General features: G+C 44.7%; 2 protein-coding genes across 2 annotated transcripts; one reads left to right on the top strand and one right to left on the bottom strand.

The window, feature by feature from the left end:
* The first annotated feature begins 6,574 nt into the window (after positions 1-6,574).
* On the top strand, positions 6,575-9,142 carry TLR2 (toll like receptor 2). The gene is given in 3 exon segments (XM_047799000.1): positions 6,575-6,646; positions 6,648-7,404; positions 7,407-9,142. Coding segments are annotated over 3 exon segments (2,355 nt in total). The 5' UTR covers positions 6,575-6,586; the 3' UTR covers positions 8,945-9,142.
* Positions 9,143-14,204: 5,062 nt separating this feature from the next.
* On the bottom strand, positions 14,205-50,710 carry RNF175 (ring finger protein 175). The gene is given in 11 exon segments (XM_053743530.1): positions 14,205-14,325; positions 17,397-17,499; positions 19,733-19,738; positions 21,863-21,939; positions 21,941-21,981; positions 29,212-29,242; positions 29,244-29,291; positions 35,884-35,912; positions 35,915-36,040; positions 49,964-50,146; positions 50,591-50,710. Coding segments are annotated over 11 exon segments (885 nt in total).
* Between the last annotated feature and the right edge of the window lie 21,379 nt (positions 50,711-72,089).

Raw genomic sequence — 72,089 nt, 5'->3', positions numbered from 1 at the left:
GGTGCGCAGGTACGTCTTTGCGTCTTGTTTGGGGGTACTTTTGCGCTCATTGCTTACCGCTAGGGCTGCTTCCAAAGGTGAGGTTTCGGTCTCCAGGGCTTCAAAGTGGGACAGGGTCAGGACTCGGATCAGCCCAGGACTCTCGAGCCCCCACCTGGCTTCTGCGCCAGGGTGGGCTTCACGCCCTTACAACTTTTTAAACTTCTGGAAATGAGAACTTGTGTTTGGAACTTCCGTGCCAGCCAGGATAGTGTTTATCTGGTTTGAAAAAGGGGGCGGGGCTGGGGGAGAGAGACAGAAAAATTGTTTTAGATGTAAACAGTTCAGCTGGGCGAGATCCTTGTAATCTTGCAGGAGGTCATGTGTGTATGGTTACTTACTCAGATCTTTACGGAAACAAAACAACCGGGACATAGAATGGCCTGAGAGACAAACAAAACAAAACAAAACAAAACAAAACAAAACAAAAAACCAAACAAACCAAAAACAAAAAAAACAACCCGGAGTTCCCGTCGTGGTTCAGTGGTTAAGGAACCCGACTAGCAACTATGAGGTTGAGGGTTCGATCCCTGGCCTCGCTCAGTGGGTTAAGGATCCGGTGTTGCCGTGAGCTGTGGTGTTGGTCCCAGACGCGTCTTGGATCTAGGGTTGCTGTGGCTGTGGTGTAGGCTGGCGGCTACAGCTCCAATTCCCCTAGCCTGGGATCCTCCATATGCGCGGGTGCGGCCCTAAAAAGACAAAGGACCAAAAAAAAAAAAAAAGCCCAAACAACAAACAAACAAAACCCATGGCAAACATCCAATTTGCGAATGATTTATTCACCAACATTTTAAGTTCTTCCTGTTTTAAGCAGAGAACATTTGTATCTGTAAACTTTTTATAATGTTCCCATTTTATGAAAAAGTCCTGAGGTTGACAAGGCGTTTTGGAAGTTTCTAAGTTATCAGGTAATTGTTTTTCATTATTTTATTTAAGAATTTGACTTGCTTGGTTAAATATCCTGTTTTGATTTCAGTGATTGAGCATAATTTATGTATGCAGCATCCTGCATGTGACTGCCTCTTTGAAGAACTTTTAGTAAATCTAGGTTGTATTTATTCCATCCATATAGGCTTGCTTGTCAAATTTATGTTTTTATCTCCATGAAATCATTTTAAATTCAGTTATTTTTTTTCTCATACTGAAAAGCCACGTCTGAGTTTCTGAGTGCTGTCTTCTTTCTTATATGTCATTGCATTAAAAAATTGTTGCTTGCTGCCTACTCTTTTTAATTTTATTTTATTTTGCTTTATAGGGCGGCACCTGTGGCATATGGAAGTTCCCAGGCTGGGTGTCCAGTTGGAGCTATAGCTGCCGGCCTACACCACAGCCACAGCAACTCTGGATCAGAGCAGCATCTGCGGCCTACACCACAGCTCAGAGAAATGCCGGATCCTTAACCCACTGAGTGAGGCCAGGGATTGAACCTGCATCCTCATGGGTACTAGTCGGATTCATTTTTGCTGCGCCTCAACGGGAACTCCTTTTTAAATTAATTAAAATTTTTTTTTCTTGATGCCTACTCTTAACAGGTTTATTTTCCATATTGCCAAAGAACATATGTTTTTGGGTACTTTTTTCAATGAAGTTCTATGGATAAAATTCTTTTTAATGTCTTGAATATATGACATTGTTTATTTCATCTTTACTCTCAGATAATAATTTATTTTAAATTAATTTTTATGGAAGTATAATTGATTTATAGTATTGTGTTTCAGGTGTACAGAAAAGTTATTTAGTTATACATATGTGTGTGTGTATATATATATATATATATATATATTTATTTATTTATTTATTCTTTTCCATTATAGGTTATTACAAAACATTGAGTATAATTCCCTGTGTTATACAGTAAATCTTTGTTATCTATTTTATATGCAGCAGTGTATATCTGTTAATCCCATATTCCTGATTTTATCCCTACCCCCCTTCTCTTTTGGTAACATTAGTTTGTTTTTTTTTCATCTGTTAAGGGCCATACCCGAGGCATACGGAAGTTCCCAAGCTAGGGGTCGAATTGGAGCTGTAGCTGCCGGCCTACACCACAGCCACAGCAGTGAGGGATCCGAGCCACATCTGGGACCTACATGACAGCTCATGGCAATCCTGGATCCTTAACCCACTGAGCAAGGCCAGGGATTGAACCTGGGTCCTCGTGGACGCTGGTCAGATTCGGTAACTGCCAAGCCACGACGGGAACTCCCCATAAGTTTGTTTTTCTATGTCTGTGAGTCTGTTTCTGTTTTGTAAATAAGTTCATTTATGTCTTATTATTTATTTAAGTATAGTTGATTTACAGTGTTGTGCCGATTTCTGCTATACAGCAAAGCAACCCAGGCACATGTATATATACATTCCCTTTCTCATATTATCTTCCATCGAGGTCTATCCCAGGAGACTGAATATAGTTCCCTGAGGTCAGTAGGAGGACCTCATTGCTTATCCATTCTAAATGCAATAATTTTCATCTACCAACCCCAAACTCCCAGTCCTTCCCTCCCCCTCCCCCTTGGCAGCCACAAGTCTTCTCTCTCTTTTTTTTTTTTTTTGGTCTTTTGTCTTTTTAGGGCCACACCCACAGCATATGGAGGTTCCCAGGCTAGGGGCCTAATCAGAGCTGTAGCCGCCGGCCTACACCAGAGCCATAGCAATGCCAGATCCGAGCTATGTCTGCGACCTACACCACAGCTCAAGGCAATGTCAGATCCTTAACCCACTGAGCGAGGCCAGGGATCGAACGTGCAACCTCATGGTTTCTAGTCGGAATTGTTTCGCTGAGCCAAGATGGGAACTCCCAGTGTCCTCTTTGAGTTTTTCTGTTTTGCAGATTGGTTCATTTGGGCCATATTTTAGATTCCACCTGTAAGTGTATCATATGGTATTTGTCTTTCTCTTTCTGACTGACTTCACTTAGTAGGAGAATTTCTAGTTGCACCCATGTTGCTGCAGATGGTATTATTTCATTCTTTTTATGGCTAAATACTATTCCACTGTATATCTGTAGTTCTTATCTTGGATGATCATTTAAATGGTTGTAGAAGTCTAGACTGACAGGTATGTTTCCTCAGCCCTTTGAAGATGTTTTCCCATTGTTTTGGGGCTAGATAAGGAATTTCTTTTTCTTTTCTTTTCTTTTTTCTTTTTTTTGTCTTTTTTGCCTTTTCTAGGGCCACACCTGCAGCATATGGAGATTCCCAGGCTAGGGGTCTAATCAGAGCTGTTGCTGCAGGCCTACGCCAGAGCCACAGCAACGCCAGATCTGAGCTATGTCTGCGACCTACACCACAGCTCATGGCAACGCCAGATCCTTAACCCACTGAGCAAGGCCAGGGATCGAACCTGCAAACCTCATGGTTCCTAGTCGGATTTGTTAACCACTGAGCGACGATGATGGGAACTCCCCTGGAGATGATTCTTATACTCGGTCCAGATCCACAATTTTCATAAGATCTGACTCCACCCAGTCTAACTTGGGCCCTCACCCTTCCATTCTCAGTGTTTTACTTTGAGGAATTCTCTGCCTGCTGCTGTAATGTATTAGGGAAATGGAAGGAAAGGCAAATAAATCTGACCTCAAGTGTCAAGTTGTTAACTGTGGTTTTAGCATCATCAATAATTATCATTTTTTGAAAACCCACCATGCAATAGGTACCATATAATATTTGTATGAAATAGCACAAGATCTCTGCTTTTATAAATTTTACCTTTGTAAAGAGAAAAGCCTAGAACAATTTTAAATGGATGTATTTGAGCTTAAGTCTTAGATGGAAATTGGTATCGCTTTCTTAGGATTTGTGTAATATGTTACAACATGGAAAAAAAATCAAATAAATCTTGGTTGTCCAGGACAATTATACTAAAAGGACTTGATTTTTTTTTCAGTAACTGATTATGCAGAAAGACAATGGGGTAGATATAGTACCAAATGGTGATAGCCATCTCATCTTAAACCCTGGGAGTTTTAGCAGTAGGGGCGAGGCTAGGTTTATAGCCTTCTATGGGTTAGTTTTCTGTACTCTAGGTTTATAGCCTTCTATGGGTTAGTTTCTGTTCTCTGTTCTTTCTGTTCTTCTCATGCTTTGCCATCTTGCTTCCTTTAGTGCCCAGTTGTTTTTAATTTTATGCCAGTTGGAGTTCCCATCGTGGCACAGTGGGAACAAATCCAACTAGGAACCATGAGGTTTCGGGTTCGATCCCCTGGCCTTGCTCAGTGGGTTAAGGATCCGGCGTTGCCGTGAGCTGTGGTGTGGGTTGCAGACGTGGCTCGGATCCTGCATTGCTGTGGCTCTGGCGTAGGCCAGTGACTACAGCTCTGATTCGACTCCTAGCCTGGGAACCTCTATATGCCACAGGAGCGGCCCAAGAAATGGCCAAAAAAAAAAAAAGACAATAAATAAATAAATAAACTTTTATGCTAGACATTCTATGTGAAAAATTGTTCAAAGAAAGAAATTTAAGGACTCGGGTGATGTAATCTTCTTCTGGAGAAACTATTCCTTGGCTTCTGCAGGTACTTATGAGCATCGCTGTCCCAGCAATAATCTTAGTCTGTATTCAGAGATTGTGGCGGCCTGAGCCATCCAGATAAATCAAAGCTGAGTTGCAGTCTCTGTAAGAATTTACTCTCCTCAAGTTCAGTCTTATCTCTCTCACCCATGCCTGCCCCAGACGTTAACCCTTAACTCCCTCATCTTCTAAGGCTGTCAGAAGTGCCGTGCAGCCTGCCAGACAGGCTGTGCTTAACGTGTATTCACAGTGATAAAAGACAAAGCTGAAAATGTTTGCAGAGAATCTGAAGCTATGAAAATGACATAGCAGATGTGAAAAAGAACCAAAGAGAAATTATATAGGTGAACACTGTAGAGATCAAAAAACTTAAAAGCAGTGGATGCATTTAACAGTAAATTAAACATAGCGAGAGAAAGAAAAATAAACCAGCAAACAGATCAGAAGAAAATATCTAGACAAACTTGAACAGACAAAAGTATGGAAAGAATAGAAGAGAGAGACGTAGGCAGTTAAACTAGCACTTAGGTGAAAAGTCATGTCCTAAAATGGACATATTCAAAGTAAAGAAGGGTTAAAAATTAATGAGAGGGCGTCTATGCCAGGAAATTAGAATAAGAACAGTAATGTAAATCTACAGAAAGCAGAAAGGAGGGAAGAGTAATATAAGAAGAGAAACTAATGAGATAGAAAATAAATCAAGGCTCCATAAAGTAAGAAGTTGGTTTTTTTGAAAAATGCTAATAAAAGGATAAACCTCCGTCAAGACAAGAAAGAAAGCAGGCACAAGTAACTCTTCTAACCAATAATGTCGGCATCCTGCAGACATTAAAATAATGAGGGGAGTTCCTGCTGTGGTGCAATGGCATCTGTGGTGTCTCTGCATCCACAGAACGTGAGTACGGTTCCTGGTCAGGGACGGTGGGTTAGGGACCCTGTGTTGCCATAGCTGTGGGGTAGGTCACAGCTCTGGCTGGGGTCTAATCCAGGCAAGGAACTCCGTATGCCACCGAGTGGCCAAAAAAGAAAAAAAAACAAAAGAAGAGTGCATAATTAACTATATCAGTTAATTTGAAAATTTAGAAGAAAATTGTAAATGCCTTGAAAAGCACAACTTAGCAAAACTAACAAAAGAAACAGAGTTCCCTTGGTGGCTCAGCAGTTAACAAACCCGACTAGGATCCATGAGGATGTGGGTTTCATCCCTGGCCTCACTCATTGGGTTAAGGATCTGGCGTTGCTGTGGCTGTGGTGTAGGCTGGCAGTTCTGATTTGACCCCTAACCTGGGAACCTCCATATGCCACGGGTGCGGCCCTAAAAAAAAAAAAAGTCATGCCAATTCAATTAAACACTGCTTTCTTGCACTCAGTTCTCTGCAGGAAGGGAAGGTTCTGATGGCCCTGGGGCCCGGCAAGCCGCCTTGCTCTGCCTGGGGTTCTCAGCATCTCAGCATCCTCCCATCTGCTAGTGGGTGGGAGACAGACGGACAAGCTTGGACCTTTTTCCTTTTGGTTGAAGAGGATGCTCCTTCTGGAACTGCGTTCAATGAAAGGTGTTCGCTGAGAGCTGTGGTTGGGTTCTGTGAGCTCCCTAACTCCAGGCAGCATGGGGGCAGGGAAGAGACGTGCTCCTGTGTAAGGTCTGAAGGGTACAAATAGGTGGCAGTACATCCGCAGGGTTAAGCCTTGCCCATTGCTTAAAACGCTTGCTTCATTCACGCCTTTACTCAGTTCTTTCAAGCCATGCTTGGTCCTGCTCTGTATTCCCAGATGCTGCTCTGCTTTTAAGTCTTTGCCTAGGGGCAGCCTGTCTGCGTTAGTGTTGCTCAGTGTGTCAAGAATTCATTTTTTACCCCCCCCCCCCCCATCATATGTTCCATTTGCCTCTGTTCTATCTTGGTAGCTCTGTGTGTGTGTGTGTGTGTGTGTGTGTGCGCGCGCACACACACAAGTGTGCGTTACATCTTATAAAACATCTCACTGTTAAACACAGTCACTCACTCGAACCTCTTTCACTTGTAGGTCAACTCTCTGGACCATGCCATGTGCTTTGTGGACAGCATGGGTCTTGGGGATTGTAATCAGCCTCTCCAAGGAAGGAGCCCCCCGATCAGGCTTCTTCTCTGTCTTGTGACCCTGCTGGTGACTGCGACGGCCACTCCAGATCTTTGAGCTCCATCCCCTCAGGGCTCACGGCAGCTGTGAAAAGCCTTGACCTGTCCAATAACAGGATCGCCTATGTGGGCAGCAGTGACCTGCGGAAATGCGTGAACCTCAGAGCTCTGAGGCTGGGGGCCAATAGCATTCATACCGTGGAGGAAGACTCTTTTTCTTCCCTGGGGAGTCTCGAACATCTGGACTTATCCTATAATCACTTGTCTAACTTATCATCCTCTTGGTTCAAGTCCCTTTCCGCCTTGAAATTCTTAAACTTACTGGGAAATCCTTACAAAACACTCGGGGAAACACCGCTTTTTTCTCATCTCCCAAATCTGCGAATCCTGAAAATAGGCAATAATGACACCTTTGCTGAGATTCAGGCCAAGGATTTCCAGGGGCTCACTTTTCTCCAGGAACTTGAGATTGGTGCCTCACATCTGCAGAGGTACGCGCCAAAGAGTCTGAGGTCAATTCAGAACATCAGCCATCTGATTCTTCACATGAGGTGGCCTGCTCGGCTGCCGGAGATTTTCGTAGATCTTTTAAGTTCCTTGGAATATTTAGAACTGAGAAACACTGATTTTAGCACTTTCCACTTTTCAGACATATCCATCAATGAACCCAGCACAGTGATGAAAAAATTTACGTTTCGAAAGGCAGAAATCACCGATGCAAGTTTTACGGAAATTGTGAAACTGTTAATTATGTTTCTGGAGCCTTAGAAGTAGAGTTTGATGACTGCACCCTTAACGGACGTGGTGATTTTAGTACATCTGCTTTGGACACAATTAAATCCCTCGGTAATGTGGAGACATTAACAGTCCGGAGGTTGCATATTCCACAGTTTTTCTTGTTTTATGATCTAAGAAGTATATATTCACTCACAGGAAAAGTTAAAAGAATCACAATAGAAAACAGTAAGGTTTTTCTGGTTCCCTGTTCCCTTTCACAGCATTTAAAATCACTGGAATATTTAGATCTCAGTGAAAATTTAATGTCTGAAGAATACTTGAAAAACTCAGCCTGTGAGCATGCCTGGCCCTTCCTACACACTTTAATTTTAAGGCAAAATCATTTGAAATCATTAGAAAAAACTGGAGAAGTTTTGCTTACTCTGAAAAACCTGACTAACCTTGATATCAGTAAGAATAATTTTGATTCCATGCCGGAAACTTGCCAGTGGCCGGAAAAGATGAAATATTTGAACTTATCCAGCACGAGAATACAAAGTTTAACCCATTGTCTTCCCCAGACCCTGGAAGTTTTAGATATTAGCAATAACAATCTCAACTCGTTTTCTTTGAATCTGCCACAACTCAAAGAACTTTATATTTCCAGAAATAAGTTGAAGACGCTCCCAGATGCCTCCTTCCTACCCATGTTGTCAGTTCTGAGAATCAGCAGAAATACGATCAATACTTTCTCTAAGGAGCAACTTGATTCTTTTCAAAAGCTGAAGACTTTGGAAGCTGGAGGCAACAACTTCATCTGCTCCTGCGACTTCCTGTCCTTCACTCAGGGGCAGCAGGCGCTGGCCCAAGTGCTGAGCGACTGGCCGGACAACTACCTGTGCGACTCTCCATCCCACGTGCGGGGCCAGCGGGTCCAGGACACCCGCCTCTCGCTCACTGAGTGCCACAGGGTGGCCGTGGTGTCCGTCGTGTGCTGTGCCCTCTTCCTGCTGCTCCTGCTCACGGGGGCTCTGTGCCACCACTTCCACGGACTGTGGTACATGAAGATGATGTGGGCCTGGCTCCAGGCCAAGAGGAAGCCGCGCAAAGCTCCCCGCAGGGACGTGTGCTATGACGCTTTCGTGTCCTACAGTGAGCAGGACTCCTACTGGGTGGAGAACCTCATGGTCCAGGAGCTGGAGCACTTCCAGCCTCCCTTTAAGTTGTGTCTTCACAAGCGCGACTTCATTCCAGGCAAGTGGATTATCGACAACATCATCGACTCCATCGAAAAGAGCCAGAAAACCATCTTCGTGCTTTCCGAGAACTTTGTGAAGAGCGAGTGGTGCAAGTACGAGCTGGACTTCTCCCACTTCCGTCTCTTTGATGAGAACGATGACACCGCCATCCTCATTCTGCTGGAGCCCATCGAGAAGAAGGCCATTCCCCAGCGTTTCTGTAAGCTGCGGAAGATAATGAACACCAGGACCTACCTGGAGTGGCCCGCGGATGAGACGCAGCGGGAAGGGTTTTGGTTAAATTTGAGAGCTGCGATCAAGTCCTAGGTTCCTTCGTGAAAGGCCAGTCTTGGTCCGATGCTGGTCTTTATCACTCTAGGTGGAACCAAGTCTCTTCTAACACAAGAACGTGAATAACATGAAGGGTGACTTGCTGACTCAAACTACTCCAACCCTTCCGGTTTGATCTAGAGGGCTGTTTTATAAAAACCCATACCTGATTGGAAAAAAAAAACAAAAACCATGCTTCTGGGCTTTTCTTTATCCTCTGAGAGAATCACAATCTAAATCAGTTTATAAGAGCTGAATTATCTGTAATCCTGGGCTGCATTCATTCATCAGGAAATAGCCCAGACCAAGAGGTCTCAAATGACTGCGTCAGTCAGCTTTCTGCCAGGAGACGCATCCATGCCGAGGAATTTCTCTCTCCCACTTGCCATCCATCCTCTGCAGGTGTGCTCTCCAGCCACTCAGCCACACTTACTGCTCTTCTTAGAAAATAGGGCTGTGTGTCCCCAGTGAGCCTTACAGAAAATACTAAAGGGTGTATTTTGAGGTGAACAGGGGCTGTCTTTCTGGGTACTTGGTAGGTTTTTCCAGCCACAGTTACTTGAGAGAGGATCCATGACGCAAGATGCAGTAAATGATATATTTCTAGGAAAATGAAACTAGTGAAATCAATGAAATACTCAGTTTTGAAGAATTTGAAAGCCGCCTCCTATGTCCTTGATGCTGATCTTCAGCCTTTCACTCTGTGGGAGGTTTCTAGTTAGTGTCTGGTTACGCTGCTCTTGGCCTTCGTCTTCTAGTCCTGCAGCATTGTTGCTTTTTTCTTTGAAAAGCCTTGTTTCTGATTCTAAAAAGGCTTCTTTCCCCCCCCCTTCAGAAATGTTATAAAAGTATCTGTGAGCTGAATTGATTTTTATTTATTTATTTATTTATTTATTTATTTTTGGTCTTTTTGCCATTTCTTGGGCTGTTCCCGCAGCATATGGAGGTTCCCAGGCTAGGGGTCCAATCGGAGCTGTAGCCGCTGGCTTACACCACAGCCACAGCAACGCCGGATCCTTAACCCACTGAGCAAGGGCAGGGATCAATCCCTCAACCTCATGGTTCCTAGTCGGATTCGTTAACCACTGAGCCACGATGGGAACTCCTGAATTGATTTTTAAACAAGTATAGATCTAGAGGTTCCTCATCGTGGCTCCAGAAATCTTTGATACACAGTCATGTCAGAGGCAGATACTACATCCAGGTTTTAATTATTAGAATAGAGATAATCCATCAAATGAACACATTCAGTTTAAAAGAAGGAGGTATTTATGGCTTTCATGTGTCTCTCTTTGTAAAGCCGGGAACCACAAGTGAAAGGAGGTGATCTTTTCAGGACCTCGGGCAGGACTGGGTCTATGTGGTTAATTGGGCTCCGGAGTCAGAAGGACCTCAGTTAAGTGCTTGGGTATCTTTGGCCACCTCACTCTGCCTGCAAATATTTTCCTGTCCTCAAGCTGGGGATAATAGTGTCTACATCGCAGCATCTGATGTGGATGTCAGCGTGTAGTAATGTCAGCAAGGCCCTGGGCACAGGCCTTGGGTCATGCAGGCTGGGGAGGCAAGAGGGCCGAGCCAGTGAGAATGGGAGCCACGGGGGCCCTCGCAGGGTGACAGGTGCACGTGGTAGATGTTAGCTGTTATTTTTATTTTCCAAGAAATGACCTATCTCCTTAGGTATTGTTGCTTATAAATGATTGCTTTGCCATTATGGGTACTGGCGGGGACCTCAGGGTATACATTTCTGTTGTTTGCAGAACGTTATTCCAAAGAAATAAATTCATAACGTGCATCACAGGAGTTCCCGTCGTGGCTCAGTAGTTAGTGAATCTGACTAGGAACCATGAGGTTGCAGGTTCAATCCCTGGCCTTACTTAGTGGGTTAGGGATCCTGCATTGCCGTGAGCTGTGATGTAGGTTGCAGACATGGCTCGGATCCCGCCTTGGCGTGGCTCTGGCATAGGCTGGCAACTACAGCTCCGATTGGACCCCTAGCCTGGGAACTTCCCTATGCCTCGGGTGCGACCCTAGAAAAGTCAAAAAAAAAAAAAAGTGCATCATAGGCTTTGGTCCTTGGGCAACCCATTCGGTGTTTTTCCTGTCTCATCCAGACACCAGGGAGAGCAGAATGGAGGGGGCAGTAGCCAGCCAAAGGGAAAAATGGGCAGATTTAGGCGAAGGAAACTGGAGATGTCAGAGAAACCAAACCCAAAATGGACTTTGCGCTTCGCTTCTCTATTGCTTCCGTTAAATATTAATTGTCATGGGGGCCAGACAAATTTAATGTGGACTTGATCTTTAGATTTCATTTCAGTAATTTAAAGAGCAATGGGAACCACCTCATAGTTAATCGATAGAGTTAAAGTAATATTTTAAAAATACTCTTTATTTTTCTCATTGCAAATGTTAAACATGTTCATGGTAGGAATTTTGGGAAAGAGGTGAAAGCATGTAAAAGAAAAGAATCAGCTTTTATTTCATTGTCTTGTGATAACGGCTGGTAACTAGGTAATGTATAGCGCTCTCCATAATTTTTTCAGTGTGTTTGGTGTATACATATTACTTCATGAAATTGGATTTGTTTGGTTGTTGTTTTTACTTGTTAGGGCCGCACCTGTGGCATATGGAAGTTTGAAGGCTAGGGGTCGAATCAGAGCTGTAGCCACTGGCCTACACCAGAGCCACAGCAATGCTAGATCCAAGCCACTTCTGCAACCTACACCACAGCTCACGGGAACGCTGGATCCTTAATCCACTGAGCGAGGCCAGGGATGGACTTCACATCCTCATGGATACTAGTTGGATTCGTTTCCACTGAACCACAATGGGATCACTCGGGATTCGATTTTTGAATGCCAAAACTGCGTAAGAAAATAGCATTTTTTTTTTTCTAATTGTTTAGTGTTAGGTAACGTTTCTGATCTCTGAGGGTCTTTCAGAATTCCATGTAGATTCATACTGGTTTTTTTTGCCCAGAGCTCTAGAGAGTCTTGCAGCCGTCCAGAAAAAAATAAGCGGCCAATCCATCAGAGGTCAGTTTGAGGGCTCTTGCTTCTGCAGGAGAAAAACTGATTTTTAGTTGGTGCTTCATCCAGCTTTTATTTGTCAGTAGACTCCAAGTTCAAGAATCTCGTTTTATCTCTTTATTCCTTGCACATACCTGGTACATAATAAGTACCGAATTGTCGAAACGTTTGCTGAGTAGAGAAATAAACCAAGGTTAAATCTTCTAATAATCTGCATGGTGAGCCAGCTGTAATACTGAAGCATTGATCAGCTTCAAGAAAGAAAATTAGCAACAGGTAGAAAATATAGTGTTGAGTTATCCTCATTACAACTATGGTGGAATTTTGTGTGACATTTGCTATCTCTATCTATCTATCTATCTATCTATCTATCTATCTATCTATCTATCTATCTATCATCTGTCTGTCTGTCTATCCATCATCTGTCATCTGTCTATCATCTATCTATCTATCTATCTACATTTTTTTTTTTGCTGTACCCATGGCATGTAGAAGTTCCTGGGCCAGGGATCGAACCCGGGCCACAGAAGTGACCCGAGCCATAGCAGCAATACCACAGATTCTTGACCCCTAGGCCACCAGGGAACTCCAACATTGCCAATATTTCTGACAAAAGATGTATTTTCTTTCTACGCCATACACATGTAATGTCTAAGTATTGCAGAGTAGATGTTTTGTGTTATGTATACGGTGTTGGCTGTTTAACAAGTGATCAGCAATTTAAAATAGATTAATTTGGGGGAGTTCACCATATTCTTGGGTTAATTCATTCTGTCTGGTCTCCCCAATTCTGTTGATTTTTTTTTTCTTTCTTGCTGGATTAATTCATTCATTCAGCAAATATTTTTTGTGTGTGTGCCTTTTACATATCAGGTACTGCACCAGCTCTTGGAGAGATAGTAGGGAGCAAAACAGATAAAGTTCTCTGCCTTCAAGGAGGGGAGGGCAGGACTTCCTGTGGTGGTGCTGTGGAAATGAATCTGACTAGGAACCATGAGGTTTCAGGTTCAATCCCTGGCCTTGCTCAGCGAGTTAAGGATCCAGCATTGCTGTGAGCTGTAGTGTAGGTTGCAGATGCGGCTTGGATCCTCCGTTGCTGTGGCTGTGGTATAAGCTGGCAGTTGTAGCCCTGATTAGACCCCTAGACTGGGAACCTCTGTATGCTGCAAGTGTGGCCCTAAAAAGCAAAAAAAAAAAGGGGAGGGGAGGGCAGACAGCAAACAAATAAGTCTATGATGTGATTTCAGGTATTGAAAAATGCTGTGAAGAAGAAAAAATGGGATGATTTGTGTGTGTGAGTATGTGAGAGAGAGGGAGAGAGGGACAGAGCGGCACAAAAGAAGTTGGTGCCCCCCACCCACCCCGGGCACCCCCACTGTCGCATAGCCCTTGAGGGGCTGAGTGTCTCTGGCAACCCCCGGAAGCCTAGTGTAGCTCTGGCTCCCTGAGTCAGCTGCCGCACCCAGTGCTAGAGCTTTGGGGAGTCATCGAGACCCGGAAGGGCCCTGGGCGCCAAGGTCACTAGCACAAAGACCAGGAAAGACTGTGTCCTTCAACCGTAAATCCAACAGCTCTGCCTACTTCTTGGAAGATGTTGAACTGATAAGAAGGTATTTGTTATAACCTGGTGTTGTCTGTGAGAAGTACTTTGCAAACCCTGAAAGGCATTACAGAGGAAGCCCTTCCTTATAAGCCAGAGTAGAGGTGGATGTCCGTGGTGGGTTGTCCCCAATGCGTCACATGCGGATGTGGACTAGAAAATGGTTGTGACAGGCAAGAGACAAAGTACACTTGGTTTGTTTATTCCGCCTTTCAGCTTTTCTCTGTATTCTCTCCCCACACGCAAAGTGCCAACATTTATTCTGTTCTATCAGTTCTTAGGATCATCTCAAGAAATGTCGATATTAAATGTAGGGTTGAGGATTAGAAAATATCTCAACATGCAGGAGTATCCGTTGTGGCTCAGCCATAACAAACCCCACTAGCATCCATGAGGATGCAGGTTCGATCCCTGGCCTTGCTCAGTGGGTTAAGGATCTGGTGTTGCCGTAAGCTGTGGTGTAGGTCTCGGACGTGGCTCAGATCCTACAGTGCTATAACTGTGGGGTAGACCGGCAGCTGCAGCTCCAATTCGATCCCCAGGCTGGGAACCTCCATATGTCATGGGTGCAGCCATTAAAAAAAAAAAATTTCAAGATACAACGTCTTGCTTCTGAGGTAAGTCTTCTGGGTTATTCCAGCCTGAGGGAATAATTAATGGCTTGGACTCTTCCTATCACCACAGGCTGCCAGGCCACCAGATAACAAAGCCAATCCAGGATGTGTCCCTATAAAAAGTGCATGCGCTCCCAGCTAAATCTCAGTGAAGGAGGTTGCTCTCCATACAGCCACATAGGAGAAACATCCACCGTTATGTACACTATAACTTATTTCCAAAAATAAATCAAACCAGTCTACGGTAACATCCCAAACTATCAGAAGCCCAAAGGAGAATGAAAGGCTAGGGTCACATACTCTAAAACAAAGGGCACAAGGGGAAGATTACATTGGAAAACCCGGGATAATGGAAACTGCTGTAAGTGGGCAAAAACAGCTCTGTGCTCTCCTGCCATCAGCTCATCGGTGGGAACTCATGGCATGTGAAAGAGAAAACACTAGGAGTTCCCTGGTGGTGCAGCAGGTTAAGGATCTGGTGTTGTCGCTGCTGTGGCTAGGGTTTGATCTCTGGCCTGGGAACTTCCATATACCATGGGCGCGCCCAAAAAAAGAAAAACAAACAAACAAACAAAAAAACAAAACCAGTTCACAGACAATATATATCTTATCCTGGGATCTTTGATAAATTTTTCCAGGGGAACTTAATTAATACATCGTATCTCTGTTATACACAGAAAGGCAGATTTGTCACATGGAGCTTCTGTCTTCTAGGGCGTCCCCATGAAGAGCACATGTATTTATTTAGCTGACTTAGAATAATGAAGATTGTTGAGAGGAGTGTTATATTTAGAAATAAAAGTTCTGTATTTCCGAGAATAAAAGAAGTGCATCTACTATTCAGAGTTTCTTCTCTCAAGATCATAAAAGCTTATCCTCAAGACCATTTCACTCAGAGAAGCCAATTGTCCTTTGTTCTTTCCATGCTCTTTAAGGTGACACTTATGATCAAATTACCACCAATTTTAGAGCACAGATTTATGTCCTGCAGTCTCGTAAGTAAGTTATTAACTAACTGAAAGCTCTGTTGGACTCAGTCTCCTCTTGGTAGGCGGGCGATTCAGGTGGAGGAAGGAGCGAGGGAGGCCACTGCAGGCCCTTGACCTTGGCTCTGCTTGCCTGGTGCTGACTCAGTGAGAAAGACCAGGCCTGGAAGGGAGTTGGGGGCCTGACTCTGAGACCCAGAGACCCACCCTGCTGCCTCCTCGGCTGTCCCTCTGGAGAGTCTTTCTTTCATTTGCAGTCCTCAGAGACTGGGGTGTTGCTGCCAATAGCCACAAACTGTAGGCTTAGGGTTGGGGAAGAGCAGGGGGCCTGGGGGAGTTCTTTGGCACCTAAGGTGCAGTGCCTGGTCCTCAGAAGAGTGAGGCTGTCTCTGGAGGAGAGCTCACGCCTGGCAGGTTGAAGCCAAACCCTCGGGGTTCTGCGTGCGGGGCATGTGTTTCAGTTCCACTTTCTCCCCTGGAAGAGATGCACTGTGGTCCTGGGCCAAGGGGCTGGGGGCTCTGGATGGCACATTCCCTTCCTGCCACCTTATTGAGGTTTGGATTTACTCCGGGCAGATCCCTGCTGCCTGTGAAAGTCCGGTAGCTGCCATTGACTAACCAAATCTGTAGTTAAGTCTTCACTCCTTTTGATATTGTTATTATTTAGCTTAACCCGAGGAAAGATGAGGTACAGCAAGGAACTGCAAATCCAGAATCCAGGGGGGAAAAAGCCCTACTGATTTCTGGAAATAATAATATTTGGTACACCTTAATTCTAGTTCGCATCGGGGCTTTATTTATTTATTTTTGTCTTTTGTCCTTTTAGGGCCACACCCGCGGCATATGGAGGTTCCCAGGCTAGGAGTCGAATCGGAGCTGTAGCCACCGGCCTACGCCATAGCCACAGCAACACAGGATCTGAGCTGCATCTGCAACCTACACCACAGCTCACGGCAACGCTGGATCCTTAACCCACTGAGCAAGGCCAGGGATCGAACCTGCAACCACATGGTTTCTAGTCGGATTCGTTTCTGTTTCGCTGCGACGGGAACTCCACTTTGGGGCTTTTAGAATTTCAACTTTCTATCTCCCTACTCACTCATCCCACCCACCACCCCACTTACTATCATTCACTTGTCTTCTGTCATCTCTCTATCATCATCTATCTATCTATTATCATCTATTATCTATTTATCTATCCATCTATCATCTATTATCTATCATCTTGTCTTACTATCTATTATTTAGCTATCATCTATCTATTATCTATTATCTATCACCTATCTATCCATCTATCATCTATTTATCATCTGTCATCTCTCATATATATCTATTATCTATCATTTTATCTTTCTATATAATCACCTGTCTTTTGCAATGCCCCATCACATTTCTGCTAAAGCCCTCATAGTGGACTATATGGAGTGTAAAGTATAGAATATACCGGAGTTCCCATTGTGGTGCAGCGGAAACGAATCTGACTGTGAACTGTGAGGTTGCGGGTTCCATCCCCGCCCTCACGCAGTGGATTAAGGATCTGGCATTACCATGAGCTATGGTGTATTGTAGGTCGCAGAAGTGGCTCGGATCTGGTGTTGCTGTGGCTCTGGCATAGGCCGGTAACAACAGCTCTGATTAGACCCCTAGCCTGGGAACCTCCATATGCTGCAGGTGCAGCCCTAAAAAGACAAAAAAAAAAAAAAAGAATATATTTTTTGGTGGAGTTCCCGTTGTGGCGCAGTGGTTAATGAATCTGACTAGGAACCATGAATTTGGTGGAGTTCCCGTTGTGGCGCAGTGGTTAATGAATCTGACTAGGAACTTCCTGGCCTTGCTCAGTGGGTTAAGGAATTGGCATCGCCGTGAGCTGTGGTGTAGGTCGCAGACATAGCTCGGATCTGGCGTTGCTGTGGCTCTGGCGCAGGCCGGCGGCTACAGCTCTGTTTTGACCCCTAGCCTGGGAACCTCCATATACCACAAGTGCGGCCCTAAAAAGACAAAAGAAAAAAAAAAGAGAGACTATATGTTTTGTCATTTAACTTCCTAACTAGAATAGTCACATAGGCACAGGGGAGAAAAGAGACCAGGAAGTCATTTTGAAATAGGCGGTTAGGGAAAACGGGCTGTTTTCTGCTATATCTCTAATGAAGATTAGGCAAGTTTAGAGAATGCATCACCAGAAACATTTCAGATACTATTTCATAACTTTATAAAAAAGGACACAGGTTATTGATCATCCTCTTCAAATCAACCGTTTCTTGGCAGTGAGGTCATGTCTGCTTTTTATCAACAATACACCAACCTCAGATGCAAAATTCACGAAAGCCTTGGCATCTTGTTAGGGAAGCTTCTGGATACTAAAGGGCAAGGTCTGCGTCATGATGACGCAGTGGAAGTGGTCCCACCTGTAGGATGGACGACTGGAGATGCGGAGGGCTCTCAGTCCTGACTCACCTGTGCCTACTGTTTTCTCAGAGAGATGGCACTGCCAAGGACAGAGAGCCTGGAGTCCGCTGCAGTAGCTTATGCCCCTGAGGAATTTACTGACCTTCCTGATCTTCCGTGTTCTTGCCTCACTTGACTCGTGTAATTAAATTAGATAAACAATGTGGAAGTGCTTTGTTACAGGAATGTCTCATGTAAACATACCATCAGATTTCCCCTCCTGGCTTATCCTGCCTTTCTCTGCATTTTCCCCCATCTGCTTTTTGGGCACCAACTCACACCTCCTATGTAATCAGACTTGTCTTAGGCACTTAGACAGTTTAAATTATTTACAGCCAGGGATGTACACATATTTCTATTAGCCTCATAAGTTTTTTCCTTGACTTTTTATCACTGATAAGGAGCCAGTATTTTTTTTTGTCTTTTTGCTATTTCTTGGGCCGCTCCCGCGGCATATGGAGGTTCCCAGGCTAGGGGTCGAATCGGAGCTGTAGCCACAGGCCTACGCCAGAGCCACAGCAACGCAGGATCCGAGCCACGTCTGCAACCTACACCACAGCTCACGGCAACGCCGGATCGTTAACCCACTGAGCAAGGGCAGGGACCGAACCCGCAACCTCATGGTTCCTAGTCGGATTCGTTAACCACTGCGCCACGACGGGAACTCCCAGTATTTTTTTTATTAAAGTATAGTTGATTTACAGTGTTGTGCCTGTCTCTCTGTACAGTGAAGTGACCCAGTCATACACACACACACAAAGACATATGTATACACACACACACACACACACACACACATTCCTTTTCTCATATTATCCTCCATCATGTTCCATCCCAAAAAACTGGACAGAGTTCCCTGTGCTGTACAGTAGGACCTCATTGCCCATCCATTCTAAATGTAACAGTTTGCATTTACTAACCCCAAACTTCCAGCTCATTCCACTCCCTCTCCCTCCCCCTTGGCAACCAAAGGGGGGTTCTGTTTTGCAGAAAGGCCCATTTGTGTCATATTTTAGTTTCCACATATAAATGATATCATATGGTATTTGTCTCTTTCTGCCTTACGTCACCTAGTATGAGAATCTCTAGTTGCATCCATGTTGCTGTAAATGGCATTATTTTGTTCTTTTTTATGACCAAGTAGCATTCCATTGTGTACATATACCACATCTGCTTAATCCATTCATCTGTTGATGGGATTGAGGTTGTTTCTAGGTCTTGGCTGTTGTGAACAGTGCTGCTATGAACATATGGGTGCATGTATGTTTTTGAATTGTAGTTTTGTCTGGATATATGCCCAGGAGTGGGATTGCTGGATTATATGGTAGTTCTACATTTAGTTTTCTGAGGTACCTACATGCTGTTTTCCACAGTGGTTTTTCCAATTTACATTCCTACCAACAGCATAAAAGGGTTCCCTTTTCTCCACACCCTCTCCAGCATTTGCAGATTTGTGGACTTATTAATGATGGCCATTCTGACTGGTGAGAGGTGGTAACTCCTTGTAGTTTTGATTTGCATTTCTCTAATAATTAGTGACATTGAGCATTTTTTTCATGTGCCTACTGGCCATCTGTATGTCTTCTTTGGAGAAATGTCTATTTAGGTCTTCCCCCCATTTTTCAATTTAGGTTGTTTCTTTTGGGATTGAGTTGCTATTTTTAAAAACAGAATATAAATGTAATAAACATCTAAACCTCTAGGCATTTATAGAGTCATTTGTATACAAACCCTTGTCCAGAAAGTTGGACCCTTTGACCCCAAAGTCGAGAGTGAACCTATCTTTTCCCACAGCACCAGGGACTTAGAGCACATGTCACCCTATATCATGATTTTCTGGATATTTGTATGTGTACCCAGGCCATAGGCTACCTGTGAGACCATGACTCATTGGCCTCTGTCCTCAGCACCATAAGCAGTGCCTAAGCACTTATTTACTGAAAAAATATTTGAAGGAATCACTCAAGACCAATGACTTTTGCAAACATATTTTCCGCAGGTTCCACAACTTAAAGATTTGGGTAACATGATGAACTATAATGAGATCCATTGTGTTGACTTACTTATTTCTGTGGTTCTTGGTGCTGGTGTGGCTTTGTGGATCAAGGTCACACAGTGTTCTTACTGACCTGCTACGCACCCGTGTGAACAGCAGTGTGGTCGAAGTCCCCTCCCTGACAGATGGCGGGTCATGGCGGTGTAGACAAGTCAAGGCCATGTAGATGCGGCCTCCATACTGAATCCATGTGCAGCAAAGAGTTTCCACTCTTTTTTGTTCTTGAAATTGGGGTCTCTTTTGCAACATGCTAACAAAAAGTGGTATATTCTTACAAAGATTTTGAACCCAAACCCATATAGCCCTTCATTCAAAAGGGCTGGAATACAGCCCCATCTTCCTGATAGGTATGGAGTTCAGGGGTCATAGAGCCAGCATTGAAATGTCCCATCTCCTCTTTAATATTCTCATCCATCTTCAAAATCTCCCTGCTGAAAAGCCTCCATACTGGCAGAACTGCCGCAGAGCAAGTCTCAGATTCCTGCCCTCTTGTTAATATGACTCATGCTAAAATGGGCCATTAATAATACTCCCTGCAAAGCAAATTTAAAGGTGACTACATTTTAGATTACACAGGCACACGTGTACAACAATCCCTAAGGGCTTTTAAAGGTGGAGAGAGAAAATATTTCCACTTGCAAATGGCAGAAGGGGCTCTGTTCCAACATTTGAAAAGTAATCATATTTAAAACTAGCACCAGATTTGGAAAATTTTTACTAAGCATGATAGGTTTGGGGGAAAGGTATTGCACTGAAAAAAAAAAAAAACCCACATAGAATTCCACATGGGATGTCTTTGTGTTTCTTCCCTTAAAATGTCAAGACTTAAAATGTTGGAGTAAAGGCTCCTCTTACATTTCAGATGCATTTTGGTCCAGGTTTTTACTCTCAGGATTGAATACATGGAATCTGTCCAGATTAAACAGAATCGAATCATAGGTACTGCCCATCTAAGCTATTACCAACTGAGTTAGATGGGCTTCAGAGGCCAAAGACAGATGGCTTAAGCACCTCACGATGCCAGCGCTTTGAACTGACTGAGTGCCTAGCAATATCATAAAATTGGTATTGTACTATAAAATAAAGATAAATGATGCCTTCTTTTCCCTGTATCTAGAGACGAATTAAAAAACTGACTGTTGGCCAACCCAAGCACAACTCTGGCATCCAAAGTCACATGCACAGGCTGCGTTGCCCAGGCTCTTGATCCCAGCGACTTTCAGCCACCAGAGCGCTTCCTCTGTGGTCACTGGAGTCCCAGAGGATGCTGGTTTCCAGGCCCAGGACTGTCTGGTCCCTAACACCCAAAGATCCCTCAGCCAGTAGATAGCCATTTGGGGCAGAACCCATAGGCAGAGGAACCAAATGCTCTAAGAGGTGGACAATCCCGTTTTGGTCCCTCTGGCTGCCTGGGGCGTTATCCTCTTTCCAAGACCGATGCTGATACTCGGCTTTCCCCATCATCCCTGATGACATAGCAGGTTCCTAAGGATTATTTCCAGGCAAAAGCATAATAGCCCTTTGTTGTTCTTGGTCCTGTGAGATGCAGACCTGAGTTCCTTTCTGCACCTGAGACTTCGTTCCGTTTTCCAGTCCCCAACCGCCTTCTCTCCCTGGTCCTTCTTGGCTTCCTGTTCATTTGCAGCTTCGCCAACTTCCTCAGCCAGTCTCTGCACAGATGTTGCAACCCTCCTGTCTGTGTGGCGTGAAGTTCCTTTTTATTTAATTAATTGAATGAATCAATTTATTTGGGGGCCACAGCTTGCAGCAGCTTGATGTGGGAACCTGAGTTCCCAGACCAGGATTGTACCCGGCTGCAGTGATGAGAGCGCTGAGTCTTCACCGCTAGACCCCCTCTCCCCCAGGGAGCTCCCATGAAGACTCTTTTTTAAAAAACAGAGTTACTGGCAGAGGTTCACCTTAATTTGCAGTTCATTATTCAGCAGAGCTCGCCAGGAAGTCTCAGATGGAAAGACAGGAGGGTGGGAAAAGGTGTGGAGTCTGCGGATGGGAGCTGAGCTGGGCTCAGCGGACGCGCGTAGGGGGAGAGGAAGGAGGAGGTAGCTGATGAGAAGGGCTCCCCTGACCTGCCAACTCCCATGCCCATCACAGATGATCTGAAAACCTCTTCCCAGCCCTGACCCTTGATGAAGGCCCAATGGTCTCCCAGGAAGAAGCTATACATGACTGCAGGAAAGCTGGTAGGTGCTTTCGATGAGCCCTTCTTCACCAAGCTCCGCGATGATCTTCTGCCCACAGACAGCAGTCTGCCAAGCTCCTGGTAGGCTTCCCGCTAATGCTGTAGAACTGTTGGGGCGAAGGCGCAGAGCACCGATGCAAAGCAGTGCCCCTGCCAGTCTCTGGGCACAGGGATGCCACCGCCAGGCTTTAGGACATGAGTCTTTACTGCTTCTCTCTTGGTTTAGAACTCGAATCACCTTCCCCCATGGCAAAAATGCTTTGGGGGCTTAAAGGTATCCAGGCAAAACCCCACTGAACCCCAAATGAACCCCAAGCCCATGGCTAATTTTAACATCCAGTCTAACCTCCCCACTGAGGAATCTTTCACGAAGAACAGTTCTTATCTGGGGCTGTAGTTCAGGATCACACAGAAGCTTTTCTTTACTTTTTATTTTTGGCTGCCCTGCGGCATATGGAGTTCCCAGGCCAGGGGTCAGATCTCAGCTGCAGTTGCAACCTATGCGGCAAAACACCCACTGGGTTGGGCTGGGTCGAACCTGTGTCTCAGCACTGCAGAGACTCCACCGATCCTGTTGCACCCCAGCGGGAACTCTCATACAGAAGCTTTTAAAACTAAGCTAGAACCTCACCCTTGCTTTATTTTTTTTTCCTGGAGACTCTGATTCATAGATCTGGAGTAAACCTAGACATCTATGTATCTTTTAATTAACTTTAATACAATTAAATTTATTAATTTTAAAATAATCGAAATTGAATTAATTTGGATATACGTGCATTTTAAATTAATTTAATCCCACATGACAGACTAATCCTGTTAGAAGGCAATGCATTTAGAATTCTAATTTGGGATATTGCAGCTCTTCACTGTTGTGGACAAGGAGTGATTCTCAACATTGATAGCACATTAGAAAGTCTAAGAAGCTTTTTAAAAGGTAAAAATATTAAAAAGAAAAAAAAGGAGTTCCCATCATGGCTCAGTGGAAGCGAACCTGACCAGTATCCATGAGGATGCAGGTTCGATCCCTGGCCTCGCTCAGTGGGTTAAGGATCTGGCATTGCTGTGAGCTGTGGTGTAGTTTGCAGATGCAGCTTGGATCCCGTGTTGCTGTGGCTGTGGTATAGGCTGGCAGCTGTAGCTCTGATGAGACCCATAGCCTGGGAACCTCTATGCTGAGGGTGCAGCCTTTAAAAAAATAATAATAATAATAAAATAAAATATTTATTTTACTTTTTTCTTTTTCTTTTTTTTTTTTTTTTTGCTTTTTAGGGCTGCACCTGTGGCCTATGGAAACTCTCAGGCTAGGGTTCGAATCAGAGCTACAGCTGCTGGCCTATGCCACAGCCACAGCAATGCAGGATATGAGTAGCATCTGTAACCTACACCACAGATGCTTGGCATCGCCGGCTCCTTAACCCACTGAGCGAGGACAGAGATCGACTCTGCGTCCTCATCGATGCTAGCTGGGTTCGTTACTGCTGAGCCACAATGGGAAATCCTATTTTACAATTGTTTAGACTTAAAAGATAAGAAGCTAGTATAGGGAGTTCCTGCTGTCTCTGCAGCAGTTTAGGTCACAGTAACGACTTGGATTCGATCCCTGTCCAGGGAGCTTCCACATGCCACGGGTACGGCCAAAAAAAGGAAGATAGTACAGAGCTGCCATACCGCGTTTCCCCGTGATGAACATTTTACACTAGTGTGGTACATTTGTCACAATTAATGACCCACCTTGATACATTATTATGAAATAAAGTCTATATTCAGATAACTTGGTCTTTCCCTAATTTCCTTATTTTGTTCCAGAATCCCATCCAGGATACCATTTAATTGTCATGTCTCCTTAGGTTCCCCTTGACTTTGGCACTTGGTCAGACTTTGCTTTTTTTCTATGACCGACAGTTTGGAAGAGTGTTTTGTAGAGTGTCCCCCAGATGGAATTTGGCCGATATTTTTGCTCTTGATTGCACTGGGGTTGTGGGTTTTAGGGAGGAAAGTAACAGAGGTGAAGTACTATTTTTCTTTCTTTTCTTTTCTTTTTTTTCTTTTTAAGGCCCGCCCACAGCATAAAGAAGTTCCCAGGCTAGGAGTTGAATCAGAGCTGTAGCTGTTGGTCTACACTGCAGCTCATGGCAATGCCGGATCCTTAACCCCCTGAGTGAGGTCAAGGATTGAATCCGAATCTCATGGAGACGAGTCAGATTCTTTTCTGGTGCTCCACAATGAAGAAGACCAATTAAAAGTAATTCTTCAGGAGTTCCCGTCGTGGCGCAGTGGTTAACGAATCCAACTAGGAACCATGAGGTTGCGGGTTCGGTCCCTGCCCTTGCTCAGTGGGTTAACGATCTGGCGTTGCCATGAGCTGTGGTGTAGGTTGCAGACGTGGCTTGGATCCCGTATTGCTGTGGCTCTGGCGTAGGCCGGAGGCTACAGCTCCAATTCGACCCCTAGCCTGGGAACCTCCATATGCCGCGGAAGCGGCCCTAGAAATGACAAAAGACAAAAAAAAGTAATTCTTCACTTATGTAAGTGGAATTCTTTAGGGTTGAATTCTTCTGCGTAGGAGACTTGTCTATTCTCTTCTATCTATCTATCTATCTGTCTACCCAGGCAACAGTTTATTTATGTCACTATGGACTCGTGGATATGTATTCTATACTTTGTGTTATAACCCAATCCTGCTTCTACTGCTACTGCTACTGTTATTGCTGCTATTACTACTGTGAGTGCTACTATTACTATTACTGCTGCTGCTATTACTGCTACTGCTACTATTGCTGCTACTACTATAACTACTACTACTGCTGCTACTACTACTACTGCTATTGCTACTGTTGCTGCTACTACTACTGCTACTACTACTGCTGCTGCTACTACTACCACTACTGCTAATACTGCTGCTGCTACTACTACCACCACTGCTACCACTGCTGCTAATACTGCTGCTGCTACTACTGCTATTGCTACTACTACTACTACTGTTGCTGCTACTAATAGCTCCTGTGTCTCTTTAACATACCCCCATCATTGTGGGTTTTTTCTTGTGTGGGGGTTTTTTTGAGCCCTTCCTTATTTTCTCGAACTACAAGATACTCCAGACTCCTATTGTATGTTCCCTGCCAAGACCCAGAATCAGCCGTTTTCCTAAGAAGCCCTGCTTCCTTTTATTATAGTTGGTATTAGAAACCAAGAGCTGGGTGCTTGGTGTGCTCACTGCTGCTGAAGTGTCCTTTGCTTCTAGGGCTTCTTAGCTGACGGAGCAAGGAAATATATCTGTATATACTGACCCGAGTGTCTACACATATCTATAAGTATTTCTATATGTATCATCTACATTAAGATTTATATACTCTATATTGAGCTAAACATGAGTTCAGACTGATGTCTCCAACTTTTATACATAGATCTCTCTAGCCTCTTCTTACTCAGCTGTAATCTTCTGAGAGTAAGAAACACAGCATCCACTACTTACTTAGCATAGCATCTTCCATTTACTTAGTAGTCCAATTCTAGAATACATGTATAGCGGTATCAGAATTAACCCACAACCCTGAGGGAAGCCACTTTATGACCTGGAGGACAGTGCTTACCTGTAATCCCCTTTGCTTTGAATCTTAGATCTACACTCATTTCAAAGTTACTTAGGTCAGACCTTCCTCCCACCCCCTTCAGTGAGGTTTCTTCGTATGTTTGTTATACAGTTTTCTTCATATATTTGTCTACATTCTATCATGGCATTTCTCGACATTCTAAATGATTTTTTACATTTGCATACACTAAGGAGTAATATAACTTTTACTATAGGAAAGTAAATAATCCTTACTGAGAGTTCCCATTGTGGCTCAATGGTAACAAACCCAACTAGTATCCATGGGGACATGGGTTTCATCCCTGGCCTTGCTCAGTGGGTTGAGGATCTGGTGTTGCTGTGAGCTGTGGTGTAGGTCATAGATGTGGCTTGGATCCTGCATTGCTGTGGCTGTGGGGTAGGCCCGCAGCTGCAGCTCCAATTGGACCCCTAGCCTGGAAACGTCCGTATACTGGCTGTGTGGCCCTAAAAAGACAAGACAAAAAAAAAAAAAAGGTTTACTCTTTCTGCTGCAAAGTGCTGTTGACTTTGACAAATGCATCTGGTCATGTATTCACCACTAGATATCATGCAGAATAATTTCACCACCCTAAAAACTTCCCTGTGCTTCACCTCTTCAACCCTACACCCTTCCTACACCCTGGCAACCACTGATCTCTTCAGCATCTCCATAGTTGTGCCTTCTCTAAATTGTCATATAAATGGAATCATACATAGCCTTTTTCAGACTGGCTATTTCACTTAACAGTATATATTTTAGCAATCTATTTTCCACTTAGTTCTTAAGAATCAGCTCCCTGGATAGTTTCCACTCAGCATCCATGTTTTTGCATGGCTTATAACTCATTCCTTTCCCAGGGAGCATTTAAAATAAAGCAGATGCATTGGCTCCTCTCCAAGAATCTGACTTAATTAGTGTGAGGCTCAGGCCCTGGTGTGAGAACAGAGATTGCTCCTCCTTTGCTTCCTCTTTACCTCTGTAAATGCGCAAGCACACACACACACACACACACACACACACGTGCACACACACGCAGACACACACACACACAGACACACCTCACCATCAGTTCGAGTCACTGGTGGCTGTGCCAATGGCTTCTGGCAGTGGGTTTTTACACATTTGATGGTTGGAATGAAGGTAGCAGGAGATAAGAAGATGCTGAACGGTGGAGTGGGATCAGGTGAGAAATTGCCAGGAAGCTGGTACTTTCAAGACTGGGTTGTCACAGGGAACTATATCTGATCACTTGTGATGGAGCATGATGGAGGATAATGTGAGAAAAAAGAATGTATACACGCATGTGTGACTGGGTCTCTTTGCTGTACAGCAGAAATTGACACAACATTCTAAATCAACTATAATAAAAAAATTTCTTAAATAAAGCTAATAAGAACATTTTTGCAAAAAAAGACTTGGTTGTCTTGCCAGGTTAAGTCTCTTCTGGAGAACAGAGGGCAGATAATTCTTCTTGTCCTGTCCTGTCCATAACCAAGCACAGGAGGCTTTGGGATTGTTTAAAAGGGAATGCCTCTGGTTTTTTCGGAGAAACTTGGAGTGAAATGCTCCCTCCCGTGCTCACCTTAAACCTTGTAGGAAAGGCAGGTGAGGCGTTCCTGCAGGGCGCAGCAGAAATGAACCCTCCTAGGAGCTATGAGGAAACAACTACTTTTCCATTCGTTAAAGTAATGTAGATAGTATGCTGAAAAAATAAATTCGTGTCTCTCTATAGCTTAAGCTAATGATAATAGATCTGTTTTCTATCCCTTTCCTGCTAGAAAATGTCAGGAGCTCCCTCTCTGAAAGTTTCTGGAATGTCTCTGATGGCCCTGTTGCCACAAAGAGCCCTCCCTCAAGACTGGCCCTCCAGTCAACTGTCTTCCTGATTTTATGAGTTGAGGGTTGCCGTCCTCTGCCTTTCAATTCCTGTGAAGGTTCCAAAGATTAAGAATAACATTGATATGAGAGCTTTTCTGGGGAATTTCCATTTGAACTGCTTTCCACAGCATGTCTTAAATTCCCCTTCCAGAACACAGGTTGATCACACAGTCTCAGCTCTGCCTTGAGAACCTCGCCCGCACCGCCACTCAGCAGCCGTCTTCTCAATGGGATCACGGTTCTGAGTCATAGATACTATTATCCCAATTCCTTTTACTTCTCCCCAGATTTCCTCATTCTGTTGTCTCTTCGCTTTCTTTCAATGTCTAAGTACTTGGTTTCCTCTTTTTCTAGTTGTCCCCAGCAAAAAGTATGTCATGGATGCCTGAAACAAAATTCTAGAGCAGTGCTATCCAATGGAAATACAGATTGGACAGATAGAGAAAATTAAAATTTTCTTGTAGCCACTTAAAAGGGTAAAAAAACCCAGATGAAATAATTTCACCAATATATCCAGAGGACTATTGTCTCAACATGTGGTTGATATAAAAATTACCTTTTTGTACTGTTTTTGAAACCCAATGTGCATTAGAGACACAGCACCTCTTATTTCACATTTTGTGTGCTCAGTAGTGACATGAACTAGCAGCTACCATATTGGATAGCATAGATCTAGGGGTTTTAAATAAAGAAGAAGATACACAGAAGGATATGACACTTCAGAATTTTATGGAAGGGAAATTTGTAGCTCAGTAAGTATTTCTTTTCTTTTTCTTTTTTTTTTTTTTTGTCTTTTCTAGGGCTGCTCCCATGGCATATGGAGATTCCCAGGCTATGGGTCGAAGTGGAGCCGTAGCCACCAGCCTCTGCCAGAGCCACAGCAACACAGGATCTGAGCCGCGTCTGCAACCTACACCACAGCTCATGGCAACACTGGATCCTTAACCCACTGAGCAAGGTCAGGGATCGAACCCACAACCTCATGGTTCCTAGTCGGATTCGTTAACCACTGCGCCACGACGAGAACTCCAGTTAAGTATTTCTTTACTATAAATGTCGCCCAACTTTTAATCTACCTTTAAATTTGTAGATCACATATAGATTCTCTTTATTTTTTAAATAATATTTTTAAATATATATATTGTTTTCTCATATTATCCTCCATCATGTTCCATTACAAGTGACTATATATAGTTCCCTGTGCTATACAGCAGCATCTGTTGACTTATGCACTCTAAATGCAGTAGTTTGCATCTATTAACCCCAGGATCCAGTCCATCCCACTTCTTCCCCTCCCCCTTGGCAACCACAAGTCAGCTCTCCAAGGCCATGAGTTTCTTTGCTGTGGAAAGTTTGTTTGTGCCATATATTAGATTCCAGATACGTGATATCATGTGGTAAATACATGATGTCTCTCTCTTTCTAACTCGGTTCACTTAGTACGAGAGTCTCTAGTTCCATGCATGTTGCTGCAATTGGCATTATTTGTTCTTTTTTTATGGCTGAGTAGTATTCCATTGTGTATATATACCTCATCTTCTTATTGCACCCCTATGTTCTTTGCAGCACTATTCACAATAGCCAAGACCTGGAAACAACATAAATGTCCATAGACAGATGATTGGATTAGATTCTCTTTAAAGCTTATACTTTTTCAAGAAATCTAAATCCATGGGCTTTTTCCTCCTTTCCTTGGTTTCCCCAATGACATCCACTCTACCAATGATATAAACAATGTATCCATGGAAAATTATAAGGTCAAATGCAGCTTCCAGAAACAGAGAGCTAGATCAGGTGAATATTACAAGCAAGTGCTGGGAGTTATCCATCTTAATTAGAAATACTTGAAAACTAAATTGAATCACAGACTGTAAACAGGGTGGCCAAGTAATCTACTTTCAAATGCATAGCTGAGCTTGTAGATTAGAAGAAATCATTTGTAGACCAATCTGTGGAGTGAAAAATGGGGAGAAGCACCAACATGATATATTATAAAATATTTTATCTTTTTCAAACATCGTTATAAGTCAATTTTAGTTTCTAGAATTCTATTCATTATGCAATACACAGTGAGTATGTTATATCAAGTTAACTCAATAGTAGCATAGAGTTTTAATATGCAATCAACAAACAATGCATAAATGTATATGCATTTCTGTGTATATGCATATGTAAATTCACTGTGATTTATTAGTGTTCCTCATGTATGAATGGCCTTCAGGAATGGTTATTTTATATGAGACCCTTCCTACCTTCCTCTCCTCCTTTTCTCATTTGGCCCTAGTGTTAGCGTAGAGTGGTTTTGGCAGGAGTACCTGGGAGGTGAGCAAAAGATGGGACAAGAAGTCAAGAGGGGAGGGCCTTCTCTCCTGCTCCTACTGCCCCCACCCAGGGCAGGCATCCTCATCTTTACCCCATCCCCTCTCTGCTCAAAAAGCCCCTCCCCTATCCCTGGAGCCAGAGTGCTTCAGACTTGTTTTTTTCTGCTATGTGCACGAGCCCTTTGTGTGTCCCCCACTCGCTCTGATGACTCCGAAGGCTTTTCCTTCTTCCCACAGGCCCAAGTGGAGAAGCGAGAGGATGGAGATGGAGGGCAAGAGTGGAGATGCTGTAGAAGGAGCCAGGTACCCTGGTTGTTTCTCTTACGACAGGCTCAAAGCCTTAAAAAAAGCCACGAGAAGGGCCAAGTGGCTGCTTTGTGCCTGAGGCAACATGGAAAGAGCCTGGGGGCGCAGCTCCATTCCTTGATGCACCGCTTACAAGGCTCCACCCTTGGAACAAGAAGAGGACACGGAAGGAGGAGGGCTGGTGGGCCATCCCTGTGTGCATAGAAGATAAGGGGGGCTGGCATGCGACACGCAGGGTGAACAATGGCAGGAGGACCTTGTTGCCCTTAGCCCTTTCCCTCCTCATCCTCCTGAAGCCCCCCTTCTGCATTTCACCGAAAACTTCATTTAGAGACTTGTCCCCACCCTTTCACCTCTGACCCCTGGAGGTTCTATGGTATTGCTGATGCGCTGTTTCATATCATTGTCAACTATATAAGCAGACCTTGTTTTGTTTTACTGCACTTTGCAGATATCTTTTTTTTTTTTTTTTTTTTTAACAAATTGAAGGTTTGTGGCAGTGGTGCATTGAGCCAGTCTATAAGCATCATTTTTTTCCAATAGCATTTGCTCACTTCATGTCTTTGTATTACATTTGGCAATTTTCATAATATTGCAGAATTTTTCATTATTATATTTATTGTGGTAAGTTGTGATCAGTGATCTTTGATGTTACAACAGTTATGTTTTGGGGCACCATGAACCATGCCCATATAAGATGGCCATCTTAATCGATCTCACCCCATTTCTTTTCACTTTATTTTTTGTATATCTACTGTGGGTTTTTGAGATTGGGTTCATAAGGTTCATATATATATGTGTGTGTTTAAGCTAAGCTGATAGTTACTTACTTGAATGCATTCTAAAACATTGCATTTTTACCCCTCTCCTCCCCACATTTTATGGTTTTGACATCATATTTTATATCTTTTCACTTTGTATATCCCTTAACTACTTTTATAGTTACAGTTGATTTGATAAATTTTGTTCTTTAACCTTCATACTTCTAGTAGTTGATCCATTGCTTGTACCTGCGAGATTTTTTTTTTCTTTCATATATTTTAAAACACTTTCCTTGGATTTATTTATTATTTTTTTGTCTTTTTAGGGCCACACTCACGGCATGTGGAGGTTCCCAGGCTAGGGGCCCCTTGGAGCTGTAGCTGCCGGCCTATGCCACAGCCACAGCAACGTGGGGTCTGAGCTGTGTCTGTGACCTACACCATAGCTCACGGCAACGCCAGATCTTTAACCCAGTGAGTGAGGCCAGGGATCCAACCTGTGTCCTCATGGATGCTAGTCAGGTTCATTAACCACTGAGCCATTATGGGAAGTCCCATCTTTCATATTTTTTTTTTTATTTCTAGTTATGGCCATTTGTTTTTCACTTAAAACCCTTTACCATTTCTTATAAGGCTGCTTACAGTGATGAACTCTGGGAATTTCTATTTCTCCTTCAATCTGAATGAAAACTCTCACTGAAAAGAATATTCTTGGTTGTTAGTTTTATTCCTTTTAGCACTTTAAATATATCCTGCCACTCTCCTTTGGCTGCTAACATTTCTGCTAAAAAAAGTCAGCTGATAGTCTTATGGGAGTTCTCTTGTATGTGACTCATTTTTCCTTGTTGCCTTTAAATTTTGCCATTTCAATTATGACATATGTCAGTGTGGATCTCTTTGGGTTCATGTTTGGGATTATCTGTGCTTCCTGGACCTGGATATCTGTTTTCCCTCCCCGGGTTAAGTAATGTTTCACTCATTATTTCTTCAGAGAAGGTTTTTTTTGTAACTTTCTTGCTCTCTTCTCCTTCTGAGACCCCTGTAACTGAATGCTAGTATGCTTGGTGTTGTCCCTGAGATCACTTAATGCTCCTCATTTTAAAGAATTCCTTTTTTTTTTTTTTCTTTTGTTGTTCTGATAGGGTGATTTCCAACATTCTGTCTTCCAGGTCACAGATCCTTTCTTCTGTATCATCTAATCTGCTGCTGAGTCCCTCTAGTGTTTCTTTTCATTTCAATTATTGTTTTCTTCAGCTCTGATTGGCTCCCTTTTACATTCCCTATGTGCTAAAGTTCTCATTGTGTTCTTTGCTTCTTCTCCTAAGATTTGTGAGCTATCACTGAAATATTTATCAGGTAAATGACTTATCTCTATTTCATTAGGGTTTTTTTTTCCTGGAGTTTTATCTTGTTTTGTCTTTTGGAACAGATTCCTCTGTCTCCTTGTTTTGTTTGACCTTTTATGTTTGTTTCTATGAATTAGGGTGAAGCAGCTACTTCCAGTCTTGAAGGTGTGCCCTTGTGTAGTTGCACCCATGTAGACTCTGTATGCTGGGCAGCCTGGCTGGGGCTGGAGTGGGCATGACTGGGGATTTCTCAGGGCATGCTGAGGATGGGCAGCCTTGGCAGTAAGGCTGGAGTGGGTGCAGGCTGGGGCCAGTGTTATTTTAAAAGATGCTTGCTTTACTGAGCTCCAGTCAGAAGGGACTTCCTGAAACATGATGGGTTAAATGAGGGTTTTGTGGGCTTGCCTGAGAAATGATTTGTCATTTACATTATTTCTACAGTGAAATGCTTTCCCCACTTTAAGCAACTGACATATGAGAGTTATCCAGACAGCACCTTCTCCTATCGGTGTAATGCTATTCCATGAGAGGGTCAGCAATGGATCAGGGAGTTCACATGGGCTGTACAAGGTATCTCAAATTGTTGTGAGCATTGGTCCTTAGGATTTACCAATCCTGAGCATTGTGGATCATTGCTTAGTTCAGTGAGATAAAAGCACAAGTAATATTGTTTGAAAGGGTGATGATGGACAAAGCCATGGCTGGGAGAGGCTCCCCCTCCACTCTCACAACATCAGCCAGCACCAGACTGGGCTTCCTGAACTCCATAGACACTCCCTGCCTGGGGAGCCCCCTCGCAAGATTGAGCCAGCATGAGAGGTGTGTCTGGTTAATAACTGTTTAAAACTGCAGAGTTCCTCTGTGCAAAGCTGCTCGCTGATGTAAGTAAGCCACAGTGTGGCTGCTAGGGGCAGGAGCTTTGCATTCCGGTAGTCTGTGGCTTGATTCTGGGCTCCCCTGCTTACCGTCCGTGAGACCATGGCCACCTTATTGGCATTTCTTCCCATGGTTGCTTCACTGATGATGTGAGGAGGGGAGCACCAGCTCCTGAGGCAGTCCTGAGATGATGTGGGAAATGTATTAAGGGAGTTCCCATCATGGCACAGTGGAAATGAATCCAACTAGGACCATGAGGTTGCAGGTTTGATCCCTGGCTTCACACTCAGTGGGTTAAGGATCCGGCGTTGCTGTGAGCTGTGGTGTAGGCTGTCAGCTGCAGCTCCGATTAGACCCCTAGCCTGGGAACCTCCATATGCCGCGGGTGCGGCCCTAAAGGACAGAAGACACGCACACACAAAAGAAAATGTAATAAGACTGAAAAGATCTGACACGTCAAAAGCTCAATACGTCATCTCATTGTTATGGAGGTAAGAAGTTTCCCAATCTCCCCTCCCTGCCCCTACCCTGATCTTCCTGCTTATTGGTGGTCCGAGTTTTGTAGAGCACCACAGCCCAGAACCCCTGCTACTCAGATTACACTGGAAGCAGATATGCCGGATTAGGTTTAGGAAAGAGCAGTCTCCTCAAAGGTGAGCTTGGCCTGGAGGGGGTTGACATGATGGAGCCCAGTTCTTTGTGGCTAACCTACAGCCTGTTTTGGAGCCTGAATATTGCTTGACAGACAACCCACTGCGGCAGAGAGGAAACCCGCTTCCCTTTCTCTGTTACTCTCTCCCACGACAGAGCCTTGGTTTACCCTGGGAGAGCAACAGCCAGCTTTTAACCTGCATTGATACTGGACACTCCCTTTGGGTTTGCCCTCTGCCCCAGGCCAGTGTGTACCAATCTCATCATGAAATCCTCCACTTCCAAGTGGAAGAGAGCTAAGATGTGACTTACTGATAATATGGTGATTAAGCAAAGATCCACAAAGAGCCTTGGAGTGTACTACGTCTCATGAACAGGCGTTTCTTTTTAAAAAAAATATTTAAAAAATTTTAAGAGATGCTTCTTCTCCTGCTTCTTCTTCTGGCTATGCCCACAGCATGTGCAAGTTCCTGGGCCAGGAATCAAACCCACGTCCCTGCAGGGACCTGAGCTGCTGCAGCAACAACACCTGATCCTTAACCTGCAGCACTATGAAGGAAAGACAGTCAGGAGCTTCTTTATCCAGACTGCTTTTCTAGAGAAATGGGGCCCCCGTGAGCCTCTCCCATTATTATACCTTATAATGGTTTCAGAAAATATTGGCTCTCAGATTGTTCCAGGGCTCAGAGCTGAGCATCAGGACAGAGCTGAAGTGTGAATATGAGACGCAGAGAGCTTGAACCCTGGTCATCTGAGATATATGCCCCAGGAAGTGTCATGAGGAATATATTTGGGGTATGTGGGGTTATTTTTGGTAATAGAGTTCCTCTTCCTGTGCACAGAAGTACTGCCTGTGGCTCAGGTAATTCATTATACGGTAGGAAAAAAACCATTCTCATTGAAATGGGATATCGATTATATCCAAGGGAGGACAACAAGTACATTTGGATTCATCCAAAACAGATCCCTCTCGCAAATCTTAAATAACGGGTAACATTTTGTAAGGAGAGATGGTCATATGTCCATTTACTGAGGGGTGAACCATGCCCTATAAAGGCTGCATATAACCCCAAAGTGGCCAGTTTAGAAGGTCCCCTAGCCCCACCCTAAAGCTCTTCCCTAAGTGGGATTAAATTAAAATATTCATAAACCTGAATTCATTAATTCAAGTTCAGCCTTGATCATTATATATCTTTATCTGTTTGTTTGTTTCTTTGCTTGCTTTTTAGGGCTGCACCCGTGACATAGGCATATGGAAGTTCCCAGGCTAGGGGTCAAATTGGAGCTGTAGCTGGCGTTTTACACCACAGCCACAGCAGTGGTGGATCCGAGCCGTATCTATGACCTACACCACAGCTCATGGCAATGCCAGATCCTTAACCCACTGAGCGAAGCCAGGGATCGAACCCGTGTACTCGAGGATACTAGTCAGGTTCGTTCCTGCTGAGCCACAATGGGAACCCTCTTTATCTAGTTTCTCCCCTGAATATATTTTCCATCTCCTAAGCAGAAGGAAAAGTTGATATTGGTCTCCCCCACTTTTCTAGAGGATTAAAAACAAATAACTGAATGTCTAAATAATCACAAAACTACTTCACAGCAGCTTATGATTTATTCTCCAACCCAGATCAAAACTTGACATTGTCGTATTACTATTGAAACTACACATTTTCTCTGACCTCATCGATTTTATCCCACAGAACACAGAGAGGAAGACCAAACTTACGGACATGTTATGAGATTATGAGCACTTCGGAAGGATTTATGAATGATCTGATGGAGTCATGGACACTGCAGGAGGTCTTGAGAGTGACTAAAGGGAACATTGCAATGCTAAAGCCTCGTTTGTTATGAGAGTAATAAGTGGTCCATTACTTATGATTTGTCAGACCTAAATACACACGCAGTTGTTCGAAGTACAAACTTCTGACGCCTGCTTCAGTATAAGATGGGTGTGACGTGACTTAGAGTGGGACCCAGGAAGATGCTGTCCTAAAAATCACCATGCAAATAGTGCTCTAGAAAATTTAAACCATGGTTTCACTTCTCTTCCTCCTCGATGGAGCTAATGCCTAAAGGTATACACTTCACAGGCCTCTGTGAATCATCGTTTAATATGAATGGGAATTCGCCACAGTAGAGTTAATCTCCAAACAGTTTTGCCACAAAGGGTCGAGGGTGTCACAGCCTCCTCCCCATCAGGAAAATGGAAATGAGATGCACTTTTCATGATTAACATAAAGGGCCTGGGGCGGGGGAGGCACGAAACGGAAGGCCTACCATGGTGTTCGCCCTGAGAGGGGTGGTTTTGGGTAGCTCTGAAGAGGATGTAGCTCATAATAACTGAGACCATTCCACATATAGACAGAAACCACCACCAGAAAAGTTTTATCGTGAAATACAAAGGGATAACCCACATCTGCAGCAGGGTCAGCAGCTGTTACGAGATGAACAGAAAGTCTCCTTAGATGAGGGAGGGCCAGATGGCATGTCCACCCTTAAGTGATTCAGAAGCTACTGGGTGGGGGGGGAATGGGGTGCCACCTTCACCATGCTGTGTGGAACACGCCTGGATCACCACTCTCCTGCAAGCAGCCCCGTCCATGCACAGTTAGGGAGCGGATTGGCACCGGTATCGACACCCGTATGGGAAATAATCCCAAATATCCAACTCCTGTCACCTCCTTCCTCCAAGATGAGAGGAACTGGAGGCTGCAACAGTGATGCGATTGTGGACAAGCGAGCCTCCCTTTAGCTGTAAAACTGGGGACTACAGTGTCTTGCTTGCCTGTGCTCACTGAGGGGGGGACCCGTGGGATCAAAGCTGGAAGGTGCTCTGGAAACAGCACTGGGCTACAGTGAGCTGGGGGGGGGGGAACGGGAGGGGGGATGGGTTGGGGGGCGGGCTGTTGTCACTCTCGTGGCACTAGCGCAAATGCACAGCGATGCTGTTGCGGCACATGCGCAAATGTGTGGCGATGGTGAAGTGGGAGTGGTGTCAGAGCTGCATCTGGGACTCTGATGCCTGCTGTCCCAATGCACCCTGCAAGTTTACCGCACCCTGACCGGTGGGCTTACATTGACCCTGACAACTGGGTCTTCAACCCACCATTTTGTTTCTTGTCTTTCAGTTGCTAGTGCCCTTTCCAGGCAGCCAAGATGCGGCTCGGACTCTTTCGTGTCCCTCTGTATACAACCCCTTGGTGGCCTGTACCACTGACCTGAGTTCAAGTAGCCTTCAAGGGTCTTTTATGTTAGCTGGCCTCAATCCCACAAGGCAGGAAGCAGGATGCTGATGGACTGTGGGTCTATGACTTGATACGGTTACCATAGTGACACCCCTACTCTATCAATCAGATTAGGCCTAATATCAGCTATTCACCTCCTTGTAAAAAGCAGATAGGTTTCAACCATAACAATAACCTTTGGCTACTTATATTTTATCAGACCAACCACCTAGATTTGCTTGGTACCAATATACGAGGGGGAGCGAAAGAGAGATTGTCTCAGGTGTGGGCTTTAACTGGTGGTGGCATCTGGCAACGTTCTGTTGAGGAAATTTCTGAGCCTGGATCCTGGTTTAGCGTGATCAATTAATTATGTCTGCCAGTGACATGGAAAGGGTTGTCAGAGCACGCATGTCACCTTTGTCATCTGAGTGTGAAAAAGAGTTATATTGTCTGTTGGCTTCCTGTCTTCATCTTTGTCATAAAAGGAGGTGACTTAGAAAAAAGTTTGTTGGTATATTTGGGGTCCTTTATTTATTTATTTATTTATTTATTTTGGTTTTTAGGGCTGCACCTGCGGCATATGGAGGTTCCCCGGCTAGGGGTCCATTGGAACTGTAGCTGCCGGCCTACACCACAGACACAGCAATGCCTTATCCTTAACCCACTGAGCGAGGACAGGGATTGAACCAGTGTCTTCATGGATCCTAGTCAGTGAGGATAGGAACTCCTCTTGAGGTGCTTTAAAAACCTGGTTATAGGAAGTTTCCCTTGTGGCACAGCAGTAACCAGCCAGACTAGTATCCATGAGGCCCTGGCTTCAATCAGTGGGTTAAGGATATGGTGTTGCTGTGAGCTGTGGTGTGGGTCGCAGATGCAGCTCGGATCCAGCATTGTTGAGGCTGTGGTGTAAGCCGCAGCTATAGCTCTGATTTGACCCCTAACCTGGGAACTTCCATATGTCACAGGTGCAGCCCTAAAAAGCAAATAAATAAGTAAGTAAAGAAATAAATAAATACCTGGTTATAATAGTCTCAAGGTCAATAACCAGAGTTCTACGATACACCTTTAAGATGTAAATGAAAAAGGCAAGGCCATAGCCCTTCTTCTCTTCATGTCAAATGAGAAGACCGTTCCCATTTTTATTCTTTTTATTTCTTCATCCCCGTACGTGGCCAGAATCTGAAGTCTTCCTAGGAGTACTCTAAATCCTCTTTCACACTACATCCCAACAAAACACACACAGAGCACATCTGATGTAACTATTTGGAGAGTTCAGGAAAAATTGTCCTATAACCTACTTTCTTTTGTTTTTAAATTCCAGGCAGTGCTTTCAGGGAAGAGTAAATATTCTTTTCTCCTGCCTGAATTAGTCAGATCATTGCTTTAATTTTCCATGGGTAGGGTCGAAGCTAATGAATGAGTTTGTACCTTTATTTCTGAAATTGAGATAAATATGCATATTTATATCCAAACAGACTTTATTTAAGGCTTTTTTTTTTTTGGTCTTTTTGCCTTTTCTAGGGTGGCTCCTGCGGCATATGGAGGATCCCTGGCTAGGGGTCTAATCAGAGCTGTAGCCACTGGCCTACACCAGAGCCACAGCAACGCCAGATCTGAGCCGCATTTGTGACCTACACCATAGCTCTCGGCAATGCTGGATCCTTAACCCACTGAGCAAGGCCAGGGATGGAACCCGCAACCTCGTGGTTCCTAGTCGGATTCATTAACCACTGTGCCACGACGGGAACTCCTTAAGGCTGTTTTTAAAAAGTTTCAAAAGACTTTTCCCTGCATCTATCGAGATGATCATGCGGTTTTTATTCTTTAGTTTGTTAATGTGGTGTATCACATTGATAGATTTGTGGATATTGAAGAATCCTTGCATCCCGGGGATAAATCCTACTTGATCATGGTATATGATCCTTTTAATATATATTTGGATTCAGTTTGCTAGTATTTTGTTGAGGATTTGTGCATCTATGTTCATCAGTGATTTGGTCTATAATTTTCCTTTTTGTGGTATCTTTGTCTGGTTTTGGTATCCAGGTGATGGTGACCTCATAGAATGAGCTTGGCAGTGTTCCTTCCTCTGCTGCTTTTTGAAAGAGTTTCAGAAGAATAGGTGTTAACTCTGTTCTGAATGTTTGATAGAATTTGCCTGTGTAGCCATTGGGTCCTGGACTTTTATTTTCTGGAAGGTTTTTAATCATGTTTTCAATTTTGATACTTGTGATAGCTCTGTTCATATTTTCAACTTCTTCCTGGTTCAGTCTTTGTAGGTTGTAACTTTGTAAGATTCTGTTCATTTCTTCTAGGTTGTCCATTTTATTGGCATATAGTTGCTTATAGTAGTCTCTTATGATCTTTTGTATTTCTGTGGAGTCAGTTGTAATTTCTCCTTTTTCATTTCTAGTTTTATTGATTTGCACCCTCTCCCATTCTCTCTTGATGAGTCTGGCTAAAGTTTTATCAGTTTTGTTGATCTTTTCAAAGAACCAACTTTTGGTTTCATTGATCTCTATTTTTCCAGACACTAGAAAATTCCTAGAGGAAAACATAGGCAGAACACTCTTTGACATAAACCACAGCAACATCTTGTTTGACCCACCTCCTAGAATAATGACAATAAAGACACAAATAAACCAATGGGACCTAATCAAACTCAAAGGATTTTGCACAGCAAAGGAAACCATTAAAAAAACAACACACAGAGTGGGAGAAAGTGTTTGCCAATGATGTAACAGACAAGGGCCTAATCTCCAAAATATACAAACAACTCATGCAACTAAGAACAAAAAAACAAACAACCCAATTGAAAAATGGGCAGGAGACCTAAATAGACATTTCTCCAAAGAAGACATATAGATGGCCAATAGGCATATGAAAAAAGGCTCAGTATCACTAATTATTAGAGAAATGCAAATCAAAACTACCATGAGGTACCACCTGACACCAGTCAGAATGGCCGTCATTAACAAGTCAACATATAACAAACGCTGGAGGGGTGTGGAGAAAAACATACCCTCCTCCACTGCTGGTGGGAATGTAAATTGGTACAACCACTACGGAAAACAGTATGGAGGTACCTCAGGAAATTAAATATAAAGCTACCATATGATCTAGCAATTCCACTGCTGGGGGGAAAAACTTTCATTGAAAAAATACATGCATCCCTATGTTCATTGCAGCACTCTTCACAATAGCCAAGACATGGAAACAACCTAAATGTCCATTGACAGATGAGTGGATTAAGAAGATGTGGTACATATATACAATGGAATATTACTCAGCCATAAAAAAGACAAATTAATGCCATTTCAGCAACATGGATGAATCTAGACAAATACCATATGATATCACGTATTTGTGGAATCTAAAATATGGAACAGATGATCCTCTCTAAAAATAACAAACAAACAACAACAGCAAAATAGAAACAGATCATGGCCAAGAAGTGCAGACTTGGGTTCTGGGTTGGGAAAAGGAGAGGAGGGGATGGATGGACATTTTGGGGTGTTTTTGGATGCAAACTGTTACATTTGGAATGGATGAGCGATGGGATCTGACTGTATAGCCCAGGGAAATGCGTGTGATTGGGTCACTTTGTTGTACAACAGAACTTGATGGAACATTGTAAATCAACTATACTTGAATAATAATAATAAAAAACTTTCAAATATTTTCTTTTTTATTCATACTCTAGGAGTTTTCTATAGATCTCACAACACGATGTCTCATGCAGAAGAAAAGCTGTACAGTCCACACAAGCATCACTCCCGAACCCTCCCATACACACTGAAAAAAGAAAGAAAGAAAGAGAGAGAAAGAGAGAAAGAGAGAAGAGAGAAGAAGAAGAAGAAAGAAAAAAAAAAAAAAAAAAAAGAAAGAAAGAAAAAGAAAGAAAGAAAGAAAGAAAGAAGAAGCAAGCAAGCAAGCAAGCAAGAAGCCTCATTTCTCAGTAAGGAAGTAGTGTTGGCACTACTTTTCTGTGACTCCAGCCAAGACTCAAGTATGTTCCCTTTGTTAATTTATTTTGACCCCGCCCATGGCATGCAGAAGTTCTCAGGCTGGGGATCGAACCCAAGCCACAGCAGTAACCTGAACTGCAGCAGTGACAATGATGAGTCCTTACTGTTAGGCCACCAGAGGACTCAACATATTCCCTTTAGCACTCAGCATTAGCAACTTTGCATCTACTATTGATAATAAAAGTGTACAGCCCCTCAAAAAAATCTCAGTATTTTGGTCATGCATTTCCTATAGCTGATCATGGAGACTGTTATTTATGATAAATGATAGATTTGGTTTTTTTTTTTTAGTTCATTACTTCTGATATTAAAGAAAGAAAGGGAGGTTAATTCCATCTTTCAAAATCTGACCCTCTGTCATTTGTATCTTTCATCTTCTTAAGAATTTGATTTATTTTTGCATTTACCCACAAATGCTGGATTTTTAAAAAGAAAACATTCTGATTCAGTTAATTTTAATCCAGGGAAATGACCACGCCCCTATATTTTATACTTTAGATCATAAGCTAAAATTGACAGGACTAATCCATTTCCTCTAATCATTGGGGCTACCCTTAACTATAGTTTGAAGTGATGATTGGACTCTATTTTTACAAAACTAGTTCTCTCCCTGTAGATCTGTTAAGTACAACCATTTCTAGAAGATGCCAAATTTCTCTTACTTGGTGCCTGGATTTCATGAACACTAAATAACAATGTTCAAATATCCAGACATACTACTTTTTAAAAATTGGCCTTGGAGATCAGAAATAAAAGGAAAGCAAAAAAATCATCATCATGCATCATGTATGTAAATATTTAATTTCTTAACTATCTCTAAGATGTACAGTTAGTACCATTTGTTCTTAGCGCGCCAAGGGAAAAGTACAAAATTTGCATTATAAACTCAACACTGTATGAGAAGTCATCTTCAAATGAGGGCCACATTTCATAGCAATTTAAAAGATTGGGTTTTTTTGTTTGATTTGTTTTGTTTGTTTGTTTGCTTGCTATGTTAGGGCCGCACCCATGGCATATGGAGGTTCCCAGGCTAGGGGTCTAATAGGAGCTGTAGCCTCCAGCCTACCCACAGTACAGCAACGCAGGATCCGAGCCAGGTCTGCAACCTACACCACAGCTCACGGCAACGCCAGATCCGTAAACCACTGAGCGAGACCAGGGATCGAACTTGTGTCCTCATGGATCCTAGTTGGGTTTGTTAACCACTGAGACATGAAGGGAACTCCCAATTTAAAAGATTCTTTATCAATTTCCAGAGCAGTGAGAACGTCTCATTTTTAATAGTAACTGCCACATATGAAATGTAGGAAAGTTGTGTCTCATAAATAAACCACGAAATATGTGAAATTAAAGCACATGCACGCAGAGGAGGGAGCCTGGCAGCTGGGAACCATTAATAATGCTAAAGGGGTCACCATGTGGGCATGTGCGGATAAAACACATCTGCATTCCTGGCGAAGGGCAGCCCATATGCATCTGGATCACATCACCCCCGTCCTCCCCACCCACACATCATGGCAGGAGGAATTTCCTGACAATAAGATGCTGCCGAAAGGTACCCTGTTTGTTCTTGTAGCCATGCCCATAATGGAGCTGGAAAGAACTGCTAATCAAGTCAGAACCAAGGTTTATCTTTTCAGTTGCCTGACTGTACGGAATGATGAATGAGTCACATGCTGTGGAAGAAAGAAAGAAAAAAAGAAGGAAAGAGAAAGAAAGAAAATGATGCGATGGCCATCACCTTTGCACTGCAAATCCCAAATGACCCACATGCAACCTTTGTGCCTGTGTCTGTGCGTATTTGTACTGGAAGGGGTGGCGGAGAGCAGAGGGATGTCAGAGGTAGGCAGAACATTAGAAGAAGTAGCCCCGGGAAATATTGCTGCTGTCAGTTCAAAGGCAATGAGAGAAAGTCTGGACAAATAAAACAAGTCGAAGTATGAAATGTTGGCATATGACAGGCTCTTAGAAATATAGTTGGTCCATATTTCTATCTTCAAATCAACTGACTATTGATTTTGCTATTTAAATACCTAAAAGGGAGTTCCCGTTGTGGCTCAGCAGGTAAGGAACCTGACTAGGATCCATGAGGAAGTGGGTTTGACCCTGACCTCGCTCAGTGCGTTAAGGATCTGGCTTTGCTGTGGCTGTGGTGTAGGTCCGCAGCAATAGCTCTGATTCCACCAGGGAACCTCCATATACTACAGGTGTGGCCCTAAAAAAAGAATTAAAGGAGTTCTGTGATGGTGTGCATGTATATGTGTGCACACGCATGCAGGCAACTCTGTATGTATTTGTGTCTTACCTCATTAAAAAGATTCAAATAAGTAATGCTTTATTGGTCCAGTAAACGGTTCTAGCGTTTCACAGCTATTAATAGGCAGGAAGTTTGATTTAAATAGAGCAGTGTTTCAATCTGTGGGAAATGATTTGTCTGTGTGCAAGTTAACAGTGCGTTTTGAAGCCAAAATTCTGTGTATGCAGCCATCAAGCCTTCTATTGATTTGAAGGGCAGTAGAAAGATTCTTTTTTTTGGTGCTCCCTCCCCCATTTCCTGCAGATATGAGAAGTAGGATACATGAAAGAAGGTGGAGAGGGTGGTGTTGAATGAAATTTTATTTGTAATTAAATACTGTTAAAAGCATGTGGCAATAATTTAATTTTGAGGCTTTGCCTGTGTCTATACTGTATCAACACTAGCAGCTTTCTAGCAAAAGTTCAAATATCCAGATGCTCTATGCTGTGCTAAAAATGTGATTATGTGTTTGGAAGCATTGCAGATATTTAGTAGTATCTCAAATAAAATATTAACATTTTCTACTTTTTACTCACACTTTTTTTTCTTTTTCAGATGTGCCAGTGGCGTATGGAAGTTCTTCAGGCCAGGTATTGAATCAGAGCCACAGCTGCAAACTACACCACAGCCACAGCAATGCTGGATCCTTAACCCACCGCGCTGGGTTGGGAATCAAACCTGTTTCACCTCAAAGACAACGTCAGGTCCTTAACCCTCTGCACCACATCGGGAACTCCTACCCACACTTTTTGGCATCACCTAGGTGGAGTTAACGTTTATGTATTTCTTTCTTTCTTTCTTTTTTTTTTTTGTCTTTTGTCTTTTCAGGGCCGCACCCACGGCATATGAAAGTTTCCAGACTAGGGGTAGAATCAGAGCTACAGCTGCTGGCCTACACTACACTATAGCAACGCCAGATCCAAGCCGTGTCTGCGTCCTACACCACAGAGCTCACGACAACGCTGGATCCTTAACCCCCTGAGCAAGGCCACGGATAGAACCTGCATCATCATGGATACTAGTCAGGTTTGTTAACCACTGAGCCACAATGGGAACTCCAGTATATTTCAACTTTATTTTCCTTTTTCTTCGCCTATGCCTGTGGCATGTGAAAGTGCCACAGGCCAGGGACCAAACCCATGCCACAGCAGTGACAATGCTGGATCTTTAACCTGCCGAGCCACCAGGGAACTCCTCACCTTTCTTTTCTTAATCACCCACTTCCTTTGCTTTAGGTATTGAAGATAAGTTTTGCTGATGTACCCTGTTCCTACAGACCATAAACAGAATCTATCTACACAAATTAAAAGAGCACTTCAGAAAAATTTATTGAAAGCTGTATCTGAAAAAAGGTCTAAAAAGTAGTCTCTTGCCTCTGAGGTACACAGTCCAGATTGTACATGCAATGATGTGAAAGTAATACTACTTTATGAATAATAAATATTATCTTCAGGGTATCAATGCTATGTAATACCTTCAGTGTACAAAGCTGTTCACATATCTTATTGTGTGTTCTTCCCTCTTTTTTTTTCTAACTCTCTCCTTTTTTTAATCTGCACACTCTCATTCCCATTTATCAGCGATTTCATTAACTGCTCCATCCCAGTACACAGATATAGTAGTACCAGAATTGTTGACCTCATACCGTATGGAAAACAGCCTTAACAACCAGTTGTCCAAAGATACTCCGAGCAGCACCTTTCCCCAAAATCCCTTCAGTGAGTGTGTTTCATGCACGTGTAATGCTCTTAGATCTTTCTCTTCATTGTCTACCTTTCTCTCTGGGATCCCTCAACCTCTTAGATGATTTTCAAAATTTTTGCATACCCTAGGGGTCCACTTACCATGCTATACGCTTCAATGAGATTTGACAAATGCTCATCTTGCATCCAAAATTACAGTTATCGTATGGATCAATTTTACTGTCTTAAAATTCCTCCTTCACATGTTTATCTTTATCCTTTCCCTTCCCTGGCAACCGCTGTTCATTTTACTGTCTCTTTGGTTTTGCATTTTCCAGAATGTCGTATAATGGAATCATACAGTATGAACCCTTTTCATATTGGTTTGTTCCTCCATGTGGTTTGATAGCTCATCTCTTACTGCTGACTAATGGAATCTGACTACTGTTCCATTGCAAGGAAGCACTACAATTAACCTATTTCTTCATATTTTATTTATTTTTTGTCTTTTCTAGGGCCACACCCTTGGCATATGGAGGTTCCCAGGCTAGGGGTCTAATCCGAGCTGTAGCCGCCAGCCTACACCACAGCCACAGCAATGTGGGATCTGAGCCACATCTGCAACCTACACCACAGCTCACAGGGACGTTGAATCCTCAACCCACTGAGCGAGGCCAGGGATTGAACTTGAATCCTCATGGATACTAGTTAGGTTTGTTACTGCTGATCCATAGCAGAACTCCATGCAGAACTTTTAACATTTTTTGCAGGTCAGGTCTACTGATGATGAACTCATCTTTTGTTTGTCTGACAAAGTCTTTATTTCTCCTTCACTTTTAAAGGTTAATTTCTCTGGATATGTAATTCTAGGTTGGTGGATTTTTTTTTCTTTCAATACTTTAAATATTGGACTTTTTTCTTCTTGCATGTATGATTTCTGAAGAAAAGTCTGATGTAATTCTTATCCTTGTTCCTGGTTGCTTTTAAGATTTCCTCTTTGTCTTTGTCTGTCTGAAAGAAGAAAGAAGTTCAAAAGGATTAGCTTCCCATAACTCTATTAGAAGTACAAGGGTTTTTCTTAGCTTTTTACCATGAGGATACCTGGTGGGATTCCTGGAGGTAAACCCATAAACTCCAGGGGATCCCTAAGACAGTGGCCTCTAGGAGTTTTCACTCTCACACTAGTCTGAACTCCATTCCCAGTAATTCTTCAGACTTACCCATTGTTTCCTCCAGTTTATGGCTCTAGCAGTTTCTGCTCCCAGTAAGTAAATCTTGCTTATGCTTCCCTGCTTTCATCTGTCCTTCCAGATTTTGGGGGGAGGGGGCTCTGTGACCTCAGTCCTTGGATAGGTCCCAGAAAAGTCACTGGCATGCAGTTTGCTCAGCTTTTTTCTTATAATATGAAAGTGATGGTTTTCAAGCTTTTTACATATCAGAGCTGAAACCAGAAGTCCTTCCTATTTTTAAATATTCCGTCATTTGAAAGATCGGGAAACAGGCTCCCTGTGGTAAAATGAGCAGCTTGGGTCTTCTAACTCCTAAACCAGTGCTCTGCCTCTGGTTCCTGTTAATATATCTCACAGAAGTCAGCCTGGGGAACCTTCCCAGACCAAGCAGAGGGCAGAGTAGAAGGTGTGGCAAGGCAGGATAAATAGATGTGATGCTTTGAAAAATCAGTGCATCAACGTCTCCTAACAGAGACTGTAGATTAATGGGGGGCAAATTCACTTTAGCTTGACAAAAGCATCCAGAAAAGGATTCTGGTAAACTGCTTTTCCAGTGTATGATCAAATTTACACAATTGCTATGCAAACCATATCTCTTGAACATATTCAGAGTCAACTAATGGTATGGAACCCTGTATATCTAGAATCACAGGGAAATGTTCTGAATCACAAGTCTAGTCGATTGGCTCTTAACTGCAGCATTTACATGTTGCGGGTAAGGAAATATTCAGAGATATTGAAGAAGATTTTCCTTGATATGAAAGAGAGAAAATTGTGAGGTTGGATTCTCATCTCCTCTCTGCAACTAATTAGTTGTGCCACCTTGACCAAGTTATTTAATCTCTCTGAGCTATGCTTCACAAAGGGGATAAAAAATAATTACCTCCTAGGGTAATTTAAATAATACGCAAAAAGCACTTATTGCAACTATAATAATAAGTAATAGTCACTTATATATAAATGTATGTATAGTATTTCATATATAAATATATTACTATATAAATGTACATATAGTATTTCAAATATAAATATTATAAGATAATTATAATTATTCATACAGAGTAACTATTATTATGGTAATTATAATTAATATGTTATACATATTACCAGTATATTGGTGGAGGTTACAATATCAAATCTTGGAAATACACTTCACTATATGGCCCCTTGTAGAAAAGAGCCAGGAATTTCATGAACATTATAGACATATTCAAACCTCTCTGTAACTCTGGTAGCTCCTACATAATCTTAAATGCCAAGAAAAACAAAATAAAAGTTAGGTTTACTTTGCATGATAAAGCTGTGTAGGTCAACTTTTGTGGAAATACGTCCATCACATTCCATCCCAATGATGTTAAACTGAGTAGTACATTGGGTCGGGGTTTTTGGATCCAGTTCCTGCAGAGTACAATAAACCCACGGCTAAAATCAGCTACTGGTGCTCTGGGAACCGTCTCCAGCTCCAATGATTGCAGATATTACCGAACTCCTGAAATGGCTGTGTTCTGATGATGGCTCTGGCAGTGAACCCCAAAAAGGTATGCACAGCGTGGGTCAAGGTAAAGGCAGCTGCATGGGAAAGGCCAGCAGCTTTACTTGCTAGATCTCGCCTTGAACCAAAGATTGTCATCAGAGACATGCAGGGAAAAGGGGTTACTCTACCTGCTCCTTTCGGACAAGGCAGTCATGGATGGACTGATGGGCAAAGAAGTAAAAATATTCTAGAGGCCAGTTGTATCTATGAGCCAACCCGAAAGAGTTCCAATGGGACCACCAGGAGACCAAAGTCTGTTCTTGATCACTGGAGCATCTTTAGGCTCTTGGCTTTGTCAAAGGGCCAGATTGGGTCACTCTAAGAGAGGCCATGATCACAGTCACGGAGTCACCGCGGAGGTATTCTTCGGACCACAGAGCTCTTCTGGGTGGCCATAAAATAGCACAGCTGTGTGACAGAAGGACCCAGAAACAGCAACCTCAGGGAGAAGCGGGGTGATCGAGGGAGCCCAGGTGGGAGGGCTGGAGCACAGCCAAAAGCAACATCCCTAGAGAGGCATTCTGGTCAGTACAGCTTGTGCAGTGAGCAATAGGAGAGAGAGAAGAAAAATGGCAGAGGAGTGGTGGGACACAGGGCAAGTCAGTTGGCTCATGTGGCATTTCCCTTCAAGGGGGATTTCTGTCTATTTAAAATCCATACCTGTGTCATCATGGCAACTGAACTTAAAAAATCTAATCCAGAGGTAATCAGTTATAGAAGAATGAATGTCTCCTCAGGATAGAGGGCTATGAAGCCTCTCCTTAAGAATCCAGGTTTCAGAGTTCCCCTTGTGGCTCAGTGTTAACAAACCTGACTAGTATCCATGAGAACTCAGGTTCGATCCCTGGCCTCGCTCAGTAGGCTAAGGATCCGGCATTTCCATGAGCTGTGGTATAGGCTGCAGACGTAGCTTGGATCCTGCATTGCTATGGCTATGGTGTAGGCTGCTCCAATTTGATCCCTGGCCTGGGAACCTCCATATGCCACAGGTACGGCTCTAAAAAAAAAGACAAAAAGGAAAAAAAGAAAAGAAAAGAAGAAGAATCCAGGTTTCTTCTTAAGGATGCTAATAATTCTATGTTAGGTATTTCCATGTTGAAAATAAGGAAACCATATATTTAAGGGAGTTTCCCTTGATAAAAGAGAGAATAACTAATATTCTAGAATCCCAATGAGGGATTCTAGTCTCCCTCATTGAAGAGAATTTGTCCAAGTGAAATAGAGAGGGTGTTCATTTTCATTGACAAGACAATAGTGATATAGCAGCATATGGATGCTTTTGCTTAAAGAAACCAACAGCAACCAAAAAACCCACTCACGATTCTCCTTTCTAAATAAAAAGTTCACAATTGCCGAAATGTATATATTCTGGAAAACTCAACTTGCTGTGTAAGATACATCGTTAGGATGGGCAAAAAGAAAACACTGGTCTAAGCCAGCACATCATGTGTCGTGGGCAAGGCCTCTTCTGCAATACCCAGCCCCAGACCTAGAACCATGCAGTGTGCTAACTGAAGTCCTTCTTTCTTTGCATCATTTCTCCACTTCGGCCACACCCAAGTCTAAACCACTGGTTCTCAAAGTGAAGTTCCAGGACCAGTAACATCAGTACCCCTGGAAACTTGGTAGACATGCCAATTATTTGGCCCCTATTGAATCAAAAACTCTGGGGGTGGGCCAAGGGAATCTGATCGAAGAAGACCTCCAGGTGTTCTGATGCCCCCGAAGATGTGAGAACCCCTGCTCCCAAGACTGCAGTAGCATGGTCTCAGGTCTGACAAGCTTGGGGTATGGCTCTGAGGCTGTGAGATAGAAAGGGTCCAGGGGCGACGCTGGTAGGATGGGGGGAGGACTGGTCTGTGAGAATGGGATCCCGCTTCATGTGGCCAGGGTCAACACAGTGTCTGTATTAACGGGCTTCTTGGACCTGGAAACCATCAGCGCCAAGACAGTTTATTGCCAGTGAAGCCAAATGAGCCAGCCTCAGCTCTTTGTTTTTGCTCTTCCTAATCCTCCTGTCCTGGGCCATTGGCAGGAGTTGCTCAGACCCCAAAGGAAAACTGGTTGACTTAAACCAGGGCTCCTCTTAAACCTTGGCACCAGTGACGTTTTTGTCACATGGAATTGTCCTGCACGTGTTTCACCGCATCTCTGGCCTCTCCCTACTGCATTCCAGTAGCAGCCTCCATCCCTTCTCCCCTCCCGCGAAGGCGTGACAATGGCAAACGTTTCCAGATGTTGCCCAGGGTCTCTGAATGTCTCCTGGGGGTGGAGCTGCGCTGGGTTGAGAGTCACTGGCTTAAACCAAACCATGTCCTTCCAAGTGGTTTCCAAAGGGGGGATGCGATGGGGGCGACTCACGTGGTAAGACAGGCCATATCTCTGTCGCCACTGCACCAGCACTACCTGGGCGATGACCAGGGCGCAGAGGAAGATCAAGGTCATCTCCACGTGCACGGACTCATGACCGAGGTGCATCTTGTAAATGCTTGCCTGCCGCAGGCTAGAACTGGCCAAGAAGGTCGGCTGAAAAGGCCCTTCATTCTCGCACAATTAGCAAAACAAGGAACATAGGCAGGACTCAAAAGAAGCAATGGGGGTGTCAAATGTAGGGTTTCTAAAGCTTGCTTTAGAAAGTTTTCCTACATTCTTTTTTAAATTTTTTGCTTTTTTTTTTTTAAGGGCTGCACCTGTGGCCCAGGTTAGGGGTCGAATCCGAGTTGCAGCTGCTGGCCTACACCACAGCCACAGCAACACCAGATCCAAGCCACATCTGCGACCTACACCACAGCTCACAGCCTCGTCGGATCCCCCACCCACTGAGCAAGGCCAGCCAGGGATTGAACCTGTGTCCTCATGGATGTTAGTGGGATTCATTTTCACATTGCCACGAGGGAATTCCTCCTACGTTCTCGTTCTCCTTGTTTCCTGCCTTTCCCCCAAGCTTGGGGAAGGGGCGGCTGAGATGAGAACCAACTCCTCTCAGGCCTTAGCTTTCTCCTGTGCTTTTGGCCTCAGCCTGGTCTCTTTGTGGTAGGTGATGGGGCTGAGAACTGCCTGCTGTGCCCTGGCAAGACCTGGGTTCCAGCCCTTCATCTGCCTCTTCATCGTCACTCATCCTCTTAAGCTTCAGGCTCCTCATTTGCAGATTTAAAATCATGATCCCTCTGTACCTTGTAGGATTCTTTTAAAGCTGGAAAGCCCATGTATTATTTTATTTATACCTCGTGAGGAATAATCATTGCCATTAGGCTGAATCATATGGAATTGCCACTTTTGAAAGTCAAAATAATCCTGTATATGATTGGTAATTTCAAGCCCCATAGTCTCAAGCAAAGGGTATCCTGCAGGTGGTGCCTGTGGACAGAATGTGGTCCACGGGACTATGGCAAACTCCTGAGTTGTAGAAATCATTTTCATTATAAAGAGAAAGAAGAGGCCTAGGTATTCTCTTAGGCACAGACATTCAGAGGGTGGCTTAATGCTTTGGTGTTAAACATTAGGTGTAATGCTTTAGTTGGACTCTTAGTTTTATCTTTATTTTTATTTATTTATTTATTTATTTTTTGCTTTTTAGGGCTGCACTCACGGCACATGGAGGTTCCCAGGCCAGGGGCTGAATTGGAGCTGCTGCTGCCGGCCTCTGCCTCAACCACAGCAATGCCAGATCTGAGCCACATCTGCGACCTACACCACAGCTCATGGCAATTCCAGATCCTTAACCCACTGAGCGAGGCCAGGGATCGAACCCGCATCCTCATGGATACTAGTTGGATTCGTTTCTGCTTAGCCACGGCGGGAACTCCCTGGATTCTTTCATTTTATACGCTGGTAGAGAAAGCCACTCAAATAGTATGTCATCTGGTTTAACCTCCTACAGCAAGGGCAGCCTGTGAGAAAGTAGATGTCTGTTGGTACAGAACCCAGGCTGTGGGGCTTTGTGACGGCAGCCCAAGCAAGTTGATGAGAGTCCTTGGGAATTAGTAATTTTTAAAGTTCCTCGTGTGATTTTAAGGTGCAGCCAAGATTGGGTTGGGATCCACTGGCCTAGGGGAAGAGACAGTGGTCCAGGACCCAGGTTAGGGAAGCGGGGATGGGGGTGAGGGTTATGAATCTTGCCAATCAATTACTTTATCACTATTGGTTTGCATTCTCTTTCACCCCACGTGGGCCATCAGCTGTCACAAAACCTCTTCAAATTTCCACTTATGACCAGTCATAATTTGCTTTTAGTTAGAGTACCTGTCAGAAAGCATGGCTGGGTGACATTCTGTGCCCTTTTAAAGGAAGGCACTTATTGGGAACACAACCTGGGGTGGGTCTCGCCCTTTCCCACCGTTTCTACAGAGCTGCCTGGATAAAGGGCTCCATCCAAATCCCAGGGGTGCCCCCTGCTGGAGAATGTGCAGAAAGGAGCCCACAGAGCCTCGTAAATATTCCTGCTTGAGTTCACCTTCTCTGAGATGTACTATTAGAAGCTTCATCCTGGCAGGTGCCACAGATATACTGAGACGCCCCTTCACTCATCAAGGGAAGATGCTGACGTCCATATCAGGTGAGCAGCCTGAATCAAACAACACATCTATTAGTCTCTGTTTTGGAAGCTGAGCTTAGGAGCCAAGAATGATTTCTAGCAGCTCTTTAAAAATGTACTCTTTCTTCTGGGAGTTCCCCTCGTAGTGCAGCAGAAGGGAATCTGACTAGGAACCTTGAGGTTGCGGGTTCGATCCCTGGCCTTGCTCAGTGGATTAAGGATCCGGCATTGCCGTGAGCTGGGGTGTAGGTTGCAGACACGGCTCAGATCCTGCATTGCTGTGGCTGTGGTGTAGGCCAGCAGCAACAGCTCCGGTTAGACCTAGTCTGGGAACCTCCATGTGCCGCAGGTGTGGCCCTAAAAGGACAACCCCCCCCCCAAAAAAAAGAATGCCCTTAGATAAAATGATATTGAAACAATATTCTTATTCCCTAGGGGAAAAAGCAAACTCCGATGATGTTTGCTAGAAAGGGTAATAGTTCCCTAGAGTAATATTTTTTTCTAAGGTGGAATCTACTTTTTTTTTTTTGTCTTTTTAGAGCCACACCCTTGGCATATGGAAGTTACCAGGCTAGGGGTCAAATCAGGGCTGTAGCTGTCAACCTACACCACAGTCAGAGCAACATCAGATCCAAGCCACATCTGGGACCTACACCACAGCTCACGGTGATGCCCGATCCTTAACCACTCAGCAAGCGAGGCCAGGGATTGAACCCATGTCCTCGTGGATACCAGTTGGGTTTGTTACCCCTGAGCCACAATGGGAATTCCTGGAGTCAACTTTTTAAACAGTTTTTTCCTAATGCGTTATTATGTAAGCCCATCCAGGATCTCTTAAGGATTTATTATGGAAGTTGAAATAACACCAAAATTCATCCAAAGGATAAGCAGAAGGATAGCCAGGAAAATACAGAAGAGTGAAGACTAGGGGCTTGGCCTATCAAATACTGAAATCACGATGCAGCCATAGAAATTAACCGAAGGTCTCACTGGCCCAGAAACATGAAGACAGATGAGGAATAGAACAGCATCCAGGAACAGACCCAATTACATGTGTAAGTGACTCATCAAATCAGCGAGGAAAAAATGGGTTGTTCAATAAATGGTGCTGAGATGACCACCTCATCATTTGGGAAAAATATAAAGCTGGATCTTACATTCTAGAAGGAGGAGTTCCCTCTGTGGTATAGCGGGTTAAGAACCTGACTGAAGTGGCTCAGTTCGCTATGGATGCGTGGATCTGTTCCTGGGCCCAGCTCAGAGGGTTAAAGGATCCAGCATAGCCTCAGCTGTGGTGTAGGTCACAGCTATGACTCAGATTCATTCCCTGGCCCAGGAACATCCATGTGCTGCAGGGGAAGCCATTAAAAAAAAAAAAAAATCCAGAAGGCACAAATATTTCAATGTAAAAAGAAAACCTTAAAAGCGCTAGAAGTAAATATGGGTAAACGTTTTAATGATCATGCAGTGGAGAGGGCAGTTCTAAGGATGACATGGAGCCCAGAAGCTGTAAAGTTAAAAAAAAAAAAAAAAGTCGAGGAGTTCCTGTTGTGGTGCAGAGGAAATGAATCCAACTAGTATCCCTGAGAATGCGGGTTCAATCCCTGGCCTCGCTTAGTGGGTTGGGAATCTGGCATTGCTGTGAGCTTTGGTGTAGGTTGCAGATGCTGCTCAGATCCTGCGCTGCTGTGGCTCTGGGGTAGGCTGGCAGCTGTAGCTCCAGTTCAACCCCTCACCTGAGAGCTTCCATGTGTTGCAAAAAGGAAAAAGAAAGTAAAACAAACAAAAAAAAAACAAACAACAGATGAACTTTGAGAACATAACAATCAAATCCATCAAAATCACTGACATTTGAAAGAAAAATTAAACTGGAGAAAATATAGCCTGTGGGAAGGCAAGACGTAAATAACCCAAATAGAAAAAGAGTTTTTACAATTTAATCCGAAAGAGACAAACATTTCCACATGAACAAGAAATTCATAAAAGAAGCAATACAAATGGCTCATTTATGGTCCAACTCACTAGTAATAACTTTGGAAAAGGCTTTGTGAAACCAGGCTGACTGTTCTGAGACCCTTGGGAGGGCTGAGGCCTGCAGGGGTTGAGCCCGGCCCTTGAGGGGAGGGAGGAGGCCCTGAAAGTCCTTGTCGGATGAAGCAAGACCCAGCCTGGTCCTTCCTTCACAGTCAGATTGCTGCTAGATCCTGCGGGTGCCGCCCAGTTCTGGAAGGCCCTGTGCATTTCAAAGCTGGGAACATGGGAAGTTTTTTTTTTTTTTTTTTTTTTTTTTTGGTCTTTCCTAACTCTTAAGAAAATTTTTTGAGGCATTCCCGTCGTGGCACAGTGGTTAACAAACCCGAGTAGTATCCATGAGGATGTGGGTTCGATCCCTGGCCTTGCTCAGTGGGTTAAGGATCCAGCGTTGCCATGAGCTGTGGTGTAGGTCGCAGATGTGGCTTGGATCTGGCATTGCTATGGCTGTGGCGGAGGCCAGCGGCTGCAGCTCCAATTCGACCCCTAGCCTGGGAACCTCCATATGTTGCAGGTGTGCTCCTAAAAAAAGAAAGAAAAAAAAAAGAAAATCTTTTGAAAGTTTTGGTACCTGACAGAGTGGGAATTGATGGAAAGGGGCTGATGCAGGACTGACAGCCTCAGGTGGATTGGGGAGAGTGGGCAGAAGTAAAGAACAGGCTGAACCCTGGGAAATCAGTTTGTAACTTGCCCCCCTCACCCCCCAGGCTCTCCAAAGCTGCTGTCTAGACAGACTGAGCCCCTCACCCCCACCCTCAGCCCCAGAACTGCAGTGCCTCTCTCCCTTCACTGTGGTGGGGTGGTTTGGAAGCAGCTATGCACTGCCAGGAAATCCTAGTCTGAGAATTGAGGAGGTGAGGTGGGCCTGGCCGGTCCTATCACGAGTCCTTGGGGTGTCTGATGGCCCCAGTCTTTGTCCCTGGCTTGGGCATTGTAATGAGTTGAACTATGTCCCTCTCTGCCCCTCCCCGCAAGATAGGTCCAGTGCCTCACCTCTGGTACCCAGGACTGTGATCTTATTTGCCAATAGGGTGTTTGAAAATGTAATCAACTTAAGGACTTTGGGATGGGATCATCCAGGATTTAGGGTGGGCCCCAAATCCAGTGGCTGATGTCCTTATAAGAGAAAGTCAGAGGGAGATTTGATACCCAGAGACACACAAGCACGAAGGAGAAACACAGAGAAGGAGGCCCCGGGAAGACAGAGGCCGAGACTGGAGATGAGCAGCTACACGGCAAAGACCCCTCAAGCTGGGAGAGGCAAGGAAGGAGGCACCTTAGAGTCTTTGGTGGGACCATGGCCCTGCCAGTAGGCAGGCTTTGGACATCCGGCCTCTAGAACTGTGGAAAGAATGCACTTCTATTATTAAAGCATCTCTGGGAAAAAAAACACATGAATATCCAGCCCCAGCAGGTTTACAAAGAGCACTCAGATTTGCAAACATCAGTGCAGGCGGGGAGAGCATGGCTCCTGCAACCTCTGGGTCAGGCAGGCTGCACAGATCATGGTGGACCAGCAGGCAGGCCTCTTAGAGCAGCTGGGTTTATAATCTTTAGATCCGCAGCATGTAGGCCTTTATTTGTACTTCTGCCCTGGGCCTATAAGAGGCTGGCCTGCCACTTGGCTGGGGATGCTGGTTGCCAGGCAGCACACGGAAGGACTTGTCTGTGTGCAGCCATCCAGGCCAAGAGAAAAGACGTACAGATCTGGGCCATCCTCCTTCTCCCTATGAAGAAACCCAGCTCAGTGACCAACCCCCGACCCACCCACTGCACAGCCTGCCTATCAATAAGCCTCCCTGCTTACAAGAGCTTCAGAACACTTACTGTCTCCCCTTAAATACAAACAGATGGCCAGAGATCACCAAGTGCCTGAGATAAGAGAGGGCTCACATGATGACAAGGACACTAAGTTTTAACAATGGAAACACGAGTTCCCATTGTGGCTCAGTAGGTTAAGGACCCAATGTCTCTGTGAGGATGAGGGTTCAATCCCTGGCCTCACTCAGTGGGTTAAGGATCCGGTGTTGCTGTGGCTGTGGTGTAGCTCACAGCTGCAGTTTCAATTCAACCCCTGGCCCGGGAACTTCCATATGCTCCAGGTGTAGCCGTAAAAAATTAAAAAATCTGGGACTTCCTGTTGTGGCCCAGCGGAAATGAATCCAACTGGGAACCATGAAGTTGTGGGTTCGATCCCTGGCCATGCTCAGTGGGTTAAGGATCTGGCATTGCCGTGAGCTGTGGTGTAGGTTGCAGACGTGGCTTGGATCCCGTGTTGCTGTTGCTGTGGTGTAGGCTGGCGGCTGGAGCTCCGATTTGACCCCTAGCCTGGGAACCTCCATATGCCGTGGGTGTGGTCCTAAAAAGCAATAATAATAATAATAATAATTTTTTAAAAACCCAATGGAAAGGTTGAAGACACATTATGAAACTCTCTCAGAAAGAATAACCACCCCGCCCCCCAAGAAGATGGGAAAGAAGAAAGAGAATATAAGAAAATTAGAGAATCGGGCCAGGAACTCTCATATCCAAAAAAGAGGTGTTCTGGAACACGAGAATAGAGATAGAGCTGGTGGCAAGAAACTTAAAAGAAATTATACAAGAAAGTTCCCGAGGATTGAAAGACACCTGTTTTCAAATGAAAGGACTCACCAGGTATCTAGCACAATAAATGAAAAAAGACCCACATCAAGTCCTATCAGAAAAATTGAAAACTGTGGTTCGATAGGAAAAGCCTATCCAGCGAGAAAACAGAAATTCGAATGCAGAGGATCAAGACTCAGGAGAGCACTGAAGCCCAGCTCCATGAGTTACAGCAGAACAAAGCTCTCAATTTTTTTTTTTTTTTTTTTGGTGTGTGTGTGTGTGTTTGTCTTTTTAGGGCCGCTCCTGCGGCATATGGAGGTTCCCAGGCTAGGGGTCTAATTGGAGCTCTAGCCTTCAGCCTATACCACAGCCATAGCAACGCGGGATCCAAGCTGCATCTGTGACCTACACCAGTCCTTAACTCACTGAGCAAGGCCAGGGATCAAACCCGCAACCTCATGGTTCCTAGTTGGATTCATTAACCACTGAGCCACGTTGGGAACTCCACAAAGCCTTCACTTCTGAGAGAAAGTTACTTCTATACTCAAACTCCTGATCAAATCTGAAGGCATAATAAAGATATTTATGGACGTAAACAATTTCAAAAAATTTACTTCCCACAGGTCCTGTCTGAGGAGGCTCCAACAGGATAAATGGAGAAAGAGGGAAACAGGATTTCCAGGAAAGAGAGGTGCAGCCAGGTCAGGCCCTTCGAGTGGAGGGGCTCCCCAGGAGGATAGACAGGTGTCTGGGCGGCAGACCGAGGGTGCGGCCAGCCTAGACTGGACCAGGCTCAGGGCTTCATCAAGTGCATCTCCTAGAGAATGATGAAGCCCGGAGATCAGCCAACATGTTCCAGTGTGTTGAGAAGGGGGTTTGGGGACAGAGGGCATAGGTAGTGACCTCGTTGAGAGTGAATAGAACTCATTTAGATTCTCTAACATACACAGTGAATGAAGCCTTTGCCAAAATGTGCGATAAAACTAAACTGAGAGGCTGGAAGAAAGAGTAGCAGGAAGAGTGGGATGGGGTGGGTGAATGGGCAGCTGGCAGAGCTCACACGTCTCATCAGCCACAGTAGAGAACCACTAAAATAACACCAGGGACTGAAAACCAAGAGATGCCGCCTGGAGCTCCTGCTGTGGCACTGTGGGTTAAGAACCTGACTACAGCAGCTCCAGTTGCTGCAGAGGCGTGGCTTTGATTCCCGGCCCAGGGCAGTGGGTTAAAGGATCCAACGCTGCCACAGTTTTGGCTTGAATTCCTGGCCTGGGAACTTCTATAGGCTACAGGTGTGGCCATAAAAAAAAAAAGAAAGAAAAAGAAAAGAAATTCTGTACAGCTGTTATAGCTGTACAGTAACATTCTGTTATTTAAAATATGGAGCATATACCAGAAAAAATGGCTGAAAAATTGAAAATCATTTCCTCTGGGGAGTGGAAGTCAGGAGTGGGGAAGGCTGAGGAAGGGGGGTGGCTGTATTTTTAAGTCTTGTAGAATTATTTGACTCTTCAAATTTGGGATGTATAAAATTTTCATAAAAATTAACATGAAAAAGAAAGAATTTTCCATAACAATGAAGTATAAGTTTTCACCTAAGGGGCAAAACAGCCTTCTCATGCATAACATGTATGTTAAGACAGTTTTTCTGGAGAGAAATTTGGCAAGAAATTCTAAGTGTTTGTCTACTTTAGTAGAGAATGTACCAGGATATTCTCTTGGGAAATGAAGAGACAAAGAAGAGTGGAGTTCCCTTGGTGGCTCAGCGGTAATGAACCCAACTAGGATCCACGAGGATGTAGGCTTGATCCCTTGCTGTGAGCTATGGTGTAGGTTGCGGACGTGGCTAGGTTCCCTCGTCGCAGTGGCTGTGGCGTAGGCCGGTGGCTACAGCTCCGATTAAACCCCGAAACTGGGAACTTCCATATGCCACAGGTGGAGCCCTAAAAAGCAAACATAAAAAAATAAGAAAGAGACAGGAAAGGGTGACACAGGTGTTCACATAGATTTATTTATCCCATTGAGAAGTTGGCAACAATCCATGTGTCAATGGGTGGGGATGGGTTAATGAGCTGTGATGTCTTTCTACAAAGGAGATACGTGTAGCTCCTTATTTATTGATGCAGAAATAGTTCCATGACTTTGGAGAAAAAGTGTGCTCCAAAAAGATGAAATTATTAATCTAAATGTGTAGTTCTACAGAACGAAGAACAGAGACATCCAGAAGAAGAGAGAGACATCTAGAATGGTTACCAAAATGCTGACAGGAAATGATCCACGAGTGGTGCTGGATCTTGGAACATTTACTTTTTTTTTTTTTAACTCAATGAATTTTATTATATGTATAGTTGTACAATGATCATCACAACCCAATTTTACAGCATTTCCATCCCAAACCCCCAGCCTATCCCTCCCCTGCCTGCTAACCTGTCCCCTTTGGAAACCATAATTTTTCCAAGTCTGTGAGTCAGTCAGTATCTGTTTTGCAAAGAAGTTCATTGTATCCTTTTTTAAGATTCTGCACATAAGTGATAGCATATGATGTTGGTGTCTCACTGTCTGATGAACTTCACTTAGCATGATCATTTCTAGGTCCATGCATGTTGCTGTAAATGCCATTATTTCATTCCTTTTAATGGCTGAGTAATATTCCATTGTGTATATGTACCACATCTTTATCCACTCCTCTGTTGATGGACATTTAGGTTGCTTCCATGTCTTGGCTATTGTATATAGTGCTGCAATGAACACTGGAGTACATGCATCTTTTCAAGTCCTAGTTTTCTCTGGATAGATGCCCAGGAGCAGGATTGCTGGATCACATGGTAATTCCATTGCTAGTTTTTTGAGGACTCTCCCTACTGTTTTCCACAGTAGTTGCACCAATTTACATTCCCACCAACAGTGTAAGAGGGTTCCCTTTTCTCCACACCCTCTCTAGCATTCATCATAGACTTTTTTTTGGTCTTTTTGTCTTTTTAGGGCCACACCTGAGGCATATGGAGGTTCCCAGGCTAGGGGTCCAATCGAAGCTATAGCTGCCAGCCTACACCACAGTGCACAGCAATGCCGGATCCTCAAGCCACTGAGCGAGGCCAGGGATTGAACCCGCAACCTCATGGTTCCTAGTCTGATTCGTTTCCGCTATGCCACAACAGGAACCCCTGTTTGTAGACTTTTTGATGATGGCCATTCTGGCTGGTGTAAGGTGGTACCTCACTGTAGTTTTGATCTGCATTTCATTTACTTCTTTTTATACTGTTCTATAGTGAATATATTCTATGTGAACATATGTCACTTGGTACTCCGCCCTCTCCTTGCCCCTTCCCCTGGTCTCCCAGTTGCTAAGTCCTTTTCTTCTATCCTTGCCTCATTGTCAACATTTCCTCTCCTTTTAGCCAAGTCTCACTTTGGAGCTCTGGATTTTTCCACTGAAGGGCCTCCCCTGTCTCCATCTGGGTGTCCCCCAGACACATGAACGCCACCTGCCCCAGACTGAATACATGAATTTCCCCCAAAACTGCCCCCATTTCAGTGTCCCTTGTCTCCCTCAGTAGCCCCACATCCCATCCACCCACTGGCTCAAAGCAGAAACCCAGGCCACCATTCTTGACCTAACCCTCCACCTCCAACCTGTTAACTCCTGTTGAGGCTACCTCTGTACCTTGCAAACCACTTCTTTCCACCTCTGTGGCCTCCACGCCATCCATTTTTTCATTCACTCAACAAATACTTATCGGGTGCCTCCCGTGTGCCAGGCACTGGGGTCGGGGCTGGCAGACAATGGTCAATGAGACAGTCGAGGTTCTGTTCTCATGAAAGGAGCCTTGTGCTCGACAGAAAGTGTGGACAATAAACAAGTAAACAAAACAATTACCTAATGCAGTAAATCCTAGAAGAAAATAAACACAATGTATGATAAGGCATAACTGGTGGGGGAGGGGCCATTAGGCTTTAGATGGGTGGTGGGAAGGCACTGGGAGCCGAGGAGAGATGGAGCCAGGCTCTCAGGGTGCTCCTCCCTTCTGGGGGAACCTGCTCTCCTGGACCTTCCTGGGCGATGGCAGATCTCAGAGAAACACACAAACAGACCACTTCAGGTGGCAATGGAGTTGAAGGAAAACAAAATTGGGTGAGGTGTAGATTGAGAGGGTGGCATAATATAGAGGGTTAGTACATTTTTATGGGGTGGTCAGTAACTTGATCTAGTTTCCTTTTGTTACCCCCAGCTCTTGTAAAGTCTAGTTTAAACCAGCACTTCTCAAACTTTGATGTGTGGTCACCAAGGGGACTGGTTAAAATGCATATTTTAATTCAGTAGGTCTGGGATGGGGACACAGACTCGTGTCTCACTGGCTCCCAGGTGACACCTTGGCTCTGGGTCTCAGGACCACACTGCTTCGCCTTGGGGGACTAAGGGGAAATCCATGAGTCTCTTCCATGGCCATGGGGAGTTCCCATTGTGGCTCAGCAGAAATGAATCTGACTAGTACCCATGAGGACGAAGGTTCGATCCCTGGCCTTGCTCAGTGGGTTAAGGATCCAGTGTTGCCGTGAGCTGTGGTGTAGATCGCAGACGAAGCTCGGATCCTGAGTTGTTGTGGCTGGGGTATAGGCTGGCAGCTACAGTTCTCATTAAACCCCTGGCCTGGGAACCTCCATATGCTGCAGGTGCGGGGCTAAAAAGAGGAAAAAAAAAAAAGGAAAAAAAAATGTGGCCATGACTTCTGGGGGCAGGGGCCTTACAGGAGGGAGGCAAGTAGCAGAAGCAAAAGTGACTCTGCCCACCTTCTGTCCCTCCTGCTGTGCAGAGTTCTTCATCCTTCATCTGTAATCCACTTCTGATGACCTGGGTTGGAAACCAGCAAGCTACAGTTTCCTTGTAGCTTCCCAGTTTTAGAGAGTAACTCCCAAATGCAGAGTTGGGCCTGTCACAGCCTAGCTCCCCCAGGACAAGCCTTCATGAACCCTGGATTTCTACCAGAGCCATAGTAAAGACACTTCCTCCCCCAACCCCTATGGCCACCCCTCCCCCCAACAATTTTACAATTTTCTTCAATTTAGTACTGCTCTCTCCTCCATCTAGAATTGCTATTCCCCCTCATCATCACAGGGTCAGATCTCCAAGGCCCAGCTCAAATGCCACTGCCTAGCCCATTCCCCCCACCACCTCCCACCCCAGCCAGGAGCAATCCCTTGCTTCTTTAGAAATCCTACAACTGATTTGGGGGACAGTAATTTCTTCCTACCCTCTAGGAGTTATTTTTGTCCTTGTTTCACTTTCCTTCCAAGATCTGAGCTCCAGAGGAAAGGTCTGCCTTTAATTGCATCTCCTGACCGCATGTGCAACACAGCTCCTAGAACCTGGCCATGGCCTAAGAATTGTCCTATGAATGGAAACGCTTAAGGATTAGGCTTGAAATCACCACCAGCAGGAGGAAGAACGCACTAACCCAAAGCTCAAGCGCTAGCACTTTCTGGGATCCGGTTAGACTTGCGAATGATGAGGTGAGGATTAGAAACCCTGAGGGCAGAGCCCGGGCCTGAGCATCAAGGAGACGAGAGGGATGTACTCCCACCGGCCCTGGGTGGTCCTCCTCCGGTGCTCCGGGGGCTTCCGCCAGGGAGCGGAGGGGAGAGGGGCCCAGCCTGTAGGGAGGGAGGGGGGGATGACGAGGAGCGGGATGAGGGTCTTCCAAGGAGAGAGGGGGCAGAGGCCAGGAGGGAGGGGGACCGAGGGAGGGGGAAAGGAGGGGAGGGGAAGGAGGAAAGGGAGAGGAAAAGGAAAGGGGAAGAGAGAAAAGGAGAGGAGCTAGGCCCTCCCTGGAGTGGGGCGGGGCGGGGCGAGGCGAGGCGAAGCTCTGCATCTTCCAGAAGGTCCTCTACCCGTCCCTCCCGGGCCGATCACCGGTTGGGGTCCAGGGGCTTGGGGACCTATATGTGCTGCCGCCCGGCCCCTGCGCGGGCCTCGGACCCGGACCAGGCGTATCCCGCACCCGCGCCGGGTACCTCTTCTTGCCGGGGCGGGGGAAGCTTTCAGCCCCAGCGCCGCCCCCGCGTCGGTGCTGCGGGCTGCGGGGCCTGCTGCCTAGGGTCTCCAAGTCCCAAGGCGGGGCCCTCTGATGCGTCGCCCTGGGCTAGCGCTGCGGTCCTGGTGCCCGCGCTGGGAGCCTCCTGGCGCTCGCTGGCCTCTGGCAGAGGAGGGACGCTCGCGATCGTCACCATAACTACTGGGGAGACCCTCGGGGGCTCGGCGCCCTCTGCGGTGAAGCCCTGCTCTCAGCCAGCATCGCTGGTAACATGCCCAGCGCTGCCCGCCAGGGAGCTGGGCTGGAAGCAGCTGTTCCGTTACCAGGTCACAGGGCAGGCGGAGAGCTGGGAGCGCGAAGAGTGAGCCACAGGCACCAGTGAGGGAGAGCGCGTGGTTGGCGCCTCCCTTCTCTCCCTGGGAAGCCTCAGAAGAGTTCAGACCATGGTCCAGATGCCAAGCACGAACCCCTGCGACCTGCCCAGCCCGGTGTCTTTCCCTGCCCCCGCCCCTTCCTCCCCGGTTATCTGGAATCTGGAAAAGGTGGGACGGCTCCCTGGTAACATTCCACGTGGCCCCCCTGCACGGATGACAAAGGAGAGACACTGCGCTGTGGGAGAATGCAGACTCCTGGGCCCGATGCTGCTTCCCTGGGCTTCCCCTGGGAGATGCCCGCCACCCTCGGGGCACCCTCCTTCCCCTCAGCTTGAGGTCCAGGCAGAGATTCGCCGCGGGGACAAGCTGGAACATTTCGGCAAGTCTTTAGGGACTTGGGTGTTCATTTAGACAAAGAAAGGACACAGGGGAGGGGGGTTCTGACAGAACGTGGCTTATTCAGTTCCCGGCCGCCATTGCTCATATTTTTCCACACCTGGAGGGAGCTGCCGGTGGATGTGGATGAGTCTCTGCCACTGTGAACGTTCCAGCCCAACAGGTGGAGGAGACAAACCTGTGGTACAATTTAGTGTAAGTGCTTTAGGTTTCCAGCCTTGGGGTGCAGTAGAACCCCATGAGGAGATCTTAAAACTCGGAGGAGGACTGCACAGGCCCTAAAAAAAAAAACAAAAAACAAAAAAAGAAGAAAGAAAGTAGCTGCAAAGTTCAGCAGGGGCCAGAGGCCAGATCAAGTTCTGTGTAAATCATATCAAATAGTTTCGACTGGAGTCTAAGATGCACGGGAATTCACTACAGAATGGTTAAGTAAGAAAATGACATTTCTGTGGGAGTTCCTGTCGTGGCTCAGTGGTTAACAAATCCGACTAGGAATCATGAGGTTGCGGGTTCAACCCCTGGCCTCGATCAGTGGGTTAAGGATCTGGCGTTGCCTTGAGCTGTGGTGTGGGTTGCAGACGCGGCTCGGATCCTGCGTTGCTGTGGCTGTGGCAAAGGCCGGCGGCTACCGCTCCGATTCAACCCCTAGCCTGGGAACCTCCATATGCCATGGGTGCAGTCCTAGGAAAAAAAAAAAAGACCAAAAAAAAAAAAAAGAAAATGACATTTTAGACTAGCCTTTCAGATTCAAGGGTGGGAAGGGGAGCTCAACTATGACCCAAGGCAGGGGACTAGCGGGAACCTGTTGCTGTAGTTCCAGCTGAAGATGGCAGTGACCTTGATGTTATATGCTGGTCTGAGCAGTGATGCAGTGGAGGGAGATGGGGAAATGGAAATGGAGCTGAACAATTTAGCTGACCTATTCTACAGGGCTTAGTTGATCTTCAAGGATGGTGTCCATCCTTGTGGCTTGAGCGGGACATTTGAGCAGAGAGAGCAGTCATTCTTGTCAGTGGAAATAGGGAAAGCGCAGCAGATTTGGTAGGAAAAAAAAGAGAACAAGTTAATTTTGCATTTGTCCTCTCTACCCAGCTGTCTTCATGTCGCAAAGGCCACTTTTTCTCTCTAGCCCAGGATGTCCTCAAATTCTAGATTCTTCTAAGTCATTGCCCTCTAAAAAAGACCCAGAATTTCTCTTCCCTATAAAATTCTGGGCCATCGTCATGATATAAGTTCTGGCTCCCTGATATGAGACTCTCTTCCCTGGTTGATTGACACCAGAAATATCCATATAGGAGTTCCTGTTAGTGGCACAGTGGAAACGAATCCGACTAGTATCCTGAGGATACAGGTTTGATCCCTGGCCCCGCTCAGTGGGTTAAGGATCGGGCGTTGACATGAGCTGTGGTGTAGGTTACAGATGGGGCTCGGATGCCATGTTGCTGTGGCTGCTGTAAGCCAGCAGCTGTAGCTCTGATTCAGCCCCTAGAGTGGGAACTTCCATATGCCAAGGGCAAAACCTTAAAAAGAAAAAAAAAAAAAAAAAAAAAAAAAAAAAAGGAAATATCCATGCATTTTGCTGGAAACACATGTAAACACAAAGGTAGTCATCTTTCTCCCGGCTTCAGCTCAACAATCAAGACTATCATTTGTCCGTGGGTAGGTAGTGACAGATTTGTTCTCATCCCTTCTCCTGTCACGCTTTGTTCCTTTGGTGGTCAAATTCCTGGTGGCCAAAACCAACCTCTTATTTCCCAGTAAGTTAACCACCCTGTCTGCAGTAGTTCGCTCACCCAAAGTTATTTAATTTACAACTTGTTTTCACAAATCAAATGGTTGGTGGCTGACTGTCATCAGTGCAGAATGGATGAACTGTAGCCCTGTTGTTTAGCTGGGATCTCTTCAGCCTACTAGCTGTAGTCTGTACTTCCTCCTGTTGTCTTCTGGTCCAGAGCTGATTGCAGTGATGTAAGACAAGAAATGAGCTAACGTTGGAGTTCCCTTCATGGCTCAGCAGTTAACAAACCCGACTGGGATCCATGAGGATGCGGGTTCAATCCCTGGCCTCGCTCAGTGGGTTAAGGATCCCGCGTTGCCGTGAGCTGTGGTGTAGGTCGCAGATGCAGCTTGGATCCTGCGTTGCTGTGGCTGTGGTGTAGGCCAGCAGCTGCAGCTCTGATTCTACCCCTAGCTTGGGAACCTCCATATGCCACAGGTTTGGCCCTAAAAAGCAAAACAAACAAACAAAACAAAACAAAAAAGACTGAGCTAATGTTATAAAGGTGCATGGAAAACAAAGTGGAGTCAGGACCAGCTGGCCAGATGTGGTCTGTGGCACAGCGTCAGAGAAACAGACCCAGGGAACAGAGCAGAGACTCCAAATGGATACATGCATTTTCAGGAAACTGATTTTGTGAGAGAGATAGCAAATCAGCAGGGACTAGTTAATCACTGGCTTATCCATCGGAAAGAAAAGTTTAAGTAAACCAAGACAAAGCAGGTGGTTTAAGAAGCAAAACTTTAAGACAATTTAGAAAAATATCTTGATCATCTCAAGACTGTGGAGATCTATTAAACAAAACCCAAAAAGAACAAACCAGAGTGGAAAGATTCATAACTTAGTCTATGTCGAAATGTAAAATTGCCATAACAGAAGGTTGCCATTAAAAAGAAGCAAGCCTCGGACCAAGAGAATGTATTTGCATATATCTATTTGCCAAAGAATTAGTGCTCAGAATAAACAGAAATAATTTTTTTTTGGTCTTTTTAGGGTTGCACCCACCCCCACAGCATATGGAGGTTCCCAGGCTAGGGGCTGAATTGAAGCTGCAGTTGCCGGTCTATGCCACAGCTCACAGCAACTCCAGATCCTTAACCTACTGAGCGAGGCCAGGGATCAAACCCTCTTCCTCATGGATACTAGTTGGGTTTGTTACCACCGAGCCACAATGGGAACTTCCTATAAATGATCTTTTCCAAGTGACTTTCTTTTTCCCCGTGCTCCTTTCCTCTTTCTTACATCTTTTTCATATGGATAGATAAAATCCATATTTCTTCCATATCATGACAGCTCAAATGAGCAATTCAGTGGGTTTTCAGTCTGGGTCAATGCTGGTCACGTGGAGCATGGAGGAGTCTGGGTACCTGGCGTGACCTCTCTTCTGTGACAGCAGATGCAGTCTATATGGGGGCAAGGGCATCAAGTTCAAAACCATCCAGGCAATGTGGGTAATCAAGAGCCTGCCCTGTCTCAAAATCCATATTAAAAGAGGCACCAAAAATTCTGCCCTTCGGTGATTCTTGGGGCCCCGGGGCAGGCTGAGTCATTGATGGGGGAGATCTTCCTAAAAGGAGAGGGGTATGCAGAAGCCAGGTTCTGCCTTGGAAGAAGGAGTGGCTGTGTAGAGAAAATTCAGTTACCTCCTCTGCAGTCATCGCCCAACCCCCATGGCCCTCTGGGTAATAGGTTAGTCTTCAGGTGTAGACACTGGCTGCTTAGCATCTGCAGAAATCATCCAAACTCATCTGCTTGCCACCTGCCGGGGTTCCTTGCCTCAGTCCAGTGTTGCCCAGCCCCTCAGCCTCACTGGGTGGACATTTATATTCGCCTTTAATTAAATCTGCGTTTGCTTCATCATTAGGACTCTAGACAAAGGGAGATACTCAACTTTATTGTTTATTCATTCTTTCATTATTAGATGGTAACGTTGTTGACTTTTTTTTTTTTTGGCTAAAACATACAGTATTTAGCTCTATTATGGTGCCATGGAGTTTAGTGAGCTGGTGTGTGGCCCTTATCACCATTTGTAAGGTCGCTTCTTTGGGAAAGTGTATTCTGTCTTTCAGACCACAGCCTTCCAAATGCACATTTGGAACACAATCCATTTGTGTTGAGCTGGGAACTCTCTGTGTTGCTGTCTCTTGGCCCAGGGCAGCCCCACTACCCAATGACATGTGGTTTAAAGTTCATGTAGCAGCTGGTTCATTTAAATAATGTTAGTTGGAGCTCAGCTTTCAGGTTCTCCGGTTTCTGGTTCTCCAGTTTCTGGTTAATTTAAACTCGAGGAGGCAGCAGAGTTGCAGTGATCAGGCAATAGCGTGTATGGGGCTCCCCCTCCCCAGAGAGGAGGGCATGGCCCCACTGCTCATGGTTTTCCTGGCAGGTCTTAGGACTGAGCCTCTTCTGTGGGCAAGGTTTTCGGGTCTGTAGAACAATTGATCTTGAAAAAGAAGAACTCCTTTAAAAAACCAACTATCCTTTTAAGCCTGGAAGTTCAGCTAGGGTCACTCCGCTTAATTGAGTGCAGGAGCCCCCTCAGTGGGAGGGAAAACCACATTTAAATCCTTGATGGGTCACGCCCCTCCCCTCTCCTTGTTTTCCTTTCTGGATGATGCCTCCTCCAAGAGGTGTCATCTTTACTAAGTTAGAAGCCAGACAACTTATCCCAGGCCAGCCAGTCTCTCCCTTGTCCCATCAAAAGAGTTAATATTTATTAAAAGCCTTCAGTGCGCCCCGACGCTGGGCTAAGCGGGCTACTTGTGTGATGTCATTTAATCCTCAGAATGACCCCCCTGCCCCCACCAGACATCAGCCTCTATATTTTGCAGATGAAGATATTTAAGTTAGAAGAGGGTAATTGTTTGACCTAAGAATGCAGAACTGTGGTGTGCCCCCCCCCAGCTCCCTAAGCCCTGGGTGGGGTGGAAGGACCCCTGCTTCCTGCCCCCACCCCCGGAAACCCCATCCAGACTGGTCATCAGGATGGGGACAGACTTTTGCCATCACTTAGAGATGCTGACATGTGACTGGGAGAAGGAGAGCGGGATCCAGGTAAGGCTTGAGTCTGTTCCATTGTGGAAGTTGTATTTGTCATTTCTGGTTACAACCTGAGGACTTGCCATCACAATTCCTCTACCTCAGTTTAATGGTCGAGATCATGTTGCACCTCCGTTCCACAAAAGTCACATTTTCGTGGAAGAAAAGCACTAACATTCTGTTTTTGTTTTTGTTTTTTTCTCTCTTGAGTGTAGATATTTGTCCTGCTTGGGGGCTTGGAACAAGATCAGTTCTTGAAGCAACGCCAGGAGGACACAGCTATTATGTTCTGGAGTACAGAGCCTCCCAGTGTGCCTTCCCGGCCTTCCTGATTCTCCTCCCTATCCCCCATGGTAGCTAAAACTTTTTCTAGTCCCTTCCAATGCCAAGGACTTTGCATATATTTAATCCTTAAAACCACCCTATGAGGCAGGTGTGCTATAATTGCCCTCACTTACAATCGAGGACCAATAAGGACTTCTGGGCCATCCTCTCTGCTTATAACGCCCTTTCCTTTCCTCATTTGTTTCTGTACAAGGACCGCCCCTCAGCCAGGGGCCCGGCCAGCCTAGTTCTCTCACCAGGCTCCCTGGTGGGAACACATCTCTTTCAGCCCTAGCGTTCTGCATTTGGCTCTGGCCTAGCCTGCTTTGTGTGCAAGGGCAGGCATAGCCATCTCTGTCAGCCACCAGCTGCAAAGACTTGGAGAGCAAAGGCCTGATCATCTTTATTCCACCACTGCATCCAGCATGATGCCTGGCCTCGAGCCAAATGGAATGGGTGGTATGGTCACATTTCCAGGACAGATGTTTCCCCTTAGCCCGTCGTCTGCCTGCAGAGGTTCCTTCAGGAAGGGGAGGAAGCTCTTGTCACTATGGCCACAGACTTTGGCCATCTCCCCACCACAGGACCACTGAGAACCCTGTGCCTTGATACAGACTTAAAATAAGAAGCCTAAATTGTGTGCTGAGCCCAGGTCCATGGCGTTCTGAATGTGCCCAGACTGGGTCTTGTTTTATGACGTGGCACTGTCATAAAATGATGTGGCATCAGGATGGGGACAGACTTTTGCCATCACTTAGAGATGCTGACATGTGACTGGGAGAAGGAAAGCGGGATCCAGGTAAGGCTTGAGTCTGTTCCATTCTGTCTGTTATTTTATCCTCATGTCCAAGAAAGAACATAGCGTTTTGGTGTTTAGCAGCTTAACTGCTGAAACTATGTGGCACCCGTGAGTGTTAGAGACAGAATTGCTTTTCTGATTTATTCCATCAATGCAGTAATCGTAGTACGTCATATAATAATTGGAATAGTGCAGAGATGGAAATAAAACACATTTTTACATTATTTTAGAGTATCAAGGAAATGGGATATCAGTGTTTGGGGTTATTGGCTGTTGATTTCACCTTTTTTTTTTTTCAGGGAGGGTGGAAGGATTTCAATTATTCCAAGTGACTAAATGGTTATAAACAAAAATTAGGGATTGGGCATGTTGTCTAATTATGGCTATTTAAAAAATTTGATAACTTGGCATACAAGTATTCGTGTAGGTTTAATTTTAATTTTTTTTTTGTTATTTTAGGGCCACACCCGCAACACATGGAGGTTCCCAGGCTAGGAGTCTAATCAGAGCTGTAGCAGCTAGCCTATGCCACAGCCACAGCAACACCCGATCCTTAACCCACTGAGCAAGGCCAGGAATAGAACCCGCATCCTCATGGATCCTAGTCGTTAACCACTGAGCCACAAAGGGAACTCCAGTGTAGGTTTAATTTTTATAGCAAACACATTTCGCTGGGTCTCAAAAGAAGGAAGATTTTAGAAGCCATCCTGCTGCCGTTGTTTGTGGGTAATTTAGACATAGTTAGACTTTATCCATTGAAGGTTTTCCTGAAGACATCCCCCTAGTTTGGGGGATGACTTTAAGAGTGAACAACTCAAAGGGAATTTCATGAGGAGAAGGGCTCCTGTGATCTCAGTGCCCAGAGAGACTTGAGTCAGAGTCCTGCTTCCCTACTAGCTCTGGAAGTTCCTGGAAACGGGGTCTTTTTTTGCCTCCCCTTAGTCACTATTGTGTCCATAGCCTGAGTGGATGTCGAAGGCATTATTAATGTGAAATGAGCATGACAGACCTCTTGGGAAGATGTCATCTGAGGGGAAGAGTCAGCAAAGGGGATGGTTAGAGCTGGTAACCTGAGCCTGAAAAACTTGATCATTTACTGGATTTATCTTTGCTTTCCAAACAGCCCAAGGAATAAAAGGATCACAGCCAATGAGGAATAACTCCCCGGACGAGCGGTTTGGGAAAGGAAGATAAAGTTGTGGAAGGTGGAGTTAAATGTGGTTTAAACACATTGATTTTTGATTTCTAGGCCATGCAGGTGGGAACATCCACCGTGAGACACACTAATTCAGGAGAAGGGCTGCGGGGAGAGGCAGAAATCTCGTGTTTGGCTAGAGTCACGCTACAGAATGAACGGCGGCGTTGGCTAGAAAAGTCTTTAACATGAGAAAGAAGGTGGCCTAGGAATCCGGCTGACGGTTGAGACAACAGAAATGTAGAATCAAACGAACTCGGCTTCGAGTCTCATTTATAACAGTCTGTGTGACCTTAAGCCTTGGGATACCTGACTTATTTATTTATTTATTTTGCTTTTTAGGGCCACGCCTGCGGCACATGGACGTTCCCAGGCCAGGGGTCGGATCAGAGCTGCAGCTGCCAGCCTACGCCACAGTCACAGCAACACCAGTTCCGAGCCACATCTGTGATCTACACCACGGTTCATGGCAACGCTGGCTCCTTAACCCTCTGAGTGAGGCTAGGGATCAAACTCGAATCCTCATGGACACTAGTTGGGTTGGTTACTGCTGAGCAACAATGAGAACTCCCTTTTTTTAAGTTTTTAAATGGAAAAAATGTATTTATTTTATCGAAGTAGAGTTGATTTGAAATGTTGTGTTAACTTCTACTGTACAGTGAAGTGATTCTGTTATACATGTATGTATACATTCTTTTTTAAAATATTCTTTTCCTTTACACTTTATCACAGAGTATTGAATGTAGTTCCCTGTGCTGCACAAAAGAACCGTGTTGTCTCTGCTAACCCCAAACTCTCAGTCCATCCCACTCCCTCCTCCTCTTCCCTGACAACCACAAGTCTGTTCTCCATGCCTGTGAGTTTGTTTCTGTTTTGAATATTGTTTCATTTGTGCCATATTTTAGATTCCACATATTAGTGCTGTCATATGGCATTTGTCTTTCTCTTTCTGACTTATTTCACTTAGTACGAGAATCTCTGGTTATATCCATGTTGCTGCAGATGTCATTATTTTGTTCTTTTTTATGGCTGAGTAGTATTCCATTGTGTATATGTACCACATCTTTATTCATTCCTCTGTCAATGAACATTTAGGTTGTTTCCATGTCTTGGCTCTTGTGCATAGTGCTGCTGTGAACATATGGGTGCATGTATCTTTCTGACTTTAAAAAAAATAAGTTTTGAGATATAATTTACATACAATACAATTCACCCTTTTAAAGTGTATGATTCAGCAGTGTACCAAGCACCCTTACATAATGTCAGGACATTTTCATCATCCTAAAAAGAAACTCCATATTCATTGGCTATCACTCCCCATTTCCCCATTCCCTAGCAACCACTAATCTCCTTTTGATCTATACAGCTTTGCCTCTTCTGGATATTTCATATAAATGGAATCA

Source organism: Phacochoerus africanus, chromosome 10 (genome assembly GCF_016906955.1).
Source record: "Phacochoerus africanus isolate WHEZ1 chromosome 10, ROS_Pafr_v1, whole genome shotgun sequence".
Taxonomy (NCBI): domain Eukaryota; kingdom Metazoa; phylum Chordata; class Mammalia; order Artiodactyla; family Suidae; genus Phacochoerus; species Phacochoerus africanus.
The sequence above is the reverse complement of the archived record's forward strand: the minus strand, read 5'-3'. Positions and strand labels throughout refer to the sequence as shown.